General features: G+C 46.8%; 2 protein-coding genes and 1 long non-coding RNA gene across 6 annotated transcripts; 2 read left to right on the top strand and 1 right to left on the bottom strand.

Moving 5' to 3' along the window:
- Positions 1-11,037: 11,037 nt before the first annotated feature.
- Positions 11,038-59,230, bottom strand: LTF (lactotransferrin). Of its 4 annotated transcripts, XM_032458685.1 has the most exons (19): positions 58,813-59,230; positions 53,298-53,451; positions 33,796-33,959; positions 31,508-31,616; positions 30,994-31,176; positions 30,460-30,607; positions 29,484-29,539; positions 26,664-26,842; positions 26,035-26,209; positions 24,943-25,097; positions 23,741-23,831; positions 21,927-21,974; positions 20,898-21,053; positions 18,868-19,009; positions 16,616-16,683; positions 15,744-15,812; positions 14,244-14,428; positions 12,650-12,839; positions 11,038-11,265 (listed from the first exon to the last, which is right to left on the bottom strand). In XM_032458685.1, exons 3-19 carry the CDS (start codon positions 33,868-33,870, stop codon positions 11,231-11,233), a joined length of 2,064 nt encoding a protein of 687 aa, XP_032314576.1. In that variant the 5' UTR covers positions 33,871-33,959; positions 53,298-53,451; positions 58,813-59,230; the 3' UTR covers positions 11,038-11,230. The 4 variants fall into 4 exon arrangements, with proteins under 4 accessions (XP_032314576.1, XP_032314577.1, XP_032314574.1 ...); XM_032458686.1 differs by lacking the exon at positions 53,298-53,451; XM_032458683.1 differs by lacking the exons at positions 53,298-53,451; positions 58,813-59,230 and adding an exon at positions 37,602-37,753.
- On the top strand, positions 36,517-49,280 carry LOC116657174. The gene is made up of 3 exons (XR_004312191.1): positions 36,517-36,903; positions 39,525-39,613; positions 48,314-49,280. It is a non-coding gene; the product is annotated as an uncharacterized LOC116657174 (long non-coding RNA).
- Positions 56,394-64,275, top strand: RTP3 (receptor transporter protein 3). Its single transcript, XM_032458687.1, is given in 4 exon segments — positions 56,394-57,182; positions 62,026-62,444; positions 62,651-62,723; positions 62,726-64,275. Coding segments are annotated over 3 exon segments (879 nt in total). The 5' UTR covers positions 56,394-57,182; positions 62,026-62,243; the 3' UTR covers positions 63,331-64,275.
- Positions 64,276-65,107: the final 832 nt, after the last annotated feature.

Raw genomic sequence — 65,107 nt, 5'->3', positions numbered from 1 at the left:
AGACATCCAGTGCCCATTTTCAGTTACATATTCCAAGGAGAGTTGACAGATAAAATACAGGATGCCTGTGGACCAAAACATCTCACCTCCATCATTGAGGATGGAGGAGGAGGAGGCAGCCCCTGGGGGAGACCCTATAGGGAGTGCACAATCACTGGCTCTTCTGTGTCCTCACCAGGTGCTATAAATGAAATGTTTCCCTTAAACACTTACATGTTGAAGCCCAAGCCCCCATGTGATGGTACTTGGAGATGGGGCATTTGGGAGGTAAGAAAGTTTAGATGAGGTCATGAGGGTGGGGCCCTTAGGATGGAATTAGTGCCCTTATAAGAGGAGACATCAGAAAGCTTACTGTGTCTCTCTCTCTGCACTACGTGAGGACTTAGCAAGAAGGGAAGCCAGGAAGAGAGCCTACACTAGAACCCTTCCATGCCAGCACCCTGAGCTTGGACTTCCCAGCCTCCAGAACTGTGAGAAATAAATTTCTGTTGTTTAATCCACCCAGTCTATGGCATTTTGTTAGTCAGCTTGAGCTCACTAAGACAGGCTCATTCTGAATGACACTAAGTAGCAAATAAAAATACTGTGACAAGTTGAGAGTGGGACCTCAGAAGAAAGTATCCTAGCAGATGTGAAAAGAGGGTTAAAAAGTTCAAGAAGAGGAAAAGGATAAGGGACAGAAAAATTCTCTTCACAAATTGATACAAGCAGGTCTGGACTCTCCATCCACTTCTACCACATGTGGGATAAAATCTCAGAGAAAATTACATCATTTTTGGATGTTTACAGATACATTGATGAACCCAAAGAACAAATCATTTCAGAATTTTCAGAATGAAAACATGGAATGTATAGAGAATAAATTCTTAAAGTGACAGAGTGACACGGTTATTGAAAATCAACCAGCTACAACAACCTACACACATAAGTAGTATATTTGAAACATTGATGATCCAGCAAGGTCTTCTTCTCCTGTCAGAGCAAGAAGACAGTTGTCCTAAAGATAAAAATGACACATGCTCACACTATTTACAGTAGCCAAGAATAGAAGCAATCTAAATACAAATCAGGTGAATAGATAAGGAAGATATGGTATATGTATATATATATACACACATAACTCAGACATAAAAAAGAATGAAATTCTGCCATCTGCAGCAATGTGGATGGACTACAAAATATTATGAAGTAAGTCAGACAGAGAAAGACAAATCCTGTATAATATCACCTATATGAGGAGTCTAGAAAATAATACAAATGAATGTGTATGCAAAACAAAAAACAGACTCATAGATATAGAAAACAAACTTGTGGTTACCAAAGGGCGAGAGGCAGAGGGGGAGGGACAAATTATGGGTATGAGACTAACAGATACAAACTACTATGTATAAAATAGATAAGCAACAAGGATATATTGTATAGCACAGGGAATTATAGCTGTTATCTTGTAATAACTTATAATGGAGTATAATCTGCAAAATACTGAATCACTATGCTATTCACCTGCAACTAATATAATATTGTGAAATAACTATACTTCAATTTAAAAAAAAACACATGCTTTTTCACTCTTACACAAACTATTGCATTAGAAAATTAACAGTCAACAAAAAGCCAAGGAGAAGGTGTCTAGCATATTCAAGAAAAACTGACAGTGTTTCTGTTTAGCAAGTAAATTATTTTCTAATGCAAAAAAAATTCCTCTCAGGTCAAGTTAATTCTGATTTGGGACATTAGAGAAAGACTGAACTGTCATGAGAAATCTCTGATTCATCTGAACTCTGTATTTGTGGGTACAAATGGAATGAATTTGAAAATGGAAACACAATTGATAGAGTGAAAGAAAAAGCAATAAAATTTGAAGTTGAAAAAATACAGGATTCCCAGTTAATTTTGAATTTCAGTTAAGCAACATATAATTTTGTCTGTGCCTTTTTTCAAGTGTGCTATGGCTACATTAGCCCAAGTTACCCTCCCTCCTCAGAACTTTCCTGGTCTCAGGCTCCTACACCAAGTCAATAGGACTTTGTCCATTTCAGTGTACGTTCACAGACATATCTGTACCACATAACTGTCCTTCAAAGAAAACTGAGTCTCATCAGCCTCATTTTACAAGTGTGGAAACTGAGGCTTAAACCACACAGCTCTCAAGGGTCAGAATCTGGGCTTGGTATCTTCTGACATCAGATCCAGTGCTCTTTCCCAATGTTCATACCGGCACTATTTACAATGGCCAAGATATGGAAACAACCTAAATATCCATTGACAGAAGTTGTGGTATATTTATATAATGGAATACTATTTGGCCATAAAAATAATAAAATAATGCCATTTGCAGAAATACGGACGGACCTGGAGATTGTCATTCTAAGTGAAGTAAGCCAGAAAGTGAAAGAAAAATACCATATGATATCTCTTATATGTGGAATCTTAAAAAAAAAAAAAAGACAAAGTGAACTTATTTACAAAACCAAAACAGACTCGCAGACACATAAAACAAACTTATGGTTATCAGGAAGGGAACGGGGTGGGAAGTGATAAATTGGGAGTTCAAGATTTGCAGATATAACTACGATATATAAAAAAGATAAACAACAAGTTTATACTGTATAGCACAGGGAACTATAGTCAATATTTTGTAGTAACTTATAATGAAAAAGAACATGAAAATGAATATATGTATCTACTTTCATGACTGAACTATTATGCTGTACACCAGAAATTGACACACTGTAAACGGACTATATTCAATTAAAAAAAAAATCCAGTGCTCTTTCCTCTCCTCCACCCACTACTTCCTTGTCTACAGAGCTTGGTTTATAGAGTGAGTTCCTGTACATACTGCACTGGATTTTTCAAAACAGTCCAAAGGATAGGGAGAAGGCGGGTCCTAGGATTTCTGCTCCCCTCAGCCACCAATTTATAGACCCTGAGAAAAGCAAAGTTCTACAAAGAACCATCTCTGGCACATCTAACAGAAGAAAACCCTTGATCTAAATTTCAGGCGCCGAATCCCTTGATTTTTCCCTGTGATGTGGCCTTTAGCTATGAGCAGGACCATGAGTCACCTCCCTGGAGGCCTCTGCCATGCCTGCCTGGGGAGAGGATGGGAAGGGATGTCTGTCTTCCTGTGGGACACAACACAAGCCATCTGGTCTCCTGGCGCCTCAGACAACTGGGAATAAGACACCTCCCCTTGCAGGGCTGTTGGCCAGGATGAGGTCTGAGTGAGCAGCATAGTGACAGGCCCTTGGGAAACTGTCCACACACCAAGCAATTTTCCTCACTCCCTCCACAGATCCTGTCTGTACCCTGATGACACTAAAATTTCATTTCTCTCAGGCCTCCTCCTCCTCCTCCTCATATCGGCCTTCTGCAGCTGCTCCAAGTAAATGACTACTACAGTTTGACAAAAGGATGTGGGGACATGTGGCTCAGCCTCTGCTGCTTTGTTTGAGGTAGCAGTGAAGAGAATCAGCTCATTTCATTCACGTCACTTACAACAAAATGTGTTTTCCTCTGCCTTCAACCATGTGGGCCGCCCAACAGTTTTGCTCTTTGTCTGTGGACAGCCCTTCCTACCAGAGCCCCTGCCCACACACTCTTTCAGGCGCTCATCTTTGCAGTGCACCTGCCACACACTTCCTGGGGGTGCACCCAGCTTGCTCACCATGACTCAGGACCTTCCCCAGCTGCCCCATGCAAACAGACTCACCCTCTTCCGCAAAGCACACAACCCAGGTCCCCAAGCTTGCGCCAGTTCCATCTGATGACGAGCTGTATGCTGTACTTACCGTCTCCACTCTCGCCTCTGAAGGACTCTGGGGCAGAGTCTGTCGAGTTCATCTCTGCAGGAACTAGAAGAGATGGAATGTGGTGATGGAAGAGGAGGCCAAGTGAGAGGTAGTAGCCAATGCAGGCACTGTTATTCCCCAGAGAGAGGTGACACTCACACCTGTGAGGGAAGGCAAGGAGGGGTTGACTGCCAAAGGGTAATGGAAGCACTTCCTTAAAAGGAAAGTTCCAAGGAAAACTGGGAAAATACGAATATGAACAAAACATCAGGTGATATAGAACTGTCATTTTCAAATGTGACAATAAAATTATGATTATGTGGGAGAATGTCCCTATACTTAGAGGATGCATGCTTAAGAATTTAGGAGTGAAATGTCATGGCGGCTGCAACTCACATTCAAACAGTTCAGTCACACACACACCAGGTACGTGTAAAGAAAGTGAGGAGGAAAACACGTCAAAACATTAACAACTGTCAACTCTGGATGGAGGGTATACGGATGTCTGCGGAACCCTCTTTGACCCACACTGCACAAATGGCAATTTTCCTAAGACCAAGCTGAAGGGGAAAACTGACTTGGATATTGTCTGGATAAAAACAAAGAAAAAAGACTGACCACATGTACAAATTTTAAAAGTCTCCTCCTTTCTGGTCCCTCATGATTGGGGTCAGACTGAATCTGTAGAAGAGTCAGAGAACAAGCCCCTGACCCTTATTTTACCCACAAATAAAGCTGAGCCCAGAGAAGGTAAGGAACTTACCTAAGGTCACACAGCCACACGGCAGCAGGTCTGGGACCAGGCTCTAGACGTCCGGCGGCACAGGCCACTTCTTTCCCACTCAGGACTGACCTGTTATTATTTCTGAAAACAATGGCGGCCTAAAGGATTCTAACAGCTAACTCCCTGAGGGAATGCATGCAGGCTCAGTCCTCCTCCTAACGGTTCCTCCTGACGTGAAGTGACAAGACGCTCCCAGCACCACAGAGTTGTGGCTTTTCCCTCAGAAGTACACCCGCACTGTCACCGTGAGGGAAGCGCCGGCAGGTGCGCCTTCCCGCCCTCGCCCTCACGCGGCGGCGAAGCACTGCGGCGGAGCACTCCGCGGTGGCACTGCGCAGGTGCGGACGCAGCACGCAGCTTGGACTCCTCCGCGACACCGACGCTCCGGGCACCATCCGCCCCAGCACTGGGACGTTTGCAGCAGTTGCAGGGCAGCAGCTCGGGCCATCGCGACACCTGGGTCAGTGGGAGTCAGTGTCATCCTAGTCGTGCTTCTAGAACACCTCCAGGAACTGGTCCTGTGCATCCGGCAGAGGCAGCGCCCACCTTCCAAGAGTGGATGAAAGGAGCCAGAGAGGCTCCTACCTCAGTACAAATGGCTGCATCCTGGAAAAACAATTGGCAAACTACAGCCCTCGGGCCAAACCCAGCCACCCGCTTTTTTTTGTTTTTGTTTTCTTGGTTTTTTTGTATGGCGCATGCACAAAGAATGGCTTTTACGTTTTTTAATAGTTGGAAAAAGCAAAAGAAGACTATTTCATGACATGAAAATTATATGAAATTTAAATTTAAGTATCCATAAAGAAAGGTTTTTTTTTAGCATAGATTCATTTATATATGCATTGTGGGTGGTTGCTTTTTGCACCACTGTGGCTGAGTGGAGCAGTGGTGACAGAGATGGTCTGTGGCAGTCTCATAGCCTCTCACTGCTGCTTGGTGCATTGCACATCACAGCAAGGCAGTTATAATTTAGTAGCATTTCAAGCACCACACTGTGATGTTGTGATACTGTAAAAAAAATATGTATACGGTCTTCATCCCTGAGTGATTGGAGTGATAGGAGTGTCTTGTTATTCATAAGCCCTTGCAACTAGACCTGAGTTTATGCTGATGAGGTGACTCTTGGTGGTTCCCTAGGTAGCTTCAGAATGGGAGTTGGTTCCCAGAACCAACCATGTGGTTAGAGGGTTGGAACTTTGAACTCTGCTTCCTGACCTCCAGGAATGGGAGAGCGACTGGATAATCACCAATGGTCAATGATTTAATCAGTTGTGTCTGTTACGAACTTCCATGCAAACCCTAAAGTACAGGATTCAGGCAGCTTCTTGGTTAGTGAATGCATTTATGTGCTGGGAGAGTGGCACACCCCAGCTCCATGGGGACAGAAGCTCCTAGGCTCTAGATGCTTCTAGACCTTAGCCTCATACCTCTTTATCTGGCTGTTCTTTTGTATCCTTTATAAGATCCTTTACATAAATAGGTAACAATAAGTAAAGTGTTTTCCTGGATTCTGTGAGCCATGATAACAAGTTATCAAACCTGAGGAGGAGGCCGTGGAAACCCTCAGTTTATAGCCAGGTTGAACAAAAGTGTAGGCAACGTGGGAACCCACCACCTGTGTTGGAGGAGGACAGTCTTATGAGCCTAAGCCCTCAGCCTTGTGGGTCTGTGTAACTCTTAAGTGGTTAGAACTGAATTGATTTGTAGGAAACCCAGGTGGTGTCCACAGAGAATCAGAGCATTGTTCGGTTTAGAAACCCCACACATTTGGTGTCATAAGTGTTGTGAGTAGAGGAACAGCTTCTCTTTATACACGTGGAGCCCTGCCACATTTTATTTTATTTTCATTGCCAGTGCATCTCCATCATGTCAAAATAAGAAAAGAGAAGTGAACTTCGAATGTCAGGCTATTAAGACACTAAGGATTGTGGATTATTTTGCTTTCAATTTAGAAGACAAAGCATTATATTTATTATGCAGTGTAACTATAATTGTGCTAAGGGTACAACATGTGTTGACATTTCCAGACTAAGAGTTCATCACACTATTCCAAACTCACAGGGGAAAAAATGGTCAGGAAAATTAGAAGTTTTAAAGTGAAATATCTCATCACAACAGGATTTCTTCAACACAAAAAAAATAAAATAAGGCCACAAATGAAGAACATTTCTAAGTAGCTCATGTGTTAGCCAAGCAAGAAAAGCCATTTAACTATGCTGAGTTAATGAAATCACATTTGATTGCAGCTGTAAATCAAAGTGTCCAGAGAAAATTAACTCACTTAAGACTGTTAGCAAGCCTAGACTTACGCTTGGGAGGGAAAAAAAAAAGAAAAAGAAAAAGATTTCACTTTGGATCTATAGCTGCCTTGTTTGATTTTGCATAAAAAATTACTGTAAAGATTGTTAGCCTTTCATTGACAACTAAGACTTTGGGAACAATATCAATAGTCAATTAAAAAACAAGGCAAATGATTGTAAGTCATTTTCCTTGGCTTTTGATGCGTAAACAGTTGTTACAGATGCTGTCAACTGTTGTTTATTTGAGAAATGAGTGGTGAGTTTGAAGCGAGTCAAGGATTAGCCTCCATGAATAGTCTGCATAGAATAACTACAGGCAAGAATATTTTCCGAAAAATTGAGAAAACACTAATTCAATACAGGCTGAAGTGGATTCTGCTAAAATGTATTACAATTGATGGTGGTTAAAATATATGTTGAGCAGGAAAAAAAATAAGGCTTAGAGTGAAGACTGAGCAGAATGCCCAGGCTACAAGTTTTCCTCGAAGACTGTAAGGAACTTGGGGTTTGAGGATGTAAAAGCAGGGACACCAAACAATCCACACTCAATTCAGCGTCAGGGTGAAAAGAATTCAGGACCAAAGGTCATGTGGCAGTTCAGAGGCTTGAGCTACCTGGGATGGACGTTGAGTGGGAGGAGAAAGAAACATCTGGGAGGTTATGGGACTCTGCATGAACATTTCCAGCTTTTGCAAGATTCATGAATACTGCTGTGATGGTTCACTGTGGACACAGTTTTTAGTTTTGCTTCCCCTCCGAGGATATGAGACACCCAGATTCTCAGCAAGCTTTCAGAGACATGTTTCTCTTGGCTAAGACAAATCCACATGTTGGCTGCTTCTGGTGACCAGAAGACTTTGTTCTGGCAAAGATGAAACTAAGAAAATGTGCTTTTTCTTCTTTGCCTCCATCTATCCCCGTCTTATCCAAGAGTCTCCACATCCACTAGCTTTCTGGGGTCTGACTCTCCTTAAAAATTCAAATAATATACTCCTGGTGCCAAGTCAAGTAATATACCCCGGCTGCCTATCTGCTGCACTACAGAAGGTCCAGGGCCTTCCTCAGAATTCCCACGGATCCCCAGGGCCTCACTTCGTCTGGTTTCCTCTCACCACATTCCATTTGCTCCCTGAGGCATTGATGTTTACCACTGTTTCGTTGCTGGGAGTTGCTGTCCTCTCTCCATATGCTTCTTCCATGGGCAAACACTGTCTTGGGCAGTTACTCCCCTGAGAAAGGGGCATGATAACCAACATAGGTGAGTCACTGACATGTTTTAGGCATTGATGATAAAGTTCCTACACCATCGGGGCAGGAATGTCTCCATGACTACGTTCTCCTTTAGAACCTGAGTCGCTGTTCTTCCGGGGCCCATTCATCCTCTTCAAGCAGCTTTTTCTGCCGTCTCCACACCTCTCCCCACCTGCAGTCAACTGTAAGTTGCCCTAGTCATTTAGTAGAGCAAGTCGGCTCTGTTTATCTGGCTCTGACCTTTCACCTTTAGGGTAGAGGGCTCACTCTTCTTAACCCAAGTAGCCTCTCAAGATGCTTTCCTAACAGACTTCTACTCTAAGATGATGCCTCTGGCTCCACCCCAAAATTCAGACACAACTCCAGGCATTGTTTTCACTCTTGCTCAAATACTAGTCAGGGCCTGCTTTGAGCCACTGTGCTCACAGCGCAGCAGGATTGTCAGTTTGGTTGGAAGGAGTAGGCTGGTGCTCACACCCACAACTGCTGCAGTGGCTGGTGACTTGCTTGCATTCAATACATTTCACAAGTATGGGCCTGATATACAGATGTTCCTATGAATTTGTTGACAACACTAAATTTTAGAAAACAGAGACATAAAAGACCCTTGGGATTTAAATAAGTGAAGGTACTGCCCGAGATCAAGCAGCAAATGAGAAATAGAGGGTCCTATTGCCAAAATATTCACCACCCCTTCCTGTGGGTATCACATGCCCCCTCACTGATGCCACGGCCACCTGACTTGCTTTGGGCAGTGAAATGATGGAAATGATATGGCCTCTCCCAAGAGGAAGCTTTTTTTTTTTTTAATGGAAGTACTGAGGATTGAACCTAGGACCTTATGCATGCTAAGCATGGGCTCTACCACTAAGCTGTACCCTCCCCCAAGAGGAAGCTTTGAGAGTTATTGTGTGGTGCCTCCATCTCTATTTTATTCCCCCTTTAAAGGCCAATATGCCCCAGGTGGGGGCTTCTGGTTCAGCCTGGGTCTCGGAATGAAGAGATGAACAGCAGAGCCACTAGTGCCCCATGACTGGCATGGATATGAGACAGAAACAAACCTTTGTTTTATAAGCCACCAAGATTTTGACATAACTTAGCATGAGCTAATGGATGCAGTAATATTTGATTTTGAAATATAATTTCAGCCAGAAAAGGGAATTTCATTGGTGAGCCTTTAATTTCACCTTAGTATCTTATTTATACAAGGAGGTTTATATGGCTCAAATATAATGTTTTATCTTGCTGGTATTATAACTAACACAGCTGTATAATCAAATATTTCTCACTGAGTAACCTTCTCAAGGCTAGTGGGGATGTTCTACAAATCTGGGTCACAATTCAAAGTGGCAAAAAAGTAAGTTTTCATCATAGGATTATGGGACCCTCATTAATGTCCTATTCTGTCTTTCCTGACAGATTGGAGGGGCTTCTGCAGGCAGCAGCAGAACTGCCTGTCTCATTGATGGCAGTCAGCGCTGGCCACCCTTATCTCATGTCTGCCTTTCAAAGGGAGGACTCCCGGGGTTGACACAAGTTTGCCTGTTGAGTCCAATGAGCCACTGGAAAAACTGAAAGCAGGAAAATGATCGTTTCTCAGGGAAGAGTTACTAGTCAGAGAGAGCAGGTAGGACCCCATTGGGCCCTGTTTACTGGTGAGGGGAGTCTGTGCATTAGCAGCTAAAACCCAGCCATTTGGTTCTCTCTTATTTTCCTTCCCAGGCATCAAGACAGTGGGTCAGAAATGAAACGCTGGAGAAGAAAATTATGGGGAACACATTTAAAGGACAAAGCATGGACCCTCAAAAAGGCAGAGAAAGGAAGGCCAGGAGGGAGGAAAGATGGCATGCAAGCTGAGGAAACAGGATTTCCAAACAAGATATCCAGGAGTGCAGGGTCCATAGGGTCGACGACAGTGAAGGGCTCAAGGGGAAGAGATGGGAACCCTACTAAGCTTGGCCATTTGGGAGGGCAGGGCTGTCCTTTCCCAGAACCACTTTGAGGTTAGAATCAAATTACAATGGGGTGAAGAGAGAATGAGACAGTAACCCACCCACCCACCCCACTAGCTGAAGAAAGTAAAGGCAGCCGTCTTAGACCATGTTTGGAAGAGCTTGGCTGAGAAAAGTGGAGGAAAAAACTAGTGACTAGAGGTTAACCCAAGGTTGAGGGCCAATAAGGCTAAAGGATAGACATACAGTTATCCCTCTTCCCTTGGTATCTGTGGGGATTGGTTCCACACCCTGTGGATGCCCAAATCCACAGATGATCAAGCCCCTTACGTAAAATGGTGTACGTAGTATCTGCACATAACCTACACACATCCTCCTGCACACTTTAAAGCATCTCTAGATTATAGTACCTAATACAACGTAACTACTACATAAATAGCTGGCAGCACACTGCAAATTCAAGTTTTGCTTTCTGGAACTTTCTGGAGTTTTTTCCAAATATTTTCCACCCTTAGTTGTTCAAATTTACGGATGTGGAACCCATGAATATGGAGGGCCCATTGTATTCCACGTTTTCCTATAATGTCTACATTCGTACACTTACTGCATCTGATGCTGTTTATTTAAAGTGCCAAATACTCATAAATTTTCTTGATCACCACTTTCTTCCATTGATCCTTGATTCCTACTCTCTTTTCCCTCCCCCGCCTTAGAAACACACACACTCTCTCTCTCTCTCTAATACAAGTATGTATGTGAATGACCAACCAGATGCCTTTGGGGAAAATAGTTACTTGGTCTGTCCTTAGATTCTAGACCATCAGGCATCATTCACAAAACTTCAACAAAGACTGGGGGGGTAGGACCTGGAAAACAGGGAAGGAAAGGTCCCACTGGGCAGGTATTTGGTCAGACACATAATTTCAGTATGAAATTCTAGAAAAAATGAATGACACTTTATAGGGAATGAAAACCAACAGCATTTCTAATTTTATTTCTTGCTAAGTTGACAGCAGGGAATTGTGAAAACTGATGAGCTTGGCGAACTCCGCCCTCAGGAAGGGAGAGGAAGGTGCAGCACACCTGGGATCAGGGTTGTGAGCAGCCAGGGGCTGAGGCTTCTGGGGAGGCGGGGCGGCTTTTTGAGTTTTACCTCATCAGGAAGGCGCAGGCTTCCAGAAGCGCTGTAGGGCACAACAAAGCAGGACATTCAGAGACTGATTTTTTTTTTTAATTAATACATCAATCAAAAAAAAATACATCAATCAAGGAGGACACAAAAACAGACTTTCCTCTGCCCTTGTCCCACCGCTGTAAGTCAATGCTTGTCATCCGCATATTACTCCACAGCCTCTCCTCCCAAGAGCCACAGGGCCGAAGGGAGCACGCGGCAGCCCTGGTCCTCACCACGCTGGGAGATTCCCTGCTCTAGCCTGAGTAACACCATCCACACCTCATTTGTCTCCCATTGAATCAACTCACATTCTAAGTTCACAAGGCATTGCTGGCCCTCGAATTTCTTCTGGAATGTGAGCAATTGATCAGCTTCATGCAAATCTGTTTGCAATGGCGTCTACCTACGCATTAATCCACAAACCCTTCCTGAGCACCTGTTTTGTGTGTCCCTGAGCTCAGAGCTGGGGAGTCAGCAGGGAAGATAAGCGTGGCCCTCAGTGGCTGCATCGTCACGCGGTCCGGTGCCGGATGCTCGCAGAACAGCCCTGCTGCGGGGTCTCTAAGTGTGGCCCTAGACCCGCCTATGTCACAGTTCCCTGAGACAGAGCAGGGTTTCTCAGCCTTGGCACTGCTTACATTTGAGGCTGGGTAATTCTCTGTTCTGAGGCCTGTTCTCTGCTTTGTTTAGTAGCATCCCTGCTTCTACCCGCAGATGCCAGCAGCATGCCCTAAATCGTGAGAATTAAAAATACCTCCCGGCATTGCCAAATGCCTCAGGGGCAAAATTACCCCTGATTGAGAACCCCTGATACAGAGATTCTCAGCCCTGCCCCACGCCCAGACCACCACACAACCCCTACCAATGCCTCCAACTTCCCAGGTGAGGGACCAGGAATACGGATCTGGGTGACCCCGGGGCACAGAGGAGGCAGCACTTGCTGAAATTTGAGAATCATCGCCTGGACCTTACAACACTCTGCTATGTCTTCTAAATGTTTTTAAAGGATTAAATTATTGTCCATATGTTTTCCTGGCCAAAATGTTTTTTGAGAATGTGTATTCTGTATAGTTAGTACTTATGGTAACTGTCTAGAAACCAGAACTTGTCATTTCTCAATATGTATGTATATGCATGTATACATAGATGTGTATGTATATACATATACACATTTACAATCAGATCAGTATTATAAAAATTTAGCATACTATCAACTGCTTTATTTTCCTCTCTAATTCTTTCACCTCATCAATGAGAGTGTAATTTCCTGAGGTATGGAGACATTGTGCTGTCTTAACATTTTTATACCCACTTCATCCCCAGAATGTTTGGCCCTCCACCCTTGACCTTCACCCGTGGTGGTGTCTCAGTGATGCTGCCTATGTTCCACTTACGGGAGGTGGAGCATCGTCTCAGCTTAGCAATGGCCGTGACATACTGTGGTCCCAAATACTCTTCATATGTTGTTTTGCCTTGGAGTTTGGCCAGACACTCAGTGTTGTCATTGAACAGGAGGTTTTTGGTTTTGGACTGGAACAAGCAAAATTTGCCTGGGCAGTCTTGTCCATTTCTTCCAAAATGAGCCTGTGTCAAAAAGGGCAGCTAATGAGAGAGCAGCTGAGGAAAACAGGAGAGTCGATGGATTTGGGGAGGCCAAGGACATTTCTTCCATGCAGGATCAGCCCCAGGAAAACCACGGGGCAAAATGAGCTGAGTCCTGGAGTCGTTCCACTGCTCTGGCCGAGTCTCCCCCTGCCCCCTGCCCCTAGCCCAGTGCCCAGGCTCCTCACCACTTCTCAGTTCACCTCCCGCCATCTTGCCTTTCTTCTCAATCTGTGGCTTTTTTCTTAGAACTTCTTATGGATGACTATGTGACTGCTGAGGATTTTGAGATCCACCCCAAAAGTTTATCACCTCTAGCATCCTAACAGTTCAGCTCTCCCAGAGAGGCACTCTGCACTGGAAATCATCTCTGCAACTGGCCATTGCCTTGGACAGGTCACTTAACCTCCCTTGGCCATGGTTCCTCCTCCATGCCCAGGGCTCCCACAGAGGTGAGATGTAATTACCAAGCATCTCCATTCCAGCACCAGTGAGTGTGCCATCGTGGGGCTCCATAAATCTAGTTATTGTGCCCATTTTTACATTCTAGGGCCACTGTCTTTAAAGCACATCTAGAAACATGCCCTTTTTTTTTTAATTGAAGAATAGTCAGTTTGCAATGTTGTGTTAACTTCTGGTGTACATCACAGTGATTCAGTTGTACATAGATGCATATCCCTTTTCATATTCTTTTTCACTATAGGCTATTACAAGGTATTGAATATAGTATATGCTATATTCACCCTACGCTATACAGCAGGACTTGTTGTTCATCTATATTATATATAGTACTGTGTATCTGCAAATCTCGAATTCCCAATTTCTCCCTCCACTCTCCACTTTCCCTCCTGCAACCGTAAGTTTGTTTTCTATATCTGTGAGTCTGTTTCTGAAAAAACATTCCATTTTAATACAAAACTAGATATTCTAATAAAGAATCCCAGACTTTAAGGAAATTATAGGATTTCCTTCAAACCACTTCACATAGATAGCCTTAAATCTATAGACGTTCTGGGTTTGCTATTTTTAAAGATTACAAATGCAGGGACCTTGTCTAAAACATTGCCCAGTCGGCCCAGACTCCAGAGTAAACCACTCTCTCCCTAGTTGGGGCAGGAAGGCTCAGTCACGTCCCTCATTTGCCTGAAGAACAACAGGAGGGACAAGGACAGAAGGCATCTCCCAGCCAGGCGGTGAGCACAAGTCCAGGCGCCTGAGATTCAGGGCAGCCCCGCAGTGTGGAGCAAATACTCCCATCACCAGCTTCAAGCAGAGGGACTAGAAAGGAAGACTTGAGATGGGCTGAATCCCCCAGCTCTGCGACCCGCCCCACCTAACAGGAGCCCATGCAGGTAAGAAAGGGCAGGAGGCCCTGCTGACTCATACCTGTTGGCGGAGCAGCACCTGTTCCAGGTGTGCTACCTTATCAATCCGAGATACCACAGCATGATTTGGGGCCACGGCCAGGTGGCAGCTCTCAGCCTCAGTCACAGGCTTCCTGGTGCCATTGAGGCACAGCAGCTCAAAGTCTCCCAGCTTCAAATCCTTAGCCCACTGCTCAGTGTTCTTTCCTGGGGAGAGAGAGAAGGCAGCGTCAGCCAGGGCTGTCTGGTGTAGTCAACGCATCCTTTCTGGGTGGGTGTGACCATCCTGAGATGTACACACTGGGGTTGCAGTGACGTGAAGGAGAGCAAATGAAATTTCACAAGTTATATAGACTTCAAACATATCAAACATGAGTGCTATAGCCTCATGATGGAATATTACTCAGCAATAAAAAGAAGTAAAGGACTAACATGGGTTCCAACATGGATGAACCTTGAAAACAGGGTGCTAAGTGAAGGACGCCAGTCACAAAAGACCACACACATATCATAGGATTCCATTTACGTGAAATGTCCAGAATGGGCAAATCTACGGAGACAGAAAGTGGATTGCTGGTGGCCAGATCTGGGGGAGTGTGGAAGGGACTGTTATTAGGTGCAGGGTTTCCTTAGCGGGTTATTATTATTTCTTTGGGATTGTTCTAGAATTGGATTATGTTGGCAGCTGCACATCTCTGTGAGTGCACTGGAGACCACTGAACTGTACACTCTGAGTGGGTGGATTTTATAGTATGTAATTTGTATCTCCATAAAGCTGTTAAATTTCTTTAAAAGAAAACCCTTCATCAAATAAATAAGAAAAAAGAAAACCCTTCATGTATGCCGTATTTTCCAGTGAGTTCCAGAAAAAGAAATGCTGGTTTGTGTTCAAGAAGAGATTGTTTCCTTTCATATTCAAATGCTATTACTGCAACCAGAGGAAGGATAGGAACTTCTATAGGTTTACCAAAAATGTTTAAGTCAATTCCAATAACATGCAGTTGTAAAATCCCAGAGAAGCTTAAAATTAAATTTGACATCCATCTGATCCCTAGGTTCATAGTTCCTAAATTTGAAATGTAATTGTATGCACGCATGCCTGTGTGTGTGCAAACACAGTCACTGTTTCTCCCCTTCTGCCCTGTCCCCTCAACAAAACACTTCGGCCATTCTCTTAGTTTTGTCTATTTGATATTGAGATCATCCCAAAGTTACATGTCTGCCCTCAATAGTTCTCCCCAGAGACTTGAGGAGGGGCAGGAGGAGGAGGCAGGAGCTGTAGGATTGTCACCATCATTGAAGGAGGAAGGCAGAAAGTTGAGGCAGTTCCTTCGCAGGGGAGGAAGTGGCAAGTCCTCTGTGAGGAAGCTAAGTAGGGGCTAAGGAGAGAGGTGCAGCTTGGAAGGTGGCAAATCGCTAGGAGTCTTGAATTTGGTAATTATTATTTTCACTAGAGAGCAGAAGAGAGAGTGATTACTCATGCACTGGCTGGTAGGTTTTACCTTCTATCATCTGCATCTACCTGTGATGTTGTCCTTATTAAATCCCCAAGGAGTTTCCAACTGAGGGCTCACGTGGGCTGAATGACTTCCTTTATTAGAAAGAGGAATTTTACTTGCATACGTTCATTTTTTTAAAAGTATCATTCACATTCAGTTTTTAATAGGCTGAGACAGGCAGATGGTGCTTCCGTGGCTGACTAGAAAAAGCCAGGGAGATGTATTTGCTCCTGAGTATGTCTTGGGGGTGTGTGTGTGTGTGTGTTTGAGAAAAAGAGATAGAATTCTGTTTCAAAATCCATGTGACATCCGACATTCTAAGTGAAGTAAGCCAGAAAGAGAAAGAAAAATACCATATGAGATCACTCATATGTGGAATCTAAAAAAAAAAAAAAAAGAACATAAATACAGAACGGAAACAGACTCATAGCCATAGAATAAAATCTTGTGGTTGCCAAGGGGGAGGGGGGTGGTAAGGGATAGACTGGGAGTTCAAAATTTGTAGATACTGACAGGCATATATAGAATAGATAAACAAGATTATACTGTATAGTGCAGGGAAATATATACAAGATCTTGTGGTAGCTCACAGCGAAAAAAAATGTGACAATGAGTATATGTATGTTCATGTATAACTGAAAAATTGTGCTCTACACTGGAATTTGACACAACATTGTAAACTGACTATAACTCAATAAACAAAAGTTTAAAAAAAAATCCATATGACATCCTATAGATGTTACTATGTTGTATACTGAGGTAAAGTATTTTGGAAATAACTTGATCCAAGTCTGGAAAAGGTTACAATCACTTGCCGATTGCAAATCTGAATAGAAGGCTGTGTTGTCATGGCAGAGACTCTGCCTTGAGGGGAAAGGGAAACAGCTTCACCTACCATCAGTGTTGTCTAAGACGGTGACATCTTTCACAAACGCAACATCCCCAACATTCTCAGCCAGGCACCTAAAATGTTCCAGAGAATAAAAACAATGCCAGAGAAGAAAAACTATTTTGAGTTTTCATAAATATTTGTAAGACACATTCCAAAAACTGAAACATGGAAGTAAACATAGAAAAGATGAAGACAAATATTTCCAAGAACTTTCAGATTTTAAATGGTAGATTGAACACATATGTGAGCCTTCCCTCCTTCTAATAGTCCAATAAAATGACACAAATGAGATTTTTTAAAGAGCCATAAATCCACGAGAGAGAGGAAGGGGAGAAGGAAGAGAGACGATAATAATGACAATGTTTGGAAGTTAGAGATCAAATGGGTGAGCAGTAATTGACCCATCAGAGCAAAGAAAGCTGTGACATAAGTTGGAAGTTGGGGGGCGCTCAGGAGAAAGCTGACATGCACAGCAGAACTGCACAAAGACTCAATGATTAGAAGTACTAGGCACCATTGAAAGTGGCTGAGAACAGGAGGCCTGGGTAGAACCTATATACATGCTATGTATATACACATGCCCTTCTGTCCCGTGCTGCCGGGAGATTGCTGGCCCCTCCTCCTGGCAGAAATCGGGTTTGTTCACAGGGAGGTTGAATCTGAACACTAAGGACTAGAAAATCAAACCCAGCTTCAGGTGCAACATTCCCAGGTAAATGATCAGCCTGAGGCAGCATCCGGTTTGTTCATGCATGGATTATTGCTACTTACAGAACGTTTTGAGATGAATGAGTGATTTCTTTTTAAAGTACAGAAAACTCAGCAAATTTTTAAAAGACACCTATCAACTCCAGAGGAAACAAAATCTTTGTACAACAGGGGAAATATAATCTTATTATATCACATATTTGATATGAGACTGGTATTTACATATTTGTAATAAAGTAAGCACTGAATATGTCATACTCTTGTAGGAGGCTCCAAGGAGGTGAAGTTGATGGTTACAGGTGGATGGGGCACAGAAGCAGTGTGAGAGGTTAGATCCTCTTCTTTCATAAGAGAAAGTCAACAGAAAATAGCTTAAAAATTAAGAACTGGCAGTCTATAAGGATGTTAGTTAGGAACACAGAGGTAAACAGAACTTCCGGTTCCAGCTTTCACTTTGAACAAAGCATTTCCTTCTAGTATAAATAGGAATACCAAAGTGTAGGAGTTTCCAGTGAAATAGCGCCTTATCACAGGTTTGAAACAACCCACATAATTCCTGTGAAATTTTTATCAGACATGTTGTCTCTTCAATATTTCTGAGTGCAATCACATCACAACCTTTCCATTTGCAAAACTTTAGCCCCTTAAAGATATTTTTTAAATTTTGTTTAACTTAAAGATATTTTTGAACAGTCACAAAATATTTTTTCAGTGAGTCACTCAGAGTATAGTAAAAGGATACTTTTATTTCCTTCATCACTGGAAAGAAGGCTACTGAATTTACATTAAAAAGTTCAGACCAAAAAAAAAATATATGAAAAAAAAAAAAAAAAAAAGTCAGACCAGTTTGGGCATTGTCATTCTCAGATACATGACACCACCTTGTGGTGAAATATATTCTTGGAGAACAGAGGAAGACGAATAAGGGAGATCTGCCCTTCAAACCCCTAACTGGACCACTGAGAAGTAACAGCTGAATGAATGGGATTGTAAAACAAGGATTGTGGAAAGAAACTGTGATTCTCTAAACGTTTATAACTGGTGAATTCTGAAAACTTATTTTTTGTTTTATTTTTCACTTTACTGGTGGAGAATAACACTGCAATACTGCTTTCTCTTTGCCATTTCTAAGGCCAGAATCAAAAAGAAAGTGAAACATGAGACATAAGATTGTGGAAAAAGTGGTGGCTCCGGGAAAGAGAATTCTTCCCCATAAAACTGAATTGCAGAAAGGACTTAAGATACCACAAACTCTCCCCATTTGATTCTGACGATGAGGACATTGAGGCTCACTGAGGCTGAACTGGGCTCCAGGCCACAGGGAGGAGCCCAGCAGAGCTGAGGTCAGACAGCCCCCATGCCAGCCCTCACTCTTGGGGTGCTGAATGCAGTGGGAGGAGCCCTCCCTGGCACCGCCCATCAGCTGATCCCCAAGCTGCCCCCTGGCTCTGCTGTGACGGGCCATATTGGGCCCCTTAGAAATGCAGCACCGAGATGCTGGAGGATGAGGGACAAGGCCTGTCTGGTGAAGCCTGAACAGCACTCACCTGAAAGCCCCAGTGTAGCCATAGTATCTCTCGCTGCTGTTGGGCACACACTTGTTCTGGCCCTCCTCGTTGCCTGCACACAGAGCACAGAGCTTGGATCTTGGGTCAGACCCAGGGGCACAGCTTTGACTGAAGAATTCATCTGCAGAGAAGAAACACGGGAAGTCAGCTCTTCCTACCTGACTCAAGGGAAGCAGTCTTTCCCTAACAGATGATGTGGCTTGGTTTCCGTGCATCCTATTGCCCAAGACAGATAGAACACAGTCACTATCACACATAGGAACATGTTACCAACAACGAGGGACCCACCAGAAATCAGAAAAACTTTAGACTGCAGGCATCGACAGGAAACACAACTAGGGTGGGAGAAGAGAGTCTGTGACAGCACAAAGGGTCCCACCCTCACAGCTCGAGCTGGGGACTCAACTGATGAACGTGACAGCCATCATAGCAGAAGCTGCTGGTTGTCTACCACAGGACCTGATTCCCCCTTTTCCTCAGTAATAGAACTGCTTTTTACCTGGGCTCCTGGTCCCTTAGAACAAAGATGAGCCTCATCAGATGCTCTGTGGCTCATAAGCCACGTGGCTAGGTACTTGCTAGTGAAATACAAGTGAGAGTCTAGGGTGCCAGTGACTCAACAGCCTTAAAAGTTGGTCGGGGGGAGGCTATAGTTCAGCAGTACAGTGCATGCTTAGCATGCACAAGGTCCTGGGTTCAATACCCAGTACTTCCATTAGGAAAAATAAATAAACTTTATTACCTCCTCCTACCCTCCCCCCACCAAAAAACAAAATTGGCACATGTCTTTTGCCCCTTCTTTTCCTTCCCTTCCTTCATTCTGCACATGGAATACAGAAGTGGGAACTGGACCTCCAGATGTGACATGAGCCATGAGGTGACCTTGAACATGGAAGCTACACATGTGTCAGAGTAGCCAGACGTTTGAAGCCTGGGTCCCTGACACCATGTGATCGTTCTACCATCTCTGGACAACCTACCTCTAGACTTCACTCACGTGAGAGAGAAATAAGCTTCTATTAACATCTACTGGGGGTTTTCTGTCCTTGGAGCTGCTAATCTGAACTAACCCATCATGTGATTTAACCCACAGTAAGGATTTAATGTGGATTAATTCGGGTTAAAGAGAGAAGAAATAAAGGTGACAAGAAAGCCCTGCCCCATTGATGAACAAGTAGCACCCATTATCTGACTCGTGCAGCCCATGCCCCACGCCAAGCTCGGGTGAGGGCTGGGAGCACCCCACCATGGTCCTGGCAGCTTCCCCACAGCCTGGAGGCAGCCGTGGGGTCAGAGAGAGTGGCACCAGCCGGCACTGCTGGTAAGGAGCAGAGCCACACGAAAAGTCTGCCAAGCCAGGATCACAGACCCATTCAAAATGCAGCAGGGCCCCCCTCGAGCACACGCCTGCACAGGAGATGGGCCATGGTGAGAACGTGGCACACACCGCCACGTCTCCAGGCCCACGGCAGGTAGGGAGTCGCGCACGTGAGGGGTGTGAGCATGGGGTGCGGCAGGGAGAGGAGGCGCCGGCAGCAGCCTGAGCCAGAAGCCTGGAGGTCTAACTCCGTTTCCTCTGCCATGTGGAGTTAGAAGTCAGTTCTGTTTAGGAACAGAAGTTACCTTTCAGAAGGCGGGCAGGTGGCTTTTCCCAAACTTAGGAAGCCACTGCCTGGGAGGAATTTAGATTGGGAGCTTTAGGAGGCAAAAATTAACTTTCATACTTCTCAGAACCTGCATCCATTCTTGGGGTGCAGAAACACTGATGGATGCTCCAGTTTTGTGCCTTCAAGTTGGGTAGGCAGGGTGTGGGAAGTGTGGTGCGGAGAAGCTCGCGGTACACCCACGACAGGAGGCAGCCACGGCGGGAGCCTGCTTACACCGAGAGGGGCCTGTGGGCCACAAGAAGCCTGCAAATCCCCACTCCCCCCTTCCCCATGTTCCACAGGGAACCCCAGCCTAACCCCGCTCCAAGCTCGGCCGACCCCCGACTCCCTCAGGACTCCTACCAAATCTGCAGGAGTCTGTATTTTTGAAGAGCAGGCCCATGGGGATGTTCCAGCCTGCGGTCCTGTCCACGGCGGTGTGGCAGGACTTCTTGTCTCTCAGAGAATTCCAGGTGATCTTGTCATTTGCTTTCCTGACAACCGCCACGGCAAGATACCCTTGGACAACAGAAGAGCAAGTCTTAGCTTTGTCTGCAACCCAGGCCAACCCAGGTCAAGAAGCATCCCCAGGCAGTGACTCCCCCAGATAACTGGCCATTATCAGATACACCAAAAAGCTTAAGCTGCTGCTCTATGTTAAGATGAGACTGATCTGGGCTCTGACATGAAATAGTAAGCTCATCCTTTCAGTGATCTCAGGGGACAGTCCTTGACCAGCGATACACTGTTCCTAAGTTATAAACTAGCAATTCATTGTATTCTAGATGCAGGCTGCTAAAGCAACAAACACTGAACAACAAGCATGACCCCAACAGTGCATAAACTAACTGCAATATGCAATATACCAACAGCGTCGGGCCAGAGGAATGCCGGCCCACAGACTGAGTGCTGTGTGGGTGCAGGGGGTGTGTCCCCAAGGACCTCCCTGTGCTGAGAGGGGGTCAAGGTGGTGCAGTCCTCCTCCTGATAGCATGAACCTGGCAGACTGAAGCTGGACAAGCACCAGCTCTTGTGAGCGGGTTGGGGTGGAGCACGGAATTTAGCACAAATCCAGACCAAGATTTGCCACAGTCTTCTCTATGGGTGTGAGTGAGACCTGGGGCACTGTTTCCTCAACCATACGAGACGGAGATGTATCACCCCTCCTTCCCCATAACCACGACACAATGAGGAACTCTGAAATTTCTCTGCCATCTGTGAGGGTCCATATAAACTTAATTAGTTACTCCTTGCTGAATTATTCACATCTGCAAAAGAACTTATAGCTTCGGCTGCATCTCTTTCTGTGCAGGTTTTTTTAAGTTCCTACCACCTCCTCCTCCAGCAACAAGGACTTACAGTTGCCCCTGAAAGTGACCACTTCCAACTCACCTTTTACCGGTCGATGCACACAATCTAAGCCACTGCTTTCGGGGGATTCTGAAGAAATAAAGACAAGCAAAATGTCACTAAACACTTCTTTAAGGTGTTTATATATTTATCAAAGGCACCCACAAATCAACGTATATTGGCATAGTTTTGTGTACATGTGGGGATTTTTTAATTCTTATTTTTTATTGAAGTGTAGTTGATCTAGAATGTTAGTTTCAGGTGTACAGCAGTGACTCAGTTTGTATATGTGTTTTCAATATAAATAAATGCCACTGTACTATAGGCTTCACTGAGTTTCTTCCCTTTTTTTGTTTTCAACCCAATACTGTGTTTTAAAGTTCAAATCGCTTTACTGTCTGTAACTTGTTGAGCTGAGTTTGGGCTCCTAAGTTCATTGCTTCCAGTGTTGCCACTGACATCTTCATACATGTCTCGGGATGTGCCCGGGGGCAACTGCTGAAACTTCTGGACATTTCTATCACCACATAAACCAATCAACTATCTTTTCTGTTTAAGCCACTTGGCAGTGGGTTTGTGTCACTTGCAATCAAAGGACTCCTTCCTACCTCATCCTCGCCTTTTGGAGGTGAGGGGTACCATGTCCCACCTGCCTGGCTTCCTCTAGCTCCATTTTGAGAGGCCAAGGATAAAGAAGCATTTTTTTATGTCTCTTCAGCACGCCCCATCCATGCCTTCAGACTCATTAACAGGCTTCTCCTTTGGAAAAGTCTCATCACTTGCATTTCATGTGATGGATAATGTGAACCCATAGGTGTTGTTCTATTAGAAGAGCATTTTGTTCAAATAGGCAACATTGGTTTATAACATTATATATATTTCATGTGTACGACGTTCTATTTTGACTTCTATATACCCTAAAGCGTGTCACCACCAAAAGTTTAGTTTCCATCCATCACATACAGCTGACCACCTTTACCCATTTCACTCTCCCCCCACCCTCCTTCCCCTGTCTCCAGGATTCTATTCCCTGAATCTGTGTTTGATGTGGTTTGGTGTTTTTTTTTTTTTTTTTATTCCACATATGAGTGAAATCAGAAGGCATTTGTCTTTCTCCGTCTGAGAAATCATAAACTTTTAAGTCTCAACAATGCAGAATCAAGTCCAAAGAGACCATCCCAGCAGTTCCAAGCAACAGAAATGCATATATGTGTTCACAGACATTCATAACAGCATGACTTACAATAGCCACCAACTGGAAATTACCCAAATGCTCATCCACAGTAGAATAAATAACTGCCATAGAGTCACACAATAGGATACTACATATCAACGAGATATAATGCTCAGCAAAAGCCATTTGAAAAAGCACCTGTGCAACTCCTTTACCTAAAGTTCAAAAACAGGCAGAACTGATCTGTGCTATTTGAAGTCAGGAGTCATTACCCTTGTTAGAGAAAGAGGGCTGGTGGCAGGAAGACACAAGGGGAACTGTGAAATCTGCTGTGTCCTGATCTGGGCACTAGTGCAGTGAGATGTGCCAGGTTGTGAAATGTCCTTGAGTCATACACTTATGTGCACTTTTCTGTATCTATATTATATTTTTCTAAAATCTTTTTTTAATTAAGAAGAAGAAGCCAACCTGGGTTTTGTTAGTTCTTACTATAATATTCTGTGTGGGTAACACAGCCCCTTTCCTCTATTCTGTCCCCAGATTGTCCTGTTTGAAGGTAACCATCCATCTTTATTTGTTCGAATCCATTCCTCCACCTGGACCCACTGAGTAGGGTTATTCCTCCCTACCCTGACCCCAAAGCCCAGAGGGAATAAACCAGAAAGGACACTTCCCCACTTACGTTGGCTCTCTGCCAGGACAGGCACCAAGCCACACTTGCCCGCAATGTAGATATATCCTCCATCCAAGCTCAAAGCATCAGCTTCTCCTTTCTGCCAAGACAAAGCATATCACCAGCACCACAGTGAGGCTCTTTCTTGTCCTGCTGGTCTTTACGGTTCTGAGAGAATGGCTTTCTGTCAGGTACTCAAGCAAGAATTGTTTGAACTGAGCACGCAAAGGAAGTAGTATGTGCACTATTAATTCTCCACCTGCCCCACATGCTTCTCATGCTGTTGTTTCCAGTGGAAAGACCAGGTACAGGTTGCTCTGTCCTCTAAACAAAACCTTTTTCTGTCCTTGGAGCACTCTGGGGCTGCCCTCCTAGACCAGGGAGGCATCCCAAGAGTGGAGAGGAGACAGATGGGAACAGCTGGCCAAGTCTAGTCTCTGCTTGTTAGCACTACACACAACATGCTATACAGAAGTTATTCAACAAGTGAGAAGAAACAATTAAACTGGCTCACCATTTTAATGAATTAACCCACATGCCAGCATTGGAACAAGGATTCATTAAAATTGTCATTAAGACCCTCTTTGGCCCAGTAGTAATCTGTTTTTACAACTGTTTTAAAAGTAATTGGAGATGTGGATGAAACTTCTGTTCAAGGCTGCACATCACAAGGTTACTGATAACAACAAAAGAAAGGGACAAAAAGAAATAGGGTCATGACTAAACTGAGCCACATCCATATAAAACATAGCCCAAAACCATTTTTAAAGTGTTTTCAAAGAATAGGTATTCACGTGGGAAAATGACTATGAGGTACTGTGCAGTGGAAAGGACTCAAACTACCGAACTGGCACGGTCCGGTACTATTGTGAGCCTAGGCATGGGCGGCCCGAGAAATCCTGGAGTTGGAAATTAGCAAAACTCTAACTGCCGTATCTCTCTGTGAGACCACAAGTGGTTTTTTGTTTTTGTTTTTACAACACACCTTTCCATATTTCCCAAATTACCTGCATTCATCGTGAGTGGTTCTTATAAACCGAAGAGTGAAAAGTGCACAACAGGTCAGACAGCGGTGCCTGGTCCCACACTGCGCAGGCGCGCGCAGACCCCGCCCCCGGGTTCGAGGCGCTCACTTCCACTCTGGATGTCCGGCTCCCGGGATCGCTGCCCGACCCAGACCGACGCCCGCAGGCCCGCTGCCGGCCACCTACCAGCACCAGGGCGATGCAGTCCTCGGTGGTGGAGGCCGTGGCACAGACCACGCTTTGGTTGCTCTGGCGGCTCCACTCCTGGCACTTGAGCTGCTCGTCGGAGCCCACCGCGCACCACACGACCTGCGCGCGCCTCAACTCCACCTCCGCCGCCGCTGCCGAGGGACACAGCGGTCGGCGGGGGTCTTGAGCCCAGCGAGGGTCACTCAGGCCCGCCGTCCTCCCTGGAGCCCGGGCTCACTCAGAGTGCCCTTCCTGCCCCTACCCTCCTTGGACAGGAGCTACCTCCTCCAGGAAAGAGTGGAGTCGGACACTTGCTCCTCTTTCCCTCCACCTGCCCGGCTCTCCCTCCACTGAGCTCCCCAACCCCTTCTTCAGGCATAGCCCCCATTGTGTCTCATTTCCGTTCCTTTGGAGGCTTCCGCGGCTTCTAATCTACCCACGCCTTAGCGTAATGATTTGTCTAATAACTGGGTCCCAAGGGATAAAAACTCCAGGACAGAGAGACAGTGGCAGCTCCAAGAGATGGCCTAGGGGAACTTGAACCCACCCCCGACCTCCTTCAAGGCCAGCAATCACCACCACTAACAACAGGGCAGCCTCCTAGTTCACCCAGACTCCACCAGAAGCCTCCAGTGGAGAAAGAACCATGACTGAGCTGGCTCACTGTGATGTCCCCAGCCAAGCTCAGGGTCCAAGCACTGGGCTTTGTCCCACCAGGTCTCTGGATATGTCCCAGAAGCGGCCCTGGCTCTCTTAGTTCATGTTCATACTTCTCATTCACAGGAGGCAAACTGACTTTTCTGTCAGGGCTGGGAAGACTGATGCACGCAGGAACACGAGGCAGTATTAATGAGGAGGTGGCACATTCCTTTGGAGGCACTTTTCACCTGACTTGGTCCACAGAAGACACACCTGCATCAAACCTACCATGGTGAAGCCTCCAGTGGCCATAATATGGCCAAGTGACCACGACAGAGCAGGGCCATGCTGCCCATGGCAGTTGTGGGGAGGGTGTAATCCTAGAAGGCCTCACCCATGGCTCACCACCCACACTAGCCTGCCCTCAGGGCCTGCCTGGTCCTCACTTACTTTCCCTCAGGCCTCGGATGGCAGTGATGTAGTTGGAGCCCAGGTACAGCCCAGAATCTATCTTTGAGGGGATCCTCAACAACCCAAGGGCAGAGTCTTTGAACAGCAGGTCCTTCTGCCCAGCAGGAGAGCCAAAGAGCTGGAATGCTGATGGCTTGCCTCTTCCAAACTTTTCCTAATTAAGGAAAAATAGAATCATGATATTAGTGGTAAACAGGAAACAAAAACACGATGTTGAAATAGAGCATCTGGAACTTAGGGGTGATTCTGAGAGCAGAAACCATGGTTGACTTCCTGCTATAGAGGGACTCATGTCATCCCTATGACATAGCTCACATATGGCTTAATCTTTAGAAAGTTGCTGGAGTCCAGGCACATTAGAGTCCAGAGAAGAACGCATTGTCCTCCCCCTGCTTCTGCTCCACCCTATGCGACACTGCCAGTCAGTAATGCTAGAAAGGGCTTCATTGTTCCTGCTGTCCAGAGGACAGCCTGGACAGGCAGGCCACTGAATCTATAAACTCCTGTGCAGTGAGGCTACAGAAGGACTCCTAGTGTGGCAGGAAGTTAGGGAAGGAAACTGCCCCCCACCAAATCCAAGCAAGTAGGGTTACTAGGGGTAGGGCTACCTGTGCCTTGACGAGAAGTTTCCAGATCAAGTCCTCCTTGCCATTCACACTTCGGGCCACAACAGCATGAGAAGGGACCCGGGCTAGATGACACTCCTGGAATGCATCCACTGGTTTCCGAGTATTGTTTGGGCAGAGCAGCTCATACTGGTCCCTGTCCGCCTTCGCTGGCAGGCTCTCTAGGGAAAAGGGGGAGGTGGAGGGGAGCTCAGATGAGCCCACTCCAGGGAGTAGCCACGAGCTGTTGTTCCCCTTTCCCCACAGAATTTTGAGCTGGAGGAGACATCTTACAAAACTGATAAAACTAGGGGTCAGAAAGGCAGTGGATTGCTCCAGAACATTCAGAAAGGTGAAGACAGTGCCCAGAAAGCCTTAGGGGTCAGCCCAGTGTTCCTCTGATTGGATCATATGGGCCCTGGGGTTGTTGCAACTCCTGCTCGGCAAGCCCAGGCTGAACCAGATGCATCTGTTTCCACAATAACCCCACCTAGAAAAGGGTCACATGGTGGAGACAAGCACAGGGGGCCAGTCAGGGGGGTGCTGCCTTACCCACATCTCTGGAAAGAATAAATAAAATAGCTAACTCAACATAACAGAGTATTTAAAAAACTAACAGATCAGAATTAAGGTTTATCAGTTTGTTCCATTAACAACAACAACAACAAAAAAAGGTTGAACATCAAAGAAGCTAAAGTAATTCACGACATGAATGGATTAAAGGAAAACCATGAAATCACCTTAATCTTAATAGGTTCAGTAAAAGCATTTATATGTTCATTTATGTGTTCATATATTTGTGATTTTTTTTTGTCTCAGAAAACTAGTAATACAGAGAACTAGGCAAAAGGTATAAATAATGAACTTGAGAAATGCCACTTATCAAAATATCTACAGCAAAATCACACTAAAAGAAGAACATTTAAACATTCACTTCAAAATCAGGAACAAGGCAAGTGTTGTCCTCATTAACAATAACCAAACAGAAACTAATACAGCATATAAGATACCATAATAGCAACTAAAACCATTAAATAGCTGATAATTAGTCTTATTAAAAACGTAGGAGACCAAGAGAAAAATGTTAAGTTCTAAGAAAGGACCTAAAAAGAGGTCGAAAAGGAGAGATTTATCATGATCAGGAGTTGGACAGTTTGACATAAATATGGCAATTTTTCATGGGCCAGTTTAAATTCAATACAACTCTGAATTAGAGTATAATGCTTTTAGAAGTTCAACAAAATAATTCTAAAATTTTTTGTTCAAAGTTTTTGAAAATAAGTAGCAAAGTGTTGGGGGGAAGGCTCTTTTGCTGCCTCCACAAGCTGTGAAGAACCACTACAAGCCAGAATAATAAAAGCATACAAATACAAATAGACCGATGAAACTAACTAACTCCAAAATGGATCCATGACTATAAACAAGCTTGATGTATACTTGGTTCCACAGATTAGCAGGAAAAAGGTGGAATTTTTTTTTTATAGTTGTTATTGTAAGGGAAAAGGTCTGACTATAAAGGGGGAAAATGCTGAAGCTGGATCCATACCTAACTTCCCAGGACATATGAACAAATGTATGTTGGGGAGGGGAGTCTGTTGTAGAAAATCTTTATGGTTTGGGAGTTGAGGGCATCTTTGAAAGACCCCCAAAACACAAACCAACATGGCAAAGCTGACTGATTTAACCTTATCAATATCAAGGACTTCAACAAAGGGTGCTACTGACAGATTTTCTTGACTGAGAAAAGATTTTCCTAAAGTCTAGAACCAACAATGGCTAAATATCTAGAGAGAAGGAATGCCTATCCTTGAATCAAAATCACGAAGAAACAGTCATGAAAATCAATAGAAAAACAGTCAAAGATTATACAAGAAGAAAGTGAAGCCCAAATTACTAGCAAATGTATTGAGATGAACAGACTCACTAGCTGCCAGAAAAATGCAAAATAAACCAACACTGACATATCTATTGCTCTACAATAATTTGGACAAAAAATATAAAAGTCAATAAATACCCAAAATTAAAATTGTGGGAAAATGAGAATTCTTGTCAAGTGCTGGTGGGAGTGTAATTCTGCAGAGTGACCTTTTGGTCCTTGGTGAGTGTGTAGGGCCTGTCTCTGGTGGTCTGGGTGGAATATGTTGCCCTCTGTCTAGTGGTCTTGTAGGGAACGTGTTGGGGGTGTCTCTGGTGGGCTTGGTAAATTGTGTTCATCCTGTGCACACCTAGCAATAGTGCTTCAGTGTGTGGTCTCTCGCGGACCTTCTCCTGCAGGAGTGGGGATGCACACGAGGACCTGAGTCCTGGAGCTGTTTGTGACAGAGTGGAATGAAAGGATGACCTACTCCATCGTAGGATGATAGATAATAAAACGTGATGAGTGCTTTCCTTGGAGCATCTGTTAGAACCACTGAACCAGACACGGACAATAATGTGGCTAAATCTCCAAAACAAAATGCTGAGTGGAAAACCTCAGCCACATCTTGATCAATAATGATCAATAATGACCAATAAAGCTTCTGTGAGTTTAGAACCCAGAAGCACAAACCAGCACTGTACATTTTGCAAGACCACATATATCTCAGAGGACACATGGCAAGTACCATGGCATGGGTGTCTATGAGGGGGAAGAGAAAGACAGTGGGCATGAGAGATTTGAAGAAAACTGATTGTTTAAAATATGAAATAACATAAAATAAGAGCTGTGCCCTGTAAGGATAATCGTGTGCCAGGAAGCGAGGAGTCAAATTGGCTGAATGCTTGGAATGATGATAAAATAAAATAAACAGAGGCAGTACCCATGGCACTTCTCCCTCCTCTTACCAAACACTGTACTGTCCTTGACAAAAGCCACATCTCCAGCCCCATCTTGCAGACACCTGCGGGATGAGAAAGCACCAGATAGGCTGGCATGAAGCAGCTCCCCTTGACTCCTTCCTCCTGCCTCCCTGGGGAGCAGGGCCCTGGGGCTTGTCTTCTGTGGGTGCCTGGCCTGCAGAGGGCAGGGCCCTGAGGCTTTGGGGCATCCTCCCAGCAAGGCGGCAGAAGTCACCTGCAGGTACATTCTGAGGAACAAGGGCTCGGGTGTTGTCCAGAGACCCCCACTTCCTGCTTTAAGGACTGAGAGGGCAAAACTTAGTCTTTCCAGGTAAAAAAGTTTTGAAGCCTTTACACCAGAGGGTAAAAGTGATGTCCTTGGCCGTGTGGTTTTTCCTCCCAGGACTAAGTGATAGACGTTCCCAGGCCAGCAGAGAAGCCGGGAGGCCTCCCTTAGCAAAATGCTCGAGTCCGGGAGGCAGATGGGGGACAAGGAGCAGCATCAGCCTCAGCACGGGGGGGGGGGGGGGGGAAGAGGGTGCGGAGGTCCCTGCCTCCCGGAGCCAGGAGAGGCCAGGCTGTCCTGCCCCACCAGAAGCCTGGGACAGGTTTTCTCGTTACAAGACTCTTTGAGTCCCTCTGTGGTTAGGGAGGGGACAGAAGTCAGCAGGAGGAACCCAGGACAACGTCAGATTCAGGGTTCTCTGGGAAGACAGAAGGGGCCACTGCCGGAGGTGACTGCTTGTGGGGCTGGTGCAGAGGTGAGGGGGCACATGTGGGGCCTGGGGGGCTGGAGGGGAACGTGCGCTGGGCAAAGGCAGCACCCTCTTCGGACTCAGTTTCTCTGTCTGCACAGCAGTAGGAGAACTGGACTTCCTCAGTGGTCCCTACTAACAGATTGAGCTCTACTTGGTACCAGAGAAAGGGCCTCCTAGCTTGAGGAAATGTGGGCCACTGGGGAGAAGAGGACAGTCTCACTCACTTGAAGGCACCAGAGTAGCCAAAATATGGTTCCTGGGAGGAGCAGGCACATTTATTTTCCCCCGTCCCTGCACACAGCTGACACAGGTTGGGGTACTCTTTTCCATCCACGCAGGGAACACAGCTGGCAGAGAAGAATTTGGCCACAGCTGTTGAACCGACAGAAATAGACCAGAGTGTGAGCCAGCTGAGTCACAGCCAGTGGCACCTCCCAGTGTGTGCTCCCGTGGGCAGATTGCTGCTCCCTCTGCCCCCTGCCTGACAGCCTTTGCAAAGCTAGGAACTCAGAGAGATGCATCTTGGCTGATAGCAGACTCAGCTGCATCTCCCAGGGCTGCCAGTGCGGTAGACCCTGACCATGCAGGTTTCGTGCAGGTTTTGTGCAGGTTTCGTGCAGGTTTCATGGAGGTTAAACTCACTCCCACCTTGGATTCATCCCATATGTTCACCTGGGTGATATCAAAGTGATTTGTGTATGTGCCACTGGAGTGGAGACCCCAGCCTGAGATCATCCCCAATTCTCTAACCATCTTACCTTTCTGGAGGGGCTCAGGAGGCCCTGTCCAGTCCAAGAATGGACGAAGTAGCCCCATAGGGATGTTCCACCCAGCAGACCTGCCAAGGCCGGTATGGCAGGACTTCAGGCCTTGTAGCTGGTTCAGCTGAAAGTTGGTGCCCTTTTTGGCAATGGCAACGGCATAATAGTGGGTTTGGGGATCTGCAAAGGGGCAGAGGGAATCGAGAGCTCGTAACCTAGACCGGAGGGACAGAAGCAGCCCACCCTGACCAAGCCCCTCGTGGGAAGGGGACCATGTACTGGCGTTTCATCTGGTCCACAGCAGCCCAGAGCCTGCTGTTTCCCCAGGGAGCGTGCATGCATGTCCTCCCCCAGTGGGTCAGCATCTGGCCCAAAGAGCCCAGGGATTCCGTCCCTTGCAAGTGTGATGCTGTCTGAGACCCCAGCTCTGTGCTTCATCCAATCTGACTCCAAGGAGCCCAGGGCCCAGGCCAAGGCCACACTAGCTTCTGGGTCCCCATGGAGAACTCACTGTTTTCTGTCCCATAGACCTCTGCCGCTATCGGCCGCAGCTTGTAGGGGTCCAGGCCTGCGTCATACACCAAACCACCGTCAAGGGTCACAGCATCTGCCTTTTCTGTCTGAAAGCAGAGGCCAGATGGGCTTCAGGAGAAAACCTACCCTAAGCCAGACAAGTGAATTGCAGGACGCCAGAAGCCTCCATGGCTGGAAGGCTCTTCCAGAGGGGCAGCTTTCAAACATGCCCACTCAGGTGCCTTGAGAGGTGGCACGAGTCCAGGGAGCCAATTTCTGGGTGATGAGCCCCAGCCCTACTGCTTTACCTCCTGAGGTTGGAGGATTGCCTTAGATCACTCCCCGAATCTCACCCTTAATAATCACTTGTATCAAAAGTTGTTGGAGATGCTTCCTCCCCTGGTTTTGCTCTGTATTTATTTCTTTTAAGTTCTTGCTTATTGAATAGAAAGTTTAACTATTAATAGAACTTAAAATTATCACAATAAACCATGTTCATCCCCTTTGGCGTATTACTTCTCACATGCCTACCTCTTTCTTACATCTGCAATCAGGTACGGATCATATTTTGTGGACTGCTCAAGTCATCTAAAGCTGCCTATGGTTTCTCCCTTCTGTAGAGCCTTTATCAATTTTATTGACTTCATGATATTTTATTATAATGTGGCTGTTCCATAATTTATTAAATTAAAATTTAAAAATTCCCCCTCAAAGTTCAGCACTTGGGTTACTTCTGACTTTTTAAAACTATACTTTTGTGGACAGCTTTGTTCTCATAACTTTTTTCCCTTCTGATGACCTGTTGCCTTGGGATAAGCATCTGAGGGTGGGATCACCCAGACAATGAACATTTTATGGTCAAGGTCCTGGCTGTCATTGCCATTCTGCTTTCCAGAAGGTTCTGAAAGCCAGTTTAGAACGCCATCCACTGTGAGGATCAGTTTCATTGCAGAATCACCAGTGGGACAGGCTTTCATTTTATTAAGTGTTGTTACTTGAGAAAATGCAAGTACTAACAATTTGCTGAGATTTGCATTTCTCTTGATTATTAAGAGGAATATTTCTCAAGTATTTTTATTAATTATGAACACCCACTGCTCCTGTTGTTTTTCTTATGTGATCCCACACTTCTGACCAGTTTGAATCAGTTCTTTACAGGGTGTGCATAGCAGTCACTTGTCGGGGGGGGGGGTCACTTCTTCCTCTAGTGCTTTCTAAATTTTTTTGTTTAAATGTTTTTAATAGCTGCAAGTGAAATGTTTCATATTTTAAAATCTGTCAGTTTACTTCATGATTTAGTTCATTGCTGAAAAGCTAAGAGATTTCTCTTCCCTCTGTAATTTTGCTAGTCAGCCTGTCTCCCTGGCTGTTCAATAATACACATTTTATTTCTAATCATTTAATCTATCTCAACTTTACTCTGATGTATGGTATGTAGTACTGGCTTCAAATGGGGCTCTTATTAAAAAGGCAGATTTTGAGACCTTATTCACAGATATTGAACAGGTTAGAACAGGGCCTAGAAATCTGCATTTAAAACCATCAGGAAATGCTGGTGCTGCTTGTCCACAGGCCATAGTGATAAAATAATAGCCTAGAATATTGTTCAAACTAGATTCCCCACCCCCAAGTACCGTTCCAATAACCCTAGATAGTAATAGAAACTTTTACACAAATCACCCACTCTGCACTAGAGTTGAGTACGCACAATCATGGCACACGGCAAACACATAACAAAGTTGTCAAGTGAATGAGTAAAAATTATTTCAGTAGATCTTATATCTCAAAAAACAAAAGGAACCTGAAATCATCCACAAGTCATGATTCCCTTTTCTCTCCGCGAATGTCTTGGACAAATGCCTTTCCAATGCCATGTTCCCTGGCAGGCCCTGCCCCAGAGATGTGATGTGCTGACTATGATGGGCTGGGTTTATTTCTCTAATTATTAGAGGTCACGATCTTCTGGAGGTTTTACCTTTCAGAGTCCCCTTGACTTTTGCCAGTGTCACATATTCACCCAGTACGACTGGATCTCTGGCATTTTTTGCACAGTTGTTACTCACAATTTATGTGGCGATCCCGGTTTCCCTACACACAGTCTCTCCACTTTAGAATGTTAATTTCTGCTTTCAAAATAGCATTGTGTCCTGTGAGAGAGGACTGTTCCCAGCTTACAGGTGCCCAGGAAGAACAGGAGAGGGAGTGGGAAGAGCACATTTTCCACTGCTCTCTTCTCCTTTCCCTTCCTTTCAGTCTGGTCCCACCCAAACTGCAGCCTGGACTTACCGAGATGGCCTGGATGCATTCAAAGCGAGATGTCTTCTTTACGCAGGTGACAGAGGGACCACGCACTTTTTTCATCCTCCGTTGCCATTGGGCACATTTTGACGACTCTGCTGGTGATGTGGTGCACCATCGAACACTTTTCTTAGAGGCAGCCAGACACAGTCCTGGGAGAAGGAGGCCAAGGAGTGAGGGCTCCACCACTGCCCATGGAAGAGACTGCCTCCCCCTCTGACGGAGTTTTCCTCCCCTTCCCTCTCCATTCTGTCCCTAAGTCAGGCCACTCTCCTCAAGCGGAGGTGTCCTGCTGGCCTAATGAGAACTCAGTGCTGGCCAGAGGGCTGTGATTCTCAATGAATTAGTGGAGACAATCAGGGCCTCTGGATTCTCTTCCCTTCTATGACTGACATACTTCTGACACCTGAAAAAACAGTGATGCTCCCTTGAGTCAGTTTATGGAGTTCTCTTGCTTTGTCACCCTGGAACCTGGGAGGTAGGCAGGGAAGGGATTATTGCTTGTGTGTTTCTGGTGTGGGAGCTGAGTCTTGAGAATGCTGAGTGACAGGCTGCTCAGCAGTGGCAACATCCTGCCTGGAATCTGGGTCCCTCTAGATTGCTGTTTCTACAAGCATCTCCCCAGAGGATGCTGAGGGAACAGAGGAAAATACACCTGATCGATCCCTTGTCAGTAGCTGCAGTAGGTATTGTACCAAATGGGTCAGTGTGCCTGAGTTACCACCATTCACCTCTGAATCAGACAGAGGACTCTTATGGGGGGATGGAAATGCTCTAAAACTGATTTACAGTGATGGTTGCACCACTCAGTAAAATTACTAAAAATCATTGAATTGTACACTCGAAGTAGGTGAATTTTGAATAGGTGAATGTAAAATATACCTCAGTAAAGCTGTTACCAAAAAAACAGAACAAAAACAAAAACCACTTGGTTGCAAAAGCCCCCTTCCCCTTTGGCTGTGCTTTGGGGTGGAACACTCAGACCTCTGCCACCTCCTGTTCCTAGGCCATCCCCTGCACAGTCAGACCCACTGAGGTCTTGAGGCAGGCTGCAAGGGTGTAAGGGGGAGACCTGTGGCTCCCAAGCTGAATCAGCAGAGGTTCGGGGACACCCGACTGCCACACCCCTCCTCCGCCAGCCATCATCCCAGGGAGATGTCTCAGGGTGTAATCTCTCCTCAGAAAACTTCACTCAGAACTGTCCCAGAGTGAGAATTAACCCTCTCAGATTCAGCCCAATAGTGTTTCCTGGATGCCCTCTGTATGTATACATAGCACTATGTGACATGCAGAGGAACGTATAAGCAGACAGCTCTCACCTCTCATCTGGAGAGGCAAAAACCAAAAAAGAGGAAGCTAAATATGATGAATGCTCTAGAAGAGAACAAATATCAAACCAGGAGTAATGTCCCCATGACCTCAGCCAGTAATGGGTGGGGGGAGGGGGAGGACATTCCAGGAGGCGGGAACAACGGGCTGTGTGCACAGTGAAGCTTGCAAGCACGTTCTGTGCCAGATCTCAGCCCTTCACTTGACCTCCCTCAAACCTCCCAGCCCCTCTTTATTGTGAGTTTTGCAGTATCCATGTTTTCCAGGTGAGGAAAATGTGGCTTTAACTAGTTATGTGGCTTCCTGACATTCCACAGCTAATAAATTTGGCTCTAGGATCTGAACCTAGGCAGTCAGACAGCAGACTCCCTGCTTTCACCACTGGGCTAGCCTGCCTATTGAGGCTCACTGGGTTAGAAACAGGCTGCTGTGGAGAGGGGTCTAGTAAACGGTTTGGGGTCAGATCATGGAAAGCCTGCAATGATTGTCCAAGAAGTAGTGGAGCAGTGACTCGTGAAGGGGCAGGGACAGGGAGGACTGAAACCTGGAAACCAGGCAGAAAAGCATCCGGAATAGAGAAGGGGGAAGAAATACAGAGTTGGTGTCAGAAATTAGCTTGGGATGGGTGGTACCTGGGGGTGTAGGGAGAGCTAAAAACAAAGACCGTGTCTCAAGGTAGGGGGAGGACACCAGCAGTGGCAGGAATGGGGAACTGGGGCCGAGCTCGTGTGCTCCCCTGGGAGGGGAGGAACCAGAAGACTAAAGCACCACTCGGGGGTTTTTCGAGGTCCTCAGACCCCAGCTCCCCAAACACCAGAAGCAGATCGCTCATCCCTTCCCACAGTTCCCACCATCCAGTTCTGAAGCTATGTGTCCCTCTCAAGACCAAGTGCTCCCTGAAGCAGGTCTGGGTCTGGCTCTTCCTGTATCCCAAACCCAGCCCCTGAAACATGTCAGCCACTCAGATGCTGTGCACCTGAGCCTGCATCGACTCTTCCTAAAAGTGTACATCCTCCAATTCCTTCTGTGCAAATGTGCAGTGACCCAAAGGCAGGGGCTGGGATGGAGTTACTCTTCTGACCCCACCCAGCCTTTGCCAGCCAGTAGACCCATGGGGAATCCCCTAAGGCAGATGCCACTCCTTCCTCTGGGTAGGACAAGGGTTTCAGTGACACTTTGGGATGTTGGCCACCATCCCAGGGACTGCAGGACCGCAGGATTTAAACTGCAGGCTCTGTGGGGGCCAAGACAGCCAAAGATTCAAATGAAATAGAACCCAGTGGTGCAACTCTGAGCCGGAATCCAGACCACGGCCCGTCACCACCTCCAGAAAAGCAAGGCTTCCTACTTCTTGGGCCTCCCTGTGCTGTGGGCCCAGCAAGCCACACATCAGGGAGTTGGTCCTGAGGAATTGGTCCTGGCTAGACCCAATCCTGCCTTAGCCAAGAGAGGGACGACCAACACCCATGGGAAGGAATTTGGAGGAGGGGCCAGGTTTGGGGGCATCGCTAACCACCTCTTTTCATCCAGGAAACTCCCAGTCCAGAGCAGTTGCCGTTGGACAGGAAGAGGGCTGCAGGCATTGGGGTGGGGCAGGGGAGGAGGATTGCAGACACCTGGGCTTTCGCTCTGACCTGGCTCTCACACTGCCTGCTCACACACTGCCTAGATGCTGCTCTCACAGCCCTGACTGCTGCTGCCTGGAACCCTCTGTCTCCACTGCAGGTTGCCCTGCCCTCATGTTTACATCACGAACGTCCATCATAGGTGAGTGTCCTCCAAGCGCACCAGAAATTATTTCCGATACTTGGGTACAGGACTAACAATTGTCTAGTCCCCTCTATTTAGTCCCTTCTAGTCTGGGCACAGTTAAAACCAGAAACCAATCACTTCTGTCACACCCTCTGACAGAGGGGTGGCATCAGCAGGGTCTGTGCCACCACCCCGGCCCCTCTACCATAGGAGGCTTGTATACACTTTTGCCTACCCTGCCCCCTCCTCACGGCTATGTGGAAGAGAATTGGACCATTTTTAAACGAAACTATGGCTCAGAAAGTCTCTGTCTTGCCCAAGTTACACAGTCCTTGCAGGAGCTGGGATCTAATCTGTCTCCTGTGTGTCTTGGGCAAGTCACTCACCCTCTCTGAATCTCATTTTCCTCCCACATAAACGCATATAACAATACTATGGGTACCAAAGGTCCTGGTGGGACAAAATGGGTCAGGGTCCTGGAAGGTCCTTAAGGAAGATCTGCCGGCTCTAGGTATCGGCCCCACCTGCTTCACAGAGCCCTGCTCAGGCTCCTCCCCAGGCAGGTGGGCGGGGCCCGGCGCATTCCGGGCGCCTCCCGGGCTGCTGGGGCTGATGCCAACCTTGCAGGGCGCGGGGACCCGGGCGCCTACCCGGAGGGGCGCAGAGTCCGGGCACCCACACGACTAGGCGCGCCCCCAGGTACCTGCACTCACCAAGGGCCCCGAGGGACAGCAGGGCGGGGAAGAAGAGCTTCATGTCTGGGGTCCTGAGGCGACTCCAGGGAACGAAGCCTCTGCCACCTGAGCCCTGGTCTGCACCCCTTTATCCAGCGCTTGCTGACCTCACGGGGTTAGCCCCGCCCTGTGGCCCAATAAACACCCCCTGCCTCTCTCCTCCCCTGTCCCCAGGTCTCCTAGTTCCTTGAGGCGAAGAATCCCGGGGGGAGGGGACAAAGTGGGGAGGGAGGACGGAATGGTGCCTGGGCAGGGCTTGGCACTCCCAGAGAGGATACCCAGCCCACACCCACCTCTCAAGTCTGCCCCTGTGCTGCCTGGTTGTTGGGATGTTCTTTCTTCCCCACTAGTCTGCAGCCCCTGGGGAGTGGCAGCCCCTGAGTTTTGTCCTCCCTCTGGTCTCACTGTCTCCTAGAGGGTGGGGCACAGAGCAGGGGTCCTAAGGTGAATTGTTGTGGATCATCTGACTGTATAGATGGTATCTAAAGTGCCTGGGAGCCAGTTAGGGCAGACGTATGTACCTCCATCTCTGCGCAGTAGCCAGCCCAGATTTCAAAAGAGGACCCGATGCCTGACCTGAGGTCCGCAGCAGCCTGGCTCAGCTGGCAGAGATAACAGAGGCTGCCCAGAGTCTGACCCAGGCTGAGGGTACAGCTCCCAGAAAACAGAGCCAGAGGCCTCAGTGCCCAGTGGCTGTCTCCTGGTCCCCTCATTTGCAGTGAAAAGGATATCCTACATTTGTTTGTTTTTGTTTTGTTTTGTGGCAGTGTGAGGTGGGAGACGGGGACTTCATCTGATAAATGTTATATTTTGTCCTCGATATATAAGCTGACCCACTTTCAGCAAGCTGACTTTAAATTCTAAAGCTAGAATTCTGCTTCTACAGATTTTAAATACACTCACCTGATGCACACCAGCTCACAGACCAGGGTCTCCAGTACAGTCATTCACTGATTGGAAGCAAGCTAAACGTCCATCTCTTTGAGGAGGGGTGGGGGGTGTCACACAGAGCATTGTGCCATGCCTGCAGTGGGACACACTGGAGACCTCAGTAAGAACAGGCCACCCTGTATGTACTGATGTGAGCTTAGCTCCAGGAGATACTAAGTGAAGAAGTCAGGTACTAACAGTGAGGGAAATTGCCGGTTACCTGAACATTCCCTCTACGAGTTAGTCTGGACAATATGTTATTCTGAAATCTGCTTGTCCTGAAAAGCTGGTCTTGATTTTTTGCTTAGACCATTTGGTACAAAAAGCATTTCCTGGAGCAGATGGGCAATTCCTGGGGAGGCAGCACTGTTGAGGGTGGGCATGCAGCGGGCACTTGGCCACAGAGAAGCAGAGCCAACCCCAGTCTTTGAGTACCTCAAGGAGCCTGTGGGGCCCATTGTCCTGGGTGTGGATCCTGCCAAGGCACGAGAATGGGGTCTGATCAGGGGTCCTGCTTTCTGGGCACAAGATTAAGGTCCAAGTTTCAGTGCCAGAATCATCAGCAGGTTTTGGGGTGACAGATCCAGGGTGTCTCATTGTTTGGAAACACAGTGTCGCAACCTTAAAAGTTGCTTTCATCAATAATTGCAATAAGCTATTTCAAAAATAATGAAGTAATACAAAATTGACTAATTCTCAGGAGCACTGAAGCACCTTTGTACCTAAATTAGCAACTCAGCTTTGCCTTTCCATAGTTATAAAAGAATTAAGAAATGTCACAACCCATCTCTCCGAGTGCAAATTAGAAGAAGGATGGGTTGGGAGGTCAGAGGCCTCTAGACCCACTTATGCCGGCTTTGGCAGGAACACAGAGAACCTGGGGCCATAACCCAGAAGCTGAGCTTAAGGGCTGCCCTGGAGGCAGGACTCGGGTAGGCAACAGGGCTGATTGTTTTCATGCTGTGTCTGCAGGTAATGGTCCAGCCCCAGGCCAGCGATGTGCTCAGCTGACTACCTGCAGAGCAACCCTCCAAGGCCATCTGCAGAAGCTGATGGAAGAGGTGGGTCTGCCCAGAAGACAAATGAAGTTCAACTGTTCTATTATCAGCATTCATTTATTCACTCATTGATTCTTGCCAGAACTGATGGGTGCCTTGAGGAACACAGAGAAGAGGGGTCCATCCTTGCCCTCAGGGGCTCAAGGCACAGTGGGGTGGGGGTGGGGGGCAGGTCCAGGCCCCCTGGGAAGAGGCAGGCAGCATAAACAGAGTGAGGGTGGGGGCCAGAGGAGGACTGACTGATTGTTTCCCATTACGAGGTTCCCAGAAAAGTTTGAGGAAGAGCATTTGACCTGGGTACCTGAAGGAAAGGTAGGGTTTCTACAAAGAGAGTGTTCAGGAAACAGCCAGGTAAAGGCTTGGGAGCATGGATTCAGTGACCATGAGGGACCAAAAAAGGTCACTCTGGGCTTTCTGGCCTTGAATTCTTGTTGAAGAAGGATTAACAAGTCATCTTCTCTGTCCTGAGCTCCACCCCAAGTGTCTATCTGCCCCTGGACAGGTGTTTCCTGAAGGTCCTGCGGGCACCTGCAGTCAATGCATCTAAAATGGAACTCATCTGCTCCCTCCAGCCCTGCACCTCCTCTGGTATTTTCTACCACTTTCCACCAAACCCACCAAACGAAGAGTCTCAGAGTCATCCTCAAATCCTCCGGCCAGCCCTGGACGTGTGCTGGGAACTTAATGATTAATGTTGGTTGAATGGATGAGTGATATATAGAGTGAGGAGGAGGGACGGGAGTTGGGCAAAAGATCCTGCTTGCCATTTGTCAGATCTGAAAGATAGTGAGGGCCGGGGCTGGCTATGCTGGCTGCCCCAGAGCCTGTGTGCCTGGAGTCATCAATTTATTCATTAATTCAACATCAATCTATGCCCCACCTCTGATGTGCCAGGGCCTGGGCCAGATCCTGAAAAGCCTGCAGGAGGGTAGGATGCAGGTTTCCAAGTGCTAAGACAGTGGCATGGCGTGAATACAGGGAGTACAAAGAAGGTGGCTGTGGTACCAACCCTTGTGTAATGGCAGGAGCTGGTGTTTAACAGGCAGGTGAGGGAGGCTCTCCTCCCAGGACCCCACTCTCTCTCCACCCTTGAAATTCACACAGTGACACATTGCTGGCCCAAGCTAAGCCCTCCCTACAGATGGGCAGTGAACCACACATCCTTCCCTCTATGGGCTCCTCCAGCTTCAAATCCCAAGAGGAGTATTGGAAGGAAATGTGGGATCTGGGCAGAACCGACTCCAGATGGAATAAAGGAGGAAAGGAGTTCTCAAGACACCTACTGGCATGGAGGCTCTAGCCTGGCCGACAGGAGACCTGGGCCTTTTTTCCTGCCTCTGCCAGTGGTGTGAGGTTACTGGCTTGGTGGAGAGCCACCTCTTAAATATTTAGGGATGTTGTGGTGGGTTGTGAAACCATTGGTAGCTTGGAATCAGTCACAGTGGGAAAATTTACATCCTGGAAATTAGCAAATTCTGTAAAGCAGGACATTTTTTTCCCTCTAAGAGAGCCAGCTGACAGCACAGCCCTGCCTGTGTTTGTCATTATTTGGAGGCAGGCAGTGCCCGTGTTAGTGTGGGGGTGTATATGGGTGTTGGGGGGCTACCGTCCTAGGAGAGACAAGATAATCCTTAGCGCTTCCATGGCACTTTTAATGCCAAACAGAGCTGTCAGTCACATTGTCTCCTGCGACTCCAACAACAGCTCTGTGAGCTAAGAAAGTCACTCTTCCCGCTTTAAAAAGAGGGAAACTGGGCTGCCTGTGGTCATGCAGTGAGTGCGATACAGAGACCAAACTTCTAACCCTGAGTCTGCCTTAGGCCCATAGCCTGGCGCTCTCACTTCCAGCCAGCCCAGAACTCTCTGAGAGCTCCTGTTGCAGAGACTGGGTCGTAGGGATAGCCTCCACTCTTGATCTTAGTCAGCGGAAGAACTAAACCCTCCTGTGGACCAAGCAGGGTCTGGACCCTGCACACATCAGCCGTGGCTTCACGGAAGCATCGTGAAGAACCTCTTAGACCTCCCTTCAGATGAGGGGACTGAGGCCAAGCAGCTCTGAAATGTGTCACTGACCCCGACTCCTATCCCATGATCCCTTATTGGTTTGATTGTTTCTGTGCTGACCACCCTGAAGAGAGAGCAGAGAGTAAGCCAGACTGAGGAGGAGATGGATGGAGCATCCCCCGCTTCCAGCCAGTGTGGTGACAGTGATTTCTGGAGCAAGGCCTTCACATTGGGCCCAGAGTCAGCCCCTTGCATACAGCCAAGGGTCCCAGAGAGTCTTTGGATGTGTCTGGCGGGGGAAGGGGGGGTGCCTTCAGGAGGGAGCTCAGCTGAAGGGCAGTGGTCAGGAAAACAGTGCCTTTATTAACTAATAGGTTGTGTTGCCAAATGTTGCCCAATTTACAAAGAACCCACAGAGACAAAGAGCTTCTGTCTCCTTGGACAACTTTTTCCTCTTCCTCTTCCTCCTCCTCACCTACCCCTTCTCATAGTCAGGACCCTCTGCCTGTCTGGACCCTCTCCTCACAGGGCCAGACCCTCCTGGGGCTGGTACCCTGCAGACCTGCTGAGCCATACTCTCCCCAGCAGTTGAAGGGACAGTGGAAAACTCTGGGTTTCCCCAGTTGACATATTTCAATTCTTCTGGCCAGGGTAGCACCCCATGTCCCTGGCTGATGTCTGGTTCCATGAGCATCTAATCATCGCATCCATTGAGATGGAAGTGTGCAGTGGGCCAAGCCCAGGGAGAGTCTTCCAGGAAGGTGCCAGCCAAAGGCAACTTGGAGGGTGGCAGGGGCTGCCCCAGGGCCATACATGCAAATTTCTTCCCAGAAGGAATGAGGCCCCTTGCCCAGGAAAACTCCCAGGCAGGAAGCATCTGAGCCTGGGGCCTCTTTTGCTGCCCCTCTCATGGGGCTGCATTCTGTCAGGGAGGGGGCCTGCTCCGTGGCTTTCAGCCTCTGCACCTCAGCCAGCCAGAAGCCTCCACATCTGCTGCCTGTACCCCAGGGGGGAAGGTCAGATGGGCCTTCACTGAGAAGGAGCTTGAGACGGGTACTCAGAAGAGTGAGGAACCATCATTTTCCTCCATTTCCCTGGATGAGGCAGTGCTCCGCCTCCCCAGCTCCTCTGGGCCGCGAGTGCCCAGCCTCCTGACCGCTGCTCCAGGCAGACTTCCCTTCCTCATCCCTGCATTCATTTCTTTGCTGGACAGCCTGGCAGGGTTCAAACCACAGAAGGTGGGCTTGGAAACCTAGGTTTGAACCTGCTCCACCCTAAACGGCCACCTGGACCTGATCCAGTCTCTCAATCTAAGCCTCAGTTTCCCCATGTGTAAAAAAGGGATGCAAATAATACCCATCTCATGAAGTGGGTGCAGTTCAAACCTGATGTTTGAGATGCTTACACAGGCTCAGTACAGGTGACCTACTGTCCGTATTTACAGATTCTCATGAGCCCCCGCCCTGTGGGGCTCAGCTGGGCACAGGGATACAAGGGAGCAGAAAGTGGCCACCTGGTCCAGCAGGAGGGGCTGCCCAGAGCCACAAAAGCAGCAAACAGGTCTGCTGACAGAGGTGTCCCAGGGAGCTTTGACAGCAAAGGGAACAGCCCATCTGGGGTGGAGACAAAGGCAGTGATTTTCCCCACATACCCCTCCTTATAATCGAGCCCGTGGCTGTCCGCAGCCACCCACATTTTCTAGTGTTCAGTCTTAAACTGTCCTGCTCTCTGGCCCCTTCTCCAGCTCTCTGTCTCTAATCTCTGCTTCCTCCCCTTTCTGTCTCACTTTTTGTCTCTCTCTCCTTGGTTTCTTTCTTCATCACTAGGTTTGTCTCTCCCTTCCTCCTTCTTAAACACAGGCGTCTAACACCTGTGTCCTTGTCCTGGCCGCGCCTCCACTGGGAGCCTGCTCTGAGCCTGGCCCAGCTTCCCTCTACCACAGTCATTGTGATTACTGACCCATCATCCCTTACACTGAGCTCCGGTGGGGACGGTCTATGGCTGACGCATCTCTGGCCCAGGGAGAGCCTGACTGAGGGCTAGTTAAGTGGGTGAGTGTGGAGAAAGCTGGGATGAGAAGCCAAGAACAGCCCCTTCCTAGATCCTTTGGTTAAAATTCTAATTGATGGCACCTTTCTCATCCTCTGGAAGGTAGGAAGAAGCCCCAGCACAGGGCTGGAGGGGGGAGGTGCAAGGTGGCTGCACCCATTTTTCCTTCTCCCTACTCTGTGCCCTGCAGAGACCTCCCAGCAGGTGGGACATTCTGGTGCTACCCCTGACCTTGGGGAAGAGCAGGAGCATCAGAGCACAAGGCCTCACCTAATGGAACCAAGGAAGAGGAGCCCCGTATAAAAGCACAGGAGAGTTGAGAGGTGCCCCGACCCCGCCCTGTGCAGCATCTGCCTGCCTGGTGTCCTGAGGAGGTCGGTATGAGGGCAGCAGCGAGGGAGTTGATGGGAAGGGCTGGAGAAGAGATTCCTCCATCACCCCTAGCACCCATCACTCTCCTATAGGGAAGCTAGGACCCATTCCCACTGAAAAGCCTCTTTCCTGCTGCACAGCCCACATCCACTTCCAAAGACAAGGAGAGGGTGGCAGGAGAGCACCAGGGAAATGCCAGTGATGAGCTGGGAGAACCATGGAGGCAGGGTTCCAGATCCCCCAAACTCTCATGTGCTCCCCTTTTAAGGCCAGCCATGCTCTCAATTTAGTGGATTAGTTTGCAGTCAGAGGCTTGTTGGAATCTCCAGAGGGGCACTCGGCACCCCTCTGTAGCACCTGCCAGGTCGGGCTCTTCTGCAGGGACACACTCCCTCCTTTCCCTTTCCTTCCCTTCCCTCTGCCTCCCAGCTCTAGATTCTGCCCTCCTCCATCCTCCCTCTACTAGTGTTTGGCTGACACTAGAAGTAAAACTAGCACAAACTCGGGTCCCTTCAGGACCCTTTAGGAGCCCCTGAGCTGCAGCATTTATCCCACAAGTGTGTCTTATCACAGAAATGACACTCGCCCACGGTCGCTCAGCAGGCACTGGCCCAGGAATCCCTCCAGGGCATCCTGTCCACTCATCCTTAACCTCCTGTGTGTTCACATTGAGCGTGAGAGGAGGGGCCGGGGCGAGGGGGGCAAGATGCCTCCTTTTCTTGATCCACTGAGCAGATGTTGCTTCTGAGCAAAATCCTCCTCCAGTGAGTGTTAGTTTCCAGGAAAATCCATTTGGGAAAAGACTCTTAAAGTTCAGCCACCTGATTGGCTGTCTTGAAAAGACAGCTGAACCCCTGGAGCTGTGGTGTTTGTGGGAGACTAGGAGGAAGCTGAGAGGGAGGGGGCTGGACTCTGAACCAATAGTGGTGTTGCCCAATGTTGCCCCATTTGTAAAGGAAACTCGGCAATCAAAGAGCTTCTCTCTGCTTGTCCTTCCCGCCCCTTCTCCAGGTCCTCCTCCCTCTCTGGAGTCCTACCCTTCCTTCTGGTCTCTCTTCACTCCAGTCTGACAGGGCTGGGCCCAGGTTCTCAGTCTCTTCAGGTCAATACTTTTGTGTCTTTCTGATACCCCTTCTCCTTCACTCATTATGTGCCATCTGGGGCCCAAATGCACCCAGTCTTCCTTCATCCTGCCCCTTGTGCCCACACGTTCCTTTCCACTCTATGGAAATATTATAGATAAATCAAAATGGAATTCTACAAAATGTTTAAGTAACCCACAAGGCAGGAGGTAAGGAAATAGTGAAAATATAAAACTAGAGAAAACAAACAAACAAAAAATAAAACTACAGACTTAACCCTAACATATCAATAATTATGTCAAATATAGTCTAACTATTCCAATTAAAAGACTGGGATTAGCAGAGTGGTTTGAAAAAAAAACAAAAAACAGCCTTTGCCTGTCTACAGGAGACTCACTAAAATATATAATTATATAGCTAGATTGAAAGTAAAAGGATAGAAAAATATATACTATGTAAACATTAATAAAGAGAAAGTAGAGGTGGCTGTATTAATATCAGATAAAGTCAAATTCAGAGCAATTTAGGGACAGTGAGAAACATTACATAATAATAAGAGTCAATACATCAAGAGATTCATAACAATCCTAAATGTGCATACACCAAAGAGCAGAGCTGACAGAACTGAAAGGAGAAATAGATAAATCCACAGCTATGGCTGGAGGTTTCAAACCCCTCTCTCAACAACTGATAAAACAGCAATGAAAGGAGACAGCAAATCAGCAAGTGTGAAGAAGAAGACAACAACATCATCAACCAAGATCTGATCACCATGTATAGGACACTGCCCAAAGCAGCAGGATTCACCATCTCCTCAGGTTCCCACAGAACATTTACTAAGATAGACCATGCCCTAGGACATAAAACAAACCTCAACAAATTTAGAAGAATTTAAATCATGCAAAAATGTGTTTGATCACAATTAAATCAAACTAGAAATCAGTAACAAAGAGATAGGAACATCTCCAAACACTTAGAAATTAAGTTTCATTTCACACTTCTAAATAACCAATGGGTAAAAGAGACAGAAATGGGGAGCTGGAGTTCCTCCCAGAAGACAAGAAAGCCATGACTTTGAATAAGAACCCAGGTAGTTTTAAAGCAAGTGTCTGAGCCAACATATTTGAGAAACACAGGCATGAGTATTCAGTTATTGGAGACAGAGAAAGAGAGAGAGAGAATGAGAATCCATTATTTTCTGGGGAAGCCCCCTATGAGATGAGATTACTTTCTTCTTCTGGCTCTCTCCTTCCGCACGTCTTTCCTCTCCCCTCCGCTGCTGTCCTACAAGGGGCCACCTTTGAACCACATGGCTCTTTTGATCTGACTACAGCCAACTGTCCTAAATTATGGATCACTACTCAAGCTGGCCAAGTCATCTTTTTTTGACTTTTTAAAAATGACTCTCATACAGAAAAGTGTAAAAACGTATATGTACAGTTCAATAAATTATCCCCAAAAGAACACTGAAGTAACTACCATTCAGGTCTAAGAAGGAAACATTGCCAATGTTCCCCTTATCCCTCCACTCAAACCAACACCCTCTCTCTGTCCCCAAGGTTAACTACTATCCTAATTTTTAACACTATAGTTTCACCTCTGTTTGAACTTTATGTAAATTGAATCATATAGTACCTATTCTTTTGTATCTGATTTCTTTCATTCAACATTGTTTGTGAGAGCATCCATTTTTTTCATTTTCTGATTTTTATTTCATTTCCTAATAATTGCTAGTATTACAAATATAATCTGTTTTGGTATATTATCCTCATATCTGGCAACCTCATTAAATTCACTTATTAATTCTAAGGCCCCACCTGGCAGCCTCAGTGTCTCATCTTGGCACTTTCTAATCTGTCTCCCAGATGGCTGCCTCCCAACTCTCAGGTCCTACCTCTGCTCCACAACATCTTCTCTCTCCAACCCCTTAAGTTCTCTGGGCTACAAGGGAAGCTTTCCCAGAGCCTATGTGGCCACTTGGTCATTTCCCCTGAAGCTGAAGGTCACTATGTTGGTGACTAAAGACAGGTGACGTGCTTTGCCCATCAGCAGGCAATGGCAGGGGCCATGGAGAGTGCCAGGGTCTGAGAGGTGAGTCCAGGCCCACCTGGTCACCGAGGAAGGTGCACCTTGATGAGGAAGCATCAGCAGAATGCAACATGGATGCCAGAGGGTCAAGATGAGGATTTAAAGACACAAGATGACTCGTAGAATGAGGAACTGGTAACAAAGCCTGGGAACCTCGTAGTCGAAGCAGAACCTAATGGCTATTTGGAAATGGAGGAAAGACTCAGAGAAGTGAGCGATTTCCAGGATATTTGGAAATATTCTGGCTTGAGGTTGCTCCTATGAAGTAACTTGACCAAAAAAAATCAGACACCCTCAGAGCTGAATGTTTTCTTTGATGCTATTTTATAACTGGGGTTTCTGAGCCCAGAGAGGGTGCATGACCTGCCCAGACCTGCCCTGGTAGGGCTGGATAAAATCTGGCTTCCTGACTCCTTGCACTGGAGGAGGAGAGGGGTTCCCTTCCATTGAAAACATCTTCACTGAGCATTTACTCTGGTCCAGGCACTTGATTGTCAAGTGCTTGGGTCACCACTGTGAACCACACCTGGTCCCTGCCCCCAAGGACAACAGATAAGTGAGCAGGCAGTTACCACCACAGGAGAGATGAGAATGCTCAGGAAAAGGCATGGAAGACCATGCCTGTGCCCAGTGACCTCTAAGTGGGAGAGGGAGTCTGCCTCCCACCAGTGACAGCTCTGGAAGAGGCAGGGGAAGCCCCCACACTCCCCCAACCTGCCGTGTACCAGCAACCTCCACAAGATGGGCTTGGCCGGAACCAAGTGACTGAGGGAGAGAGTATAGGAACCAGGAATTGTGGGGCCTTGTGGGTAACTGGAGGAACTACCACTTTTACTATGGGGGTAGGTAGGAGAAGGCTAAAAATTGACAGAGAGCAGGACAAGGCAGGAGCAGAGAGGCAATTGTGGAGGCTCAGCAATGATCAGGGAAAGAGGAGACAGCTTAGTCTGGGGGTCAGCAGTGGGGAGATGGCAAGATGGGTTGAATTCAAGACATGTTTTATAGTTTATTTGGTTTTTATTTTCTATTGAAGTATAGTCCGTTTACATTGTGTCAATTTCAAATGTGTTTGAAACGTGGACACCATGGTGTTTGCTTACATTACCAGAGGATATGGGACTGAAGGTCAAGAGTGGAAGATGACTGGCCTGAGAAGGTAAAGGATGGACTCGCATTAACTGAGAAGGGGAAGACTGGATGAAACAGATTGGGAAGACGTAGACCAGAATTTCCATTCTGGACACCATCAGATCAACAGGTCCCTGGACGTCCAGATGGATTGTGAGAGAGGAAGCTCCCTGACTTACCACCACCCAGAGAGCACTGGTACTATAGGATTCAAAGGCAGAGGCCTGGAACTTTATTTAAAATTATTCTGGGGACCATGGATTCACTTTCTCCCCAGGATAATGCTGATGCCTAGTTACATAAAACACTGTGTCCAACTCCAGGGGTTCATGAAACACTCTGTGTTGTGTCTATGGATCGTTCTAACATTTGGGGAGCCTGTAACAACTTTCCTAATGGCCCCCTTCCAGCCCTACTCTGACCTTTCTGCCCCTACCCCAACCTGTGCCTGCGGCAGTGGAGGGAAGACTAGCTCCCACTCAAGCCTTCGGCTCATCTGCGCTGTTCTGTGCATGTCGGTTCCTTCTTTGCACAGGGACTCAGGAGGGGGCTGAAGCTATTCTCTGTATGATCCACACCTGGTGAAGAGCCTGCCTTCACGAGTTTCACAACTGAAACATCTTTGTGATTGATTGTTGACCACATAATGGCCTCTCGGTGAGCAAAAGAAGGAAACGTCTACTTGGGCAGCAGGGAGAACAATGGGTACATTAACGAGCCTCAGAAAGGTTTGTGTGCATTTGGGAACAATGTTTATTCATAATTTTATAAGCCACTGTGTTGCCCACAGATTTCAGTGCATCATTTATTGAGATTAGATCTGAGCAATGATAAATAAGATGTGAGAATTAGACCCGTGAGAAGGACAGCAGGGCTTCCTTGTACTAGGCTTCTGCCCCAAGGACAGCCTAGTTCAGGCCTCCTTCCAGGCCTGGGGCTGAGGCATAAAGGTCAGGAGCCATGGACAGTAGGAACTCCGCTGCCAGTGGAGGTGCCTCCAGCTCTCTGCCCTTTGCCACTGCTTACAGGAAGATGCTCCAGCCTTACTCCTTGCCCCACAGGGCTCACGGGCTGTCCCTGCCCTGATGCCTGGTGCCTCCTTTCCCCACTCAAGTTCTCACGGCTATCAGAGTGCAGCCCCCTCCAAGAAGCCAAGTCGCTGCACCTACGTGACCTCTTCCTTCCTGCTGCCCAGGGCCCCGCCCAGATCATGCTTCAGCAAATGGCCCTACAGAAGTAGAGTTTTCTTAGGGACTCTTTTGCAGATAATTATCAACCAGCCTGTGTCAGCTAGTTTGCTCAGCCATGGCCTTAGATTCTAGGAAAATGCTAGTCCTGAAATAGGATTACAAAGCACAGCAGAATTTTGTTTAAAACCTCACCAACAGATATGTAAATGGGTACAACCACTTTGGAGGAGTATTTGGCAGTATCAGCTAAAGCAGAATGTGCCCTATGACCAGGGCTGAGCTGCTCAGTGCTTAATAACTGGCTCTGGGAGTGTGGTTCCAGCATGACTACTGTTTGATACATTTGTTTATGTTAAAGAGCAAGATGAAAGGAATGACTAGACACATGTCAGAACTTCACTCATTTGTCAATGATGTGAGCAACTTCTTCCCTGAATTCAATACATCACCATTTTCCAATACTGGAGAAATATTTTCTCAATCTCTTGTGCTATTTACAATGTTATAGAGATGACAGATTTATAAGTTTCATCTGCATTATTAACATTTTCTCTATCACTTTCTTGAGTTTAATGCTAGACAGTCAATAAAAGAATAATCTGTTAAGCCCTGATTTGTAACATTTGCCAGTTTCCATGGTGACTGCTTTCATGTTACCAATGTGGATGGGTATCACTGAATATGGAGTTGGGAAGAGATGAGTAATATCACATTATATGGTGTTCCTGCCAGACAGGTATAATAGACATAAATAACATCAAGAACAACAAGAATCCGAGGGAAGGAAGGTCAGAGTAGGGAAGAATTTTGCAAACTCCTGACAATCTAACAGCTGGCCTTCATGACCCCAGATGAGCCAGCTCCAACACAGCACTGCCTAGGTGGATGCCTGACAGAAATGTGTGCACCAAAAACACAAAGAGGAATGTTCACAGGAACGTTACCCCAAACATCCAAAATGTCTCTTAGTGGTAGATGGGATAAATACCATAAGCTAAGCACTGAGAATTGCTGCTACCCACTATAACGTGACTGAATCTCACAAATACAATGCTGAGTGAGAGTCTGGATGCTAGGCTGCACCTGCCACCCGACTGCTTTTATATAAAGCTCAGGGACAAGTCCAATGGGCTTATGACACCACAAGATAGCAGAGTGGAAACTTTGAGGAGGAGGGGCGGGAGAGTGACTGATGGAGCAGGAGTGGGGCTTCCAGGTGCAAGTAATGTGGAGGATTTTTTTCTTGACTTGGGGGCCGATTATGTGAGGGTGTTCATCTTGTGATAACTCACCTAACTATACATATATTCACTGTATCCTTTTCTACATATATATTATGCATCAATAAAAAGTTTGGTTTAATTTTTTTTTGCAGAATTTTTTTTTAAGACTGTTTTTGGTTTTTGTGGGGGGCAGTAATTAGGTTTATTTATTTGTTTATTTTTAACGGGTGTACTGGGGATTGAACCCAGGACCTCATGCATGCTAGGCATGTACTTTACCACTAAGCTATACACTCCCCTCAAAAAGTTTATTTTTTAAAAAGAAGGAGCACGAAGACAAATGACTACATCCCTCAAAGGGGATATGTTAAAAAATGCTGCTCTGGGAGGCCCTCTGGAACCAGCAATGCAAAACTTCCTTTGAAAAGCAACCTCCTCCTCCCTCAAATATCAACCCTTGACAATGGCTGAGGAGAGAAGCGGGAGGGGAGAGGAAGGGGAAGGATATTTGTAAATGGACGAAAGCCGCGGTTGCCCAAGCCACAGTGGGATGCTGTCTGAGCTGGGCATGGGCTCTGAAGAAGAAGGGAAGGGAGGGACGGAGGGAGGGAACCAGCATGTTTAGCAGACCCCACCCAACACCTGAGCACCGAGCCAGGCGCTGTTCTGGACGCCGTGTGTGCTTGACTCATTGTCCTCAGCCACCCTGCGAAGTGGGGCCCGCCATCATTCTGACCATCTCACAGATGCGGATGTTGCCGGTTGGGAGCGAGGCGACAACAAAGCGCCCTCTAGGCAGCCTCGGAGCGCAGGGGCTGTTCTCTCCTCACCCCACCCAGCGCCGACCACTCCCCTAGGAAACTGTGTCCCCCTGCTGGGAAGGCAGTGCCAAGAAGCGCCTGGAATGTTCTGCCCCAGAATGTTCTGCCAATGTTCACCTTGCTCCCACGCTGGCACTGAGCCTTCATAATCTGGGGCCCCAGCGTATTGCTATCAATCAAAGTCAGCCGTAGTCGATGAAGCAGGGACATCAAAGAGGCCGCAGGAGGAATAAGGAAACAGGGAAAACTGAGTCAAATGTTCCCAGCAAGTGTTTATACCTGGGGCTTTGCCATTTGTCTCATCTCTCGCCCCCACCCCCGCCCACCTCGGGTCCCAAAGGGCGAGAACCTGCCGCCTTGGGGCAGAAAGGCCAACTCTCCCGCGGCCCTGGGGGCTGTGCGTGAGCTCCAGACTGGAAAGAGTCTCCGTGACCTCCAGGCCTGGCCCCTGAGCCCACGCTTCCTCCTTGACCAGCCTCCTGCTCTCCCAAGTCCTTGCCAGCCCCAGGGGAAACGAATCTTCTTCCTTTCCTTTTGTGGAGTAAATTCTGGGTTAAGTCGGGCCTCACTTCAGCACCCAGCTGGAGTCTGGGGGATCAGGGAAGCCAGGAGCAGAAAGCTCAGGGATGCGGGCTGGCTGAGCCAGAGGTAGGGAGCCTGGAAGGTGATGACAAGGTCTGCTGGCTGGGTGTCAGGCTTTGTTCTCCTGGCTTCCGGCTGCGCTCTGGGCCCAGACCAGCTGTGACGGTTGAGACGGTTTTCCCCTGGGGAAGGAAGCAGCTGGGGAGCAAGAGTGACCAGGAATGGGGGTGCGGGGCAAGGAAGGGGAAATGGTGGGAAACAGGGAGTCCCGCAGTGTAGGATGTCTCCCACGGTTTCTGTGACAGCGGCTAGTGGCAACAGAGGACCTGCTTGCTTAATGTCAGTCACTAAGCAAGAATGTTAAGGTCAGGAGCTGAGGCTGGTGTTGCGTGGGTGGAGATTCCAGGGACCCGCAGGGCTCGGAGGGAGAGTAGGGGGCCTTCTCAGAGGAAAGAGGCTGTAGGGGGTACCTACTGCCTAGAAGACCCTGAAGACACACCCTCCCTGTGCCCAGCCCCTTCCTCCTCACAGAACCCACTCATGCTGTCTGGCTCCTTTGCTGCCATGGGTTTTGGCAGTCACACCTGTGAAGTGTGTGTTTTTCCTACATCATCTTCCTCAAAGCTTCTGGTAGGGCTCATTGCTGTGATGCTGGCGGTTTGCGGTGCATTCATTGTCGCTACCATCTGCTAGGTGGGAACCAAGGCCTGTCAGGGTGGGTCAAGGCCCGAACGGGGTCAGGGCAGACACTGGGGACACTGGGTGAGAAGTGTCCACCTCGTGACCGTGCGTGTGTGGGCTCCAGTCCGCACCCCGGGCTCACCTCTCAGATTGAATTGAAGCTGGGGGCTGCAGTCAGACAGGCACCACAACTGGCCCCTTCCACACAAAGCGCTCAGAACGGAAGAGAAAATGTATTCGGGAACCTTCCTCAGAATCTTTTAAGGCCTGTCACAGCTGTGGAAGACGCAGGACAGAAAGGCCACAGGAGGAGGCTATCCTGTGCACTGGACATGAGAGGAGTGAGCACAGGTGTTTGGGTTCTGTGAAGAGAGCTCCCCCTCAGAAGAGCTCGTTCTCAGGGAAACCCCTCCCTCCTACAGGCCAGGCAGGAACAAGGAAGCAAGTAAGATTTCCAGCTTCCTTACCCACAGCGGCGCCCTTTCGGGTAGAGGGAAGGAAGGCCCAAGGGAGAACTGATGCCAGGATTCGGGAGGAGGGATGGTCCCAGATGGAGCTTGATGATACAGAGACCAGCTGTAGGATGAATGGCAGCCTTCATCTTCCAACAGTGTACCTGGGCTGTAGGAGGGGGAGGTAATTAGTTTTATTTCTTTTATTTTTAGAGGAGGTACTGGGGAACCCAGGACCTTATGCATACTGAGCCCATGCTCTACCACTTGAGCTATACCCTCCTCTAGCCAAGAGAGGTATTTCTAATTCATCTCTTTGAACCTCAGTTTTCTCATCTCTAAAATGGGAGTAATAATCTCCCAGGGCTGTAGTGAGGATTAGATAATTTATATTTCTTTATAAACTTGGCATAGTGTCTCACCCACTAGAGAAATGTTGGTTCCAGCTTTGGCCATTGGGATCTCATTCAGGTTGGTTCCCCCATCCCTTTGCCATGCCCTCTCCTTTTATTTTTGACAACTTTCTTATTTTCTGGAACTACCAGATGCTCCAGGCTCATCTTGTATGTTCCCTGCCCCAGGGCTAGAATCAGCTCATTTACCCAGGAACTTCCATTCCTTCTACAGGAGAAGGTCATTTTTCTATTGGATTGTTTATATTTTTATCACTGATTTGTAAAAATTCTTTATTTATCAGTTAACCTTTTTTCTTTTGTGCAAGTATGTTAAAAATAGCTTCTACTTTGCGGCTTCTTTTTTTCCATTTTTAAGAGTGTCTTATGAGCGAAAGGTTTTAGTCAAATGTACAGCTCATCTTGTTGTGTCTTCTTTAAGCATGTAGTTGAAAAGGTTTTGAAATTTTGCTTTTTGTATTTAGGTTCTTAATCCACAGGGAATTAACATAGGGGTTCCGGTGAATTTATTGGATGGCCTGGAAAAAATTGATAGCTCCACCTTTCCCTCAGAATCTTAGGTGCTACTTCTCTCATGTATCGTATTTCTAGATATAGGTGGGTCAATTTCTGGACTTTTCTATTCTAGTAAATTTGGCAATTTTTGCACATTGCCTTGACTACTGTAGTGTATGTGTGTTTAATGTGTTGATATCTAGTAGGGAGAATTCTTGCTCCAGCTTGATTGTATTTAAGATTGTCTTTAAAATTGTCTTGGTTATTTTGGCCCTTTCTTCTGTACAAATCTTAGAATCAGACTTGTCAAGTTCCATAAAAAGTTCTGTCAGAGTTTTGATGGACATTGCATTGAGTTTGTAGATTAATTTGGTGGGAAACTGACATTTTTAAAATTGAATCATTGGGCCCAGGTCCATGGGGTGAGATTCAGGGGGGTTTTAAATATCTTTCATAGAGTTATATAATTTTTCTATAATATTCTTCAACATCTTTTGTTAGATTTGTTTTTAGGTCCCCAAATTTTGGGTTCTTATTATTGCTGTTGTATATGTCACTTTAAAGGGTTTTTTTGGTTTGTTCTTTGTTTGTTGTTAGTGTCTAGATATGCACGTAATTTTGATCTATGTATCCTATATCCAGAAAATTTGTTGAACTCTTGATAATTCTTATCGTTTATCTCTAGATTATTTGGGGATTTTTTTCCTATGTGAACAATCATATTGTCCATGAGTAATGGAAGTTTTTCTTGTTCCCTTTCCAATTCCTATAACCATTTCTTTTAACAACATATTGGGCTGCCTAGGACCTCTATTACAAAATTAAATAGAAGTTCACTTGTTAAATGATGGTAAGTACTCTTGTCTTATTTCTGATTTTTAAGGGGGAGCTTTTATTGTTTCACCTTGTAGAATGATTTTGCTGTAGGATTTTATTAGATACTCTATCTGGCAAAATAATCCCCTTCCATTCCTACTTTACTAAGATTTTTTTTTTTTGTCTTACATGAATGTTGGATTCTTCTGCATACTGTTTCTTATTTGCATTTTTTTTTCATTTATTCTGAAAATTATGTTAATATGATGAATCATGATCATATGTTTTCTGTTAAAACATTCTTGCATTGCAAGAATTCCTAGCATAAATTCAACTTGGTCAGTATTTTACAGTACATTGCTAGATTAACTTGGCTGGGGTTTTTTTTGTTGTTGTTGCACAGGTTTTTTGTTTTTGTTTTGTTTTTTAATAAGTTAAGTTCTTGGTGACATTGGCCTATAATTTTCTTCTTGGTTGCTTTTTGAATCAAAGTTATACTATACTAATAAAATGAGTTATCAAATGTGATCTCCTTTTCTATGACATGTAAGATAAAACTGTGTAAGGTTGGAATTATATTTTCCTTGAATGCTTTGTATAACTTACCTAGAGCACAAACCTAGATCATATACCCTACACCTAGTTTTTATAGTTTTCTTTAATAATTATGGGAACACTCAGTGAGCGAAAGGTTTAATGTTCCATTTTAATGTTCTATGATTTTAGGAAGCTATCCATTTCTTCTAGGTTTTATTTTATTTATTTTAGGTAATAAGTATTTTATTTTATTTTCATTTATTGCTATAAAGATCCCCAAAGTAGAAAGGTGAGGCATACATCTGACACATGTAACTGAAAAGGAACCAATATAGAAAACATATTTTTAAAATTCCAACAAACCAATAAAGAAAAGATAAACAGCTTAATTTTTTAAGTGAGGAAAAGACTTGACCCAAATACTTCACAGATAGAGAATATCCAAATGGTCAATCAACATTATGAAAAGGTACTCAACTTTAACACTAATCAGGGAAACATAAATTTAAATTGTAGAAATCATAGTGTTATCTCCATGTGCCCACCAGAAAGGCTAGATTTTAAAAGAATGACAATACCATGTGTTGGTGAGGATTGGAACAGTTGCAACACTCAGAAACTTTCAAAAACTGGCTTATTTACTGACGGCTAGCTCGTGCATACCCTCTGACTAGGCATTTCCACTCTTGGTTATGGACTCAACGAAAAGGCATATAAAGGTGCACAAGAAGACACGTGTTAAGAATATGCAGAGCCTGTTATTCATAACAAGCAGATGCTGGAACAACCCCCACAGACAACCACAGTGGTGTGGATAAATACATTGCAATTTTCATTCAGTGGAGTATAGAAGATTGGGAATCAATAAATCACTGCAGCATGGCACCACACGGATGAATCTCACATACAAAAAGAAATGTTAAAAGATAAACTGAGGCACATTAAAATTTTTCAAGCATTTCTTTGAGCACGCACCAGCTGGAATCAGGCAGCACCAGACTGAAAGTGGCTGGGTGTGCTCCACCGGCAGGAACTGGGGGAGAGGCTTTATAGAGAAGACATGGCAGCCAAGCCAGGAAATTGTTTGATTGTCTCTAGCTGACGTGGTTGCCTACATTGGGAAAGCACAGCGGGCTGTTTGGGACAGGTTGTTCTTAAGTTTCATTTTCTCGGATTCCAGTGCATTGACTCTGGCTTAGTTTTCTGTTTGCTTACAAAAGCTACCCAGGCAGTGGAGCCACCTCAGTCTGATGGACTAATTGTCTAATTACTTTAACAGAAGCGGGGGCTGTGTTAAATGTTTTAATAATAACATTTATTTTAAAATAATAGTCATTTATGTTTTCACTTTTTAAAACACCATTAACAACAGAATTATGAAAAAAACCCACCTCAAAACATAAATAAAAATTCCCCAAGAGAGGATAAAGGAACTGAGCAGTGAGGGCCACCGCCCAGTCTGGGAGTCCCCCATTTTTATGGCCAGAGCAGGCTGGGAACTCTGCTGTCGGGTACCTCAGGCCTCCGAGCACTCCCTGAGCATCACTCTAGCCAGTACATCCCATCCAGAAGTTGGCAGGTGCCACTGTCTGAGCTGCCTCGACTCCTGTGCTGAGGAAGGGATTCCTGTGGCCAGTCCGTGAGTTTCACATTCATTCTGGATTGTTCATTACATAAGCCTGGCCCAGGCTCTGAATTTTAACTCAAAGGGTTGGTGAATTTCAAACAATAAACAGATGGTTAGTAATGGGAACTTTTATAGTATAGAGAGCAAGTCGTCTTAATGAGGAGTAAAAAAATTCTCAGTTGAATGTTAATAAAAATAGAGGTTCAAATGGAATTTTAAAAGTCCCAAAGATGGAAAATTCTGCTGTTAGGAATTACTGATTAGGAGACTGATTACGGTTTTCTCAGTCTCAAGGAGGAGCTAAATTGGTTTATAAAGTGGTTTTTTGTTTGTTTGTTGTTTTCTCTCTTGCATTCAGCACAGGACAGGGATAGTGCAAAATGAAAGAAAAATAGTGGAAGATGTTTGTATTAAACTTGACTTAAACAGCAATTTCCAAGAAGGTATAGCTCAGTGGTAGAGCACATGCTTAGCAGACATGAGGTCCTGAGTTCAATCCCTAGTACCTCCATTAAAATAAATAAATAAATAAATAAACCTAATAACCCATCCACCCAAAAAGTAAAAATTAAAAAAAGCAATTTCCTTGGGGAATTAAATCCTAGAGGCTAAGGAGGCCAGATTTGAAAGAGAAAAGAGGCCCAAAGGCTCTTAGTAAAGTTGGAGCTCTGAAAGAGGGAGTTATTTGGGGATTGGGGATGATGACAGGTCCCAGCAAGACCCAACAGAAAAAGAGGCAAATTATCAGAGAGGAAATGGAAATGATCCCCCAGAGAAAAAATAGATTCAGAAACCGTGGATAATTGCCCTCTAAAAACTGTGATAAGAGCCACTGTAGGACCATCCCCAACCCCCTTCACCTCCGGCCCCATCCCCAGACTCCAAATTGGGATAGTTCTATAGAAAGTCAGTGACAGAATCCGGACAGAACTCATTCAATATTAATTCAAGGAATTATTGAGCACCCAGGCACTGTTCTGGTGAATAAAAATTTCCTCCCCTCCTATTTCAGACTGGTCATTTCCTAGAAACTCAGGCTGTGTCAGGACATGATTTAAAAACAAACAAAAAGAGCAAACAGAATGGTGAGAGGGAAAGAGGGTGTGGGAGGGGAGGAGGGGCTGGTATTCAATCTGGGGAGATTAAGGAAGGGCTCCCTCCCTACTGAGGTGACATTTGAGGGGCAATTTAGGAAGAACTAACTTAATGGAGTGAGCTGTGCTCCAGCTGATCGTGTTCAAGGAAGAGTGAGGAGGCCCTGCCAGGGGATGGCATCTGGATTTTAAAAAGAGTTCTTTGGCAGCTCTGTAAAGGCTGATTTTTGAGAGAGAACACTAGGGGGAGAATATGAGTTAAGGGGCTATCAAAATTGTCCAGCCAACAAATAACGAGGGTCTTTTCTCATTATTCCAACAAATAATGAAGTGGGAGTAGGTAGGGAAAGGAAGGAACGGACCATATGCTGGAGTTGTTCCCCACCCCTTGTACCTGTTGGAAAAGCAGGCAGGTGGCCCCAGCCCTCAGGACCGCTGGGAGAGCCAGGAGAGTTTAAACACCCCAACAACCCCCCACCCCTGTATTCATTTCCTCACATACTACCACAAGCTGGGTGGCTTAGAACAATGAAAATGTATTCCCTTACAGTTCTGGAGGCTGGGAGTTCCAGAATCAAGTTGCCAGCACGGTGACTTGCATCTGAATGAAGCTCATCAGGCACATGTGTCCTCTCCATAGGGCTCATCGCAGCCTTCTCGAGCACGAGACAGCACTTCGGCATGACACCTCCAGGCCACTTTAAATGACAAAATCACCAACAAAAAGCACAAAAATTCAAAAAATGTGACACAATAGACCATGAAAAGGACACTTGTTTACAGTATAAGAGCTGAAGCAAGAAGGCAGTGTTGTCAGGTTCCATCTCAGCTTGGAGCATGGGCACCAGGCGCTTCAGACTTTCTCAACTCTGTGCACGTCCCAGGTTTTCAGAGATGGCCTCCTCCGAGCAGCTGACCCACAGCCCAGCCCGTGTTCAGGAAGAGTGTCAGTGGGTATCCAGGCAGAGCCCTGACTCTGTACAAAAGAGAATGGCCTCTGGGTTAAGAAGCTGAGATGAGTGTGCTCTGGCTGGTCCCCTCAAGGGGGAGACAGAACCCTGCCATGTCCTGGCCAGTGATGCAAGCTCTTATTTATGCATGTAAATTTCCACTTCTGGAGTGCATAGGTCCCTGTGAGAGTTCAGGATGTTCCAAATGAGGTCCTGGAAATTGCTTTTTTTCAAGCTTATCAGACGAGACACCAACATGGGCTTAAGGGCCCGTCTCTGCACCAGGCACGCAGAGCATCCTTCCACAAAAAGGCACATTTCATCTTTAAAAAGCCTGAAGTGACTTGTCTACTGTCACACGGTGGGTCAGAGCCCCAGACCAAAGACCCCGCACTTCCAGTCCAGACTCTCTCCCCTGTAACCTCACTCCCTTTATAAATCTCCTAATCTGCCCAGAAGTTGAGAGTAGGTGGCAGGAACACAAAAAGAGAATTTGAAAGAGAAAAATTCATTAAGAGGGCTCCCCAAATCTAATTAATTTATGATTTAAGCAAAGTAACATAGACAAACAAAATCGGAGGGTGAGGAGGGCAGCCTCAGACTGCCCAGGTTGGACCCACTCTTGTAGGAGCTGAACTCTGGTGCAGCAGCGGGGAGGGCGGGAAGAGGGTGGCTGTGAGGTTGCCAAACGCTGCCAGGGCCACCCCTCCCCCCACTCCTTTCCTTTTCCTCCCCTCCTCTTCCTCCCTCCCTCCCCGATCTGTCCCTTCTCTTTCCTCCTGCAGCCCACTTCTCAGACTGCCGGTGTCTGACCAGAAGGTGGATGCCACCAGGCAGCCCTAGGACTGGTTCCCCCCAAAGCCGACTGTAAGGCTTGCTGCTTCTGCCCCTGCATTGCAGGAGGGAGGGACACCTCTGGCTATGGGTCAGTCTCCCAAGTCTTGGCTGATTGCTGACTGTGATCTCTCCAGGTTTTCCTTCCCTTTCACCTCCTTGTGTGTTCGCCACCATAACTGAACATAAGAACCACTTGGCGGGAGCTTTTTAGAAATGCTGATGCCCAGACCAACTCCATGAGAGCTTCTGGGACTGGGACTGGCAGCGTCCCAGGGATTCGTGAATGGAATACCCAGCTATCTGCAATCCCTTGGGGTCTCCCAGGCCTTGGCACCCCCACCCCCACCCCAGAAACCCAGAATTCTCTGGAAAACCAGGTAAATGATGTCACTCCTGATGGTTAGAGAGAAGACATTTAGCCTGTGTTAATCTAAATGTGACAGACTCCCTCACACTCTTAAATACTTGTATTCAAATGTGTGTATCATTTAAGAGCACAGAGTTTTTCAATTCGAATATTCTCACTAGAGTAAAAGGCTAAAGGTAATCTACATGACCCCAAAACACTATCTGGGTATCTTTCAAGCTCTCCTTTCACAATTATTTTCAAGGGTGGTTTTAATGAAACAGAACTGGATATGACATTTTCACACAAGATTTCACACCAACTAGAAAGTCGGACAATTCTGTTTAAATATTCTCTGGTCACTGCCTTATCTGATCTAGCTTTATGATTCAGAAGAGCACCTGCATTTGTTCAGCTGTAGGGGGAAAGGGAGGAGGCTGTTCTCCCTTCCAGAGGTTTCTTCCTCCAGCAGCAATTAGGAGGCTGGTGCAGGAATTTCTTTAGTTAACACCAGGCAGGACCAGGAGGTGGACGATGGAGCAGGCACTGTGCGGCTCTTGAACTTGAAGGTGAGCAGGAGCCATGGGAGGGAGGGAAGGCAGGTGCTCTGGGTGGGATGGACTTGAGTACAAGGCAGGAGGGCTGGGTGGGCATGAGTTGTCAGAGGACGGCTCAGAGTAAGAGGCTGGGGGTTAGGGTGGAGGGGTGGGTATGGACTCGGGGGAGGATAAGCTTGGCAGAGCTGAGGCTGGTGGGAAGGCAGGGCTGGGCTGCGAGGGGTCCGAATGCCCTGCTACAGCACTGTGTAGGTGGGAGTTTCCGCTTCTGGAGAGACCTGCAGCCGCAGTGTGGGGAGTGGCTCAGCGTCGCGGGGTCTGGGAGGCCAGGACAGAGGCTGTGATGCAGGCCTGAGCTGAGCCAGAGGCTGCCAGCCTGGAGGACTCGCTGAGGGCAGGGCTTTCCTCCTGGAAGATGGTCAGCGACGCAGGTCAGCACCAGGCTGTCTGTGCACGGGGCCTTGTGATGCAGACACTCAGAATCTTGCCCCCCTGGCCTGGGCTGTCGCCTGCTTCAGCACCCACCACGGAGTCAGCCCCTCCGCTCTCCTCCCTCCTTCCCAAGCCTTTCCTGGAGGAAGTAGGGGATGATGAAGTACCTCTGGGTGTGGCCATGGCCTCCCACCCACGTGGGGACCTAGTAGCCTCATCTCCAGGGCACGGGGACTGCAACAGCTTTGGTTTCTAATGGGTGGGAGAGCGGGCGTGGGCATCGCCTTGAACAGCTTAGTGTCTGTGAAACACCATTCCCCAGAGACTTGGTGCAAGCAAAGGCGTCAAGTGCCAGAGCGAGGATGCAGAAATTCAGGTGAGGTCCGAGGAGGACGGGCTGTGCCCGTCTTTGCATCTCTCCTTCCAGATCGTGAGCACAGCAGCCCAATGGATAAAGATTTTCAAAGGTTAGAACTAGAAAGGGCAACTGCAGCCTGTCTCCACCATTTACAGGGCTTCAGAGGTAATAAGGTGTGTTCCCGGTTAAAGGTGGGCAAACAGCAGAGCCTGACAGAGTCCGGGACCCTTCTTTGGTTATATTCTGCTGCATGAAACCATGCATTCTGTGTCTCTTTCAAGATTCCCTGTGGAGTCTAGTACTGTTCTCTGAACTTGGAACCGGAATCAACTGACCTTTGTCCTCGGGACAAAGACCTGGTCTACGAGCCCAGTCCAGGGACACCAAGGGAGAGTGGGTCTGAACTCTTGCTCTCTAAAGTGAAAAACTTCACGTCCTGCTCCAGAGCCTGGGAGACACTGGCGCCCAGCTCACCACGGCAGCAGTGAAGGATCAGAACATGGAAGAAGTCTGGAAGCAAGTGTTCCAGGAATTAATTAGGGAAGTGAAACCATGGCACATGTGGACCCTGAAACTAGACAAAACCCTTCTTCCCAACATCCTGAAGCCAGAGTGGATACAATACCAGCATGGACCTGTGCCTGGTGAGCGGGGAATGTGACGGTAATATTGCAGAAAATTCTTGTTTATTTCTCACTGTGTGCACTTGTTTCTTTTCTTGTTCTGCTCGTGCTTGTAAATTGAAGATTATAGAAAGTAAGGTGCCCACCATCAAAGACATTAAAGATTTTTTCCTTATTTACACTGTACCCCAAAACAGTAGCAGGACTGGACAAATGCCCAGATAGAGAGAAATCAGGGTGCGAGGGGTGAGGGTGAGAAGCAGTGAGGAAAAGAGAAAGGGAGGAACGGAGGCTATTTTCTACCCAAGTTCAGATCCTTTTCCACATGCAGTGGAGTGAGAGGGAATCCAGGGGCCAGATGAAATGAGAGTCTTTTCCCAGAGATGTCAGAAGTGCTCCCAGCCTTCTTTTGAGGTTCCTGAGTTCACAGAAAAAAACATCTCAAGGATCCTGAACAGCTTGGTGCGGATTCTGAAGACATGCTATAGGGAAGGATTTACGTTGGTAGAGATTCCTATGATTGAGGAAATCTCTCCTGAAGGGCCGCATGACAGAGACAACTGTGAGGCATGTCTGCTGGGCTTTTGTGCCCAAAGTGGCTTAGGTCTGGTCGTGCGATCACCAATGTCCCCATCACTTCCCACAATAAGCTCACCCACTCTCGGGTCTCAAATGTCTTCTCCCCCAAGGAGTAGTGCCACAGCAGATGCAAAGAAGTAAAAGAAGGTATTACCCAGAACCTGGTTTTCTGAGCCCACGCAGGCTGAGAGCCTCCCCACATTCTGGAGCCCTACAGCAAACACCACCTTCCAGGAGGAGAGAAGAGACCAGGCCTCCCCCTCCAATGAGGATTTCTACTTCGACACAGCCCAGAATCACATGCACAGGAGCTTAGGTGTGTGTTGCTGTTGTCTCATCCTGCTAATCATTGTCATCGTGGTTGCTGTAAAAATCACTATCTGAGCCTCGAAAACATGATGCGGAGTTTAAAAAACTCAGACACAGTCGTCAATTGTATAATCCCATTGATGTGAAATATCCAGAAGAGGTAAATCCAGAGACAGGAAGGAGGTTAGTGGCTGCCAGCCATGGGGATTGAGGGGAGAGGGGAAATGGGGAGCAACTATTTAATCTGTGTCAGTAGCCTTAAGTGAACAGGCCATGGGGCCCAGGCCAAAGTTCACAATAGCTTGCACCTGGTAAGGAGGGACTACACGCATGCGCCACCAGTTATGTCAGCCTTAGAAACAAAGAAGTAAAGGTACACATGCGCTAGTAGCATTATATAAGCCTTAGGAACAAAGAAATGAACAATGCGAATGTGTGGGCAGAATAGATAAAAGCAGGACAAGTGCGCCATGCAGGTGGCACCATCTTGTTAAACGAAGAAAGTACTGAGCGCCGCCGCTGCCACGGCCGCCCACCGCGTGCGCCACCCGCTTGTACTGCAATAAAGTGCTACTTTGCCCTGTGTCAGCTCCTCGTGCATTTTTCCAGTTGGGCAACTCACCTCAAATCCCTCTTCAGCCCCCCCTCAGCTGACAATCTGTATGGGCTTTTTGGCGGGAGGGTGATGAAAATATTTTAGAGATGATTGTTGTGCCACACTGAATGCACCAAATGTAAGTTGAATTGTTCATTTTACAATGGCTAACTTAATGTAAATTTCACCTCCATTAGGGAAACACACACACACACACACACACACACACACAAATTTCGTTCATTCTGTAGAGAACTGAGACTGAGGAATTCTCATGAAATCCATGGCCCTTTCACCAGAACATTTCACACAGACCCCCTGATCTCAGTCTGTAGAGGCTTTTGCCGTCCAAAGCATTAGGCTGAAAACCTGGGTTCTAGAACAGTGGACTCCACCGCAAGGCTCCACACAGCTAAAGGCTGAGGCCGGACCATCTGCTGAAGTGGGGAGATATCCTTACAACTGTTTAATTTTTCTTTGCACTTTACTTTTTCTTGTCGCATGTTTTATGATGTACGTTCATATATTAGTGGACTGGTATAGTGATGTGATGTACGAATAAATAGACACCCACCGGCATTGCCTGCTCATTTCTCATTGACAGGGTTACACAATCAAGAACATTGGGGTGAGGGGGAAGTGTAAGCCAGCAGGGCCCTGTGGGGCCTTCCCAGGACAGACCCCTCCCCCAGATCATCTGCAGTAGCTCCTCTCTGGAAGACTCAGATAATAGTATCGCAGGCATGTTTCCTGAGTTTTCCAAATCTAAAAACCACCACCAAATGGAATAAATTAACTACTTAATGATCATGAGCATGGAGCCCCCAGACCTCCTGACATCTAAGGATTGATCACTGTCAACCAATCTGAGAATTGTGTGCAGCTGATCACAGACCCTGGGATGCCACACCCTCCACTAAGCCTTTAAAAAGGCTCAAAAGGCCCAGCTGAAACCTCTCAAGGGGTTTGGGTGTTTTTTGGGCAGGAGCCACTCGTTCTCCTTGCTCAGCTCTGCAGTAAAGCTTTCTCTGCTCCAAACCCCAATGTCTCAGTATTGTTTAGCCTCACTGTGCATCTGGTAGTAATTTTGACAAAGCCAGCCCAGGAGTGGTGGAGCTCATGATGGGTTGACCCTAGATGGGGCTGCCCTTTTCCTGGGACCCCAGCAGCTGTTGGAGCTCACTTCACTCCAGGGAACTGGGAGAGACTCCCCCTGGCAGATGCCGGCTGCCCTGGGATGAGGCTATTTGGAGCCGA

The sequence above is a fragment of the Camelus ferus genome, chromosome 17, assembly GCF_009834535.1.
Source record: "Camelus ferus isolate YT-003-E chromosome 17, BCGSAC_Cfer_1.0, whole genome shotgun sequence".
In the NCBI taxonomy this organism is placed as follows: domain Eukaryota; kingdom Metazoa; phylum Chordata; class Mammalia; order Artiodactyla; family Camelidae; genus Camelus; species Camelus ferus.
Note: the sequence above shows the minus strand (reverse complement) of the source record. Positions and strands in the feature narration are given on the sequence as shown.

Coding starts and splice junctions, on each gene's coding strand:
- LTF (XM_032458683.1), bottom strand. CDS start 37,644: ATGAAGCTCTTCTTCCCCGCCCTGCTGTCCCTCGGGGCCCTTG. Junction 25,098..26,034: donor CATCCGAGGCCTGAGGGAAA/GTAAGTGAGGAC, acceptor GTCCCTCGGCAG/CGGCGGCGGAGGTGGAGTTG. Junction 16,684..18,867: donor GGCTACACTGGGGCTTTCAG/GTGAGTGCTGTT, acceptor GGAACATTTTAG/GTGCCTGGCTGAGAATGTTG.